This window comes from Balaenoptera physalus, assembly GCF_965194825.1.
Source record: "Balaenoptera physalus genome assembly, chromosome: 14".
NCBI lineage: Eukaryota > Metazoa > Chordata > Mammalia > Artiodactyla > Balaenopteridae > Balaenoptera > Balaenoptera physalus.
Window position 1 is genome coordinate 63,935,054 of NC_138893.1, and position 72,089 is coordinate 64,007,142.

Genomic DNA, 72,089 nt, shown 5'->3' on the forward strand with positions numbered 1-72,089 from the left:
ATTCTGATATCCTTTAAGCCTTTTTCACACAGAGAAACTAAATCTTAAATTCTAAAAGCAAAAACAAAATCCCTTTTTACAGGGTTAGATTTTCAAACAATACCAATGGTATTTTTTGTTAAATTCTTATTTATGTATGATAGGAATTCTTTTCATATTTACATATTTTCCCTTTGACCTTGAGATTTCTTTTAAATATTGATAATTTTATGTTTTAAAATAAGCTTAAAGAAAGATCCTTAGTTGATTAGAAAAGCATATTGCCAGAGGGCAGTAAAGAAAAACTAAAAGCAGCCCACATAAGTAGTATAGCCCTTGTCTGCAGTGAGTGTGTGAAGAGTGATTTAAGTCCCCTTTCTCAGTGTGAGATAACAGGATGGAAAATGTGAAGGGCCTGGCAATATACTGCTTGGGCACGCATCGAAGGGGGTCCTCGGCCTTCTAAAGTCTAGGTCAAGCTCCTAAACACGGAAACCACAGAGAGTTAATGATAATTGATATCATATGTTTCTTATCAAAGCTTCCTCAAGAAAAGCAGCTTAAGGGAAAATTCATAAATATGTGTCTTGACCACAGTCTACCAATCCCCTTCCGCATTGGAGCCTTCAGCTAATTTGTTGACTTAATTACCCAAGGCACAGGAAGGTTAAACAGAGTGATAATCTGATTTTCTCTGATTGCTGATCACTGCAGAAAGTGGCTCATAGGATGCAAAAATAAACCTAGAACCTTAGGCTATGTAAAATGGAGAGGTGAGGCAATTATCCAGATAATTCAGGCAAAGTTGACTGTTTACAGTAATCAAATTATCTAGATAAGTACACAACTTACACTCTGTCTACCGGAAGTGCAGCTTCACTCTCTTCTTCTGGTCTGATTAACTGGGTTATTCCTTATATCTAAATTTAGTGTGAAGTATTTATGTATTTAGTGTGAAGTATTTATAGGCAAATTCACAAGGAAAAACCCATTTAATATTTTATAAAACTATCACCCCAATGATAGGGATAACAAAACATTTTCTCCAAATAAAGAATGAGTGCTTGTCTTTAAATAATTAGAAAAGATGAAATCACAGAAAGAAAATAACATGTGGGAAAAATAGATTAACTGTGGTTGAGTCTAATATGAAGGCCTGTATGAAAAGTGAGGTAAGGAAAGTTGAAGCTATTATGGTAAATGGGAGGTAATCCCTCACCATGTCCGTTGGAAATCTATATTCTGATGATCTCTGATTGTCAAGAGACACCAAAAAATCTTTAAATAGAAGAAAAATAATCAGTTAACTCTTTTTTTTTCTTGCTTAAAAAGTAATACTTGCTCATTTTAGAAATTTAAGAAAAAACAGAAAATTATAAAGAAAATCAAAATCACACTGCAGGGAACACCACTCAATGTTACTGCATATGTTTTTCTGTACTCTATAATAATATACGGTACTATTTGAGCCTCTGGATCAAACCAGGCATGATTTTTAATTACGAAAGTCAATAAAATATTGGAATTATACTAAATATTCTGTTTTGAAGCATGCATTTTTCATTAGATGATATTTTGGGTGTCTTCCTATGTCAATAAATATGTAGGTACAGCATCATTTTTAATTCTCTTACAGGAATACAACATAAAACCAACCTCTATTTTGGGGCACTTAGGTTTCCAATTTTCTTGTAAATAACTCAGTGTTGGATATCCATGCATCTTTTTATGCTTACTTGATTTATTCCCTTAGATTAAATTCCTAGAAATGGAATTGCTGAGTCACAGGAAATGCATATTTTCATGGTCTTTGATACATATTGGTTAACTAAACACCATCCACGTTTATGACTTATCAGTAGCACAAGCTGTGTATAAGACTGCCTGGTTCCCCACAGCATGTCATCCCAAATAACATCTTCATTTAAAATTCTTTTTAATTTTGCAATTTGATATGTAAAAATATCAAATAAGATTATTTTTATTTGTATTTTTTGATAATAAATATTTCATGATTTATTTTCCATTTCTCTTTTTTTTGTGACTCACCTACTCGTCTTTGCATGTTTTTCTTTTTGATTTATAAGAGCTCATTATAGTAAGAATATCAAACCTCTATGACTATTTTGCAAATAATTTTCCCAGTTTTTCATTGCCTTACAATATTTTAATTATATCTTTTCAGCATAGAAACTTCCCAAATTTGTGTAATCAAAGTTATGAACTTTTTCTCTATTGTATCTCCCTTTAATTTTTACTTAGGAAGTCTTTCATTACCACAATCAGTTATGTATCTCCCTATATTTCATTCCAGCCCATTTTATTGTTATTTTAGAATTTAAATCTTTAATCCATTTGGAAGGAAAATTTATCATCAAGAAAATAAAACTATAGTTAGTATATTTTGATTATACCAGTTGTGATTTTTCTATTCTGGTTCTTCAAAAGTTGATGATTTGATACATATAAGATAGTCACCCCAAGGCACACAGGCCTACCTGAAGTGACAGTGAAACTTCTTTGGGATCTCAGAGAATAGCTCAAAGAATAAAGTCAGGAATGCCTAAAATAAAAATAGGATCATAAAAGAGTTCAGAAAGCAGACATCAAGTTCTGTGCAAATGAGTAAGAATCAAACAAGCATTCTTCAATTAATATGGTATGTTAGAAGACAAGGGAGCAAAGCATCTTAAATTCTGAGATAAAATCATTTCAACCTAGATTCTTTACCCAGCCAAGCTAGCTTTCAATTGTGAGCTCAGAATAAAGACATTTTTTACATACAAGGAAGGACTCAACAATTTTACATTTCCTGAACATTTTCTTAGGAAGTTATATGAAATGTCTCAGCAAAGTGAGAGCAAAAAGTGGAATTCAATTGATGCAAAAGAATAACATTTCAACCCAGGAAAGCAATGATGGTAAGATCCAGTATAGCAACTGAGCAGCAGGGTGAGGGCAACCAATTGAGTAGAGTAGAGAGAGGGAAAGTTTCAGAGGGAAAATTTGTAGGGAAAAAAAGTTATGTGAAAGGACTAATAGAGTAAATGATAGGACAGAGAATTGGAAGGAAAATATAGTTCATAAAAGAAAACACTGCAAGAAATTAAATAAAGCACATTAGAAATTTTAAGAACAAGAAATTATTGTTTCAACTGAGAAGTAAACTCAAATAAAGCATGAGCTTAAATAATTGATGAGGCATAAGAAAGTAAAGTTCATTTGACACTGATGTTGGGAACAATCTGCTTTAATTTGCTTAACAGTTGTGGCAATGGGCCTGTAAATATGAAAATGTAATTCTAGTGCTTTACTTGACCCAATTTATATTATTTACATAGTCCCAATAATGTAAATCCTACCATTTATCTCCAACTTTTGGAGCCAACTTATAGGAAAGATGTGTAGCAAGACTGTGTAGTTGTCAGGCAGAATGAAACTATCCACAATTTGATAACGTATAAGTAAAAATGTAGTTGACAGAAAAATGGGAAATAAAGAGAGGAAAGGAGAGAAAATGGTGGGGGTGCTAATATGTTCATTTTACAAAGTAGAAATCAAAGGATACTCTGAAAAATTAATGGAATAAGAATCAGAGATATAAGTACATTAAAGATTATAAAGGTAACCAATAAAAGAACTAACAATAAATATTAAACACTGACATGAGTGAGTAGATGGGGGAATGGGATAGAGTAGGCGAATAAAATCTTCACCCTTCACGTCAGAGAATTAATAAGTATTGTATAAATTAGAGCAAATAGGAAATAGAAGTTCAAATATATATAGCTATGGAAGTAACAACCACAGGAATTAAAAACAGAAACAAATTGCGGGCTATGGACTGTAGGAGTGGCTACAGTTTTTCATTATAAACTTTTCTGCAGTATTTGATTTGTTATCAAGTACCTGTAGTATTCTGATAAAATTCAGATCTAAAAATAAGGAGCAAAAATGTCCTTGGAGAGTCAGAAACTTGTTTGTGCATTCTGAGAAGGTTTTTATTATCACAAAAAATGTATTATTAAAAACATGCAAAAATATTTCTGATTGAAAGATATAATCTGGCCATGCAAATAAAGGGTTAATGGGCCTTAATTACAAAGTTTGATAGAGGAGTCACAGTGCCATCTCATCTCTAGCAGGTAATTCCTCTGAATTTACCCAAGAATACAGTTGCCCAGAATTAAAACTATTTCCTAGCCCCTCTAACAGCTAGAGATGATCAGGTAACCGTATGTGAATGTGAATGATGTGTGTAATATTCAGATTGAGCCTTTAGTTGGAAGGCATATGCTTACCACTTCCCCTTTCCTTCCTTCCAGCTGCCAGGAACATGGACTTATGATCAAACTACATAAAGGAACAGTAAGATTGGAAAGGTGAAGTGACTCGCTCGAGGTCATGAACAGTAAATAGCAGAGCTGAAAGAAAAACAGAGGTATGCTAACACAAATTCTCCATGAAATATATAAGTCTGAATATTCTATTGCATTCTCTATTCCCACAATAGTTTAGCATTCTAAAACATTAATTCACCAAATGTTAATTGGATTTCAGATGAATTAGGCCACTTACTAAAAACGTTCCTTATTTCTGGAGAGTAGTGTATAGACAGACATTCAGGTTATGTGGAACTATTTATTTATGAAAAGATCTTTAAAAAATACTTTTTAAAAGCAAATTATGTTTCCAGGTTTTCTCAGGTCAGACATTTCTGTTGTGATTTTTATTATAATTATGTTAAAACTAACACACACCCAAGACAATCTTGAAAGAAGAGCAAATTTGAAAGATTTACACCTCTGAATTTCAAAACTTACTACAACACTACAGTAATCAAGATTGTGTGGGGGCTTCCCTGGTGGCGCAGTGGTTGAGAATCTGCCTGCCAATGCAGGGGACACGGGTTCGAGCCCTGGTCTGGGAAGATCCCACATGCCGCGGAGCAGCTAGGCCCGTGAGCCACAACTACTGAGCCTGTGTGTCTGGAGCCTGTGCTCCGCAACAAGAGAGGCCAAGATAGTGAGAGGCCCGCGCACCGTGATGAAGGGTGGCCCCCAATTGCCGCAGCTAGAGAAAGCCCTAGCACAGAAACGAAGACCCAACATAGCAATCAATCAATCAATCAATAAATCTTTAAAAAAAAAAAAAAGATTGTGTGGAACTTGCAAAAGGACAGACAAATAAATCAATGAAATAGAATTGAGAGAAATAAACCCAAACATGGTCAATTAATTTTCAAGTGTGCCACGACCATTCAGAGGGGAAAGAATAGTCTTTTCAACAAACGGTGCTAGAATAACTGGATATCCTCACACAAAAGAATTAAGTAGGATTCTTAGCTCATACCGTATTAAAAAATTAACTCAAAATAGAATAAAGACCTAAATGTAAAAACTAAAACTATAAAACTCTTAGAAGAAAACATAGGAATAATCTTTAGAATACAGGATTAGGCAATGGTTTCTTAGCTGAGATAGCAAAAACACAAGCAACTAAAGGAAAAAAAATAAACTGGATAACACTCTCAAGAAAGTGAAAAGACAACCCACAAAATGGGAGAAAATATTTGCAAATCATGTATCTGATAATGGTTTAGTATCTAGAATATATAAAGAACTTTTAACAACTCAACAGTAAAAAGACAAATAACCCAATTAAAACCGGGCAAAAATTTTGAATAGACATTTTTTCAAAGGAGATATACAAATGGTCAACTAGCACATAAAAAGATGCTTAATGTCATTAGTCATTAGAGAAATGCAGATCAAAACCTTAAGATACCATTTCATATCCACTAGGATGACTGTAATCAAAACAATAGACAAATAAGCAAAGTTTTCGTGAGGATGTGGAAACATTGGAATCTTCATAGATTACTGGTTAAAATGTAAAATGGTACAGCCACTTTGGAAAACAGTCTAGCAGTTCCTCAAAAAGTAAAACAGAGAATTACCATATGACCCATCAATTCCACTTTTAGGTATATACCTCTGAGAACTGACAACATATGTTCACACAAAAATTCATATATGAATGCTTATAAAAGCATTATTCAAAATAGCTAAAAAGTATCATCAACCCAAATGTCCATCAAGGGATGAGTGGATACACACAATGGAATCTAACCATACACTGGAATATTTTTTAGCCATAAAAAAAAATGAGGTACTGACACATGCTACAACATGGATGAGCCTTGAAAACATGCTAAGTGAGAGAAGCCAATCACAGAAGACCACATATTGTATGATTCCATTTATATGAAATGTCCAGATTAGGCAAATTCATTGAGACAGAAAGTAGAAAAGAGGTCACCAGAAGCTGGTAGGAGAAGGGATAAATGGGGAGTGACAACTAATGGATATGGAGTTTTTTGTTGGGTGATGAAAATGTTATGGAATTAGATATTAGATAGTGGTAATAGCCATACAACTTTGTATATATATATGAAAAATCACTGACTTGTACACTTTGAAAAGGTGAATGTTAAGGTATGTGAATTATATCTAAAAAACACAAACTAAATATGCACATACTAGGAAAGAATTGATATCTGTTACTTTGGTGGTCATTTTACTCTTCTAATCATCTTGAAGAAATAATTACAGGGGATTCAGATAAAACAAAGATTTACACTTAATTTTATTCAATTTTATCTCATTATATTTTTCAGTGATTTTTTTTTCCCTGTTACCATACACTTTACCCTTTTTTTCAAAACTATAGCATTATTTTTTTCTTTTTAAACTGGAATATAATTTGAAAATAAAAGGTTCACGTTAGCTTTAACTGCCAGTGATGTAGACCTGCTGGCACCATTAACAAAAGAGGAGGATTCTGACACCCAGGGAAGATGTTCTTATTTCCCTGGTTCACAAAAAGTCAAAAGCAAGCCCTATTATTAGAGCTAGTGAGACCAGATTCACCATATGATTAATCACTGAAATAGAGGCAAAACTTCAGCCTGGACTGCACCTAGTGTGTGGGTCAGAGAGCTTTTCCAGAGCTTGTTAAGGGCTTCAGGCTTGTAATTTTCCCCTTCTACAATAAACTTTCTTCCAACATACAGTAAAAAAATGAAGTTTGGGTGATACTTCCTGTTGGAAGCAAGGTGGTTGCCAAATATCAGACCAGAGAAATGGCAAGAGGATTTGGTTTGATTCTTCAAGGACACACCATTCTTCAAATTTCTCAAACGAGATAATGAAGGATACTGTACTTATTATCCTTTTGATCTTTGCTCTGTTACAATTCTCTCCATCTTCCTTTCTCTTTGGAGGGAGGGAGGGACAGATTGAGAGAGAGAGAGAGGAGAAGTAAAGTGGTATTGTAAGGTCATGGTTTAAAAATACCTTGCCTTTTCCCAAGGTCTTTAAAAATATCTGCAATCAACTAAGCAACCAATTACTGTACATCCCAAATGCATGTTTTCACAGCTATTTTTAGGGGCAAGATTCAGTCACTACACATCCTGTCCACTCAAAACAACAGACAGCCATGGAGGGCAGCTAATGAGTAGGTAGCCAAATGACAATGTCTCCTTACTTTGGACTTTGCTTCCAAGGCCCAAGTGGCTGCCTGGCCGTCTCCACTCTGGCGTCAAACAGTCCCCCTGCAGTATGCAGACAATTTAAATTATTACAAGGCAATGTTACAAGTATGAACCCTGGCACAAAATAAAGTAATTACATTCAATTAGCATTCCCCAAAGTGATGGCCCAATCCTGGGGGCTTTAGATGTTGCCTTTTGTTGACTTACAGAAGCCAGGTAATGAGTGAAACTTCAAAGTGTAAGGGACTAAATTGCTGCTTAATTAGTGGAAACTAGATCAGAAAACATGGCAAAAGAGAAAAAAAACATACAGTTTTCTTTTGTTGTGGGAACTCAGATAATATGCTCTGCTTCCCAAATAACAAGTGAATACCTAAACGCAGAAATGTTCTTCTGAGGGAAAACCCACTGGAATGAAGTTGTTGTTAGAGGTGGGTTATTTTTTTTGGGGGGGGGTGTTGGGGAAGAGGGAATTAATTTAATGTCATGTCTGCACCTAGTGATTTATCTTCTCTTTTTAATATGAAAAAAACCTTTTTTTGTTTGAAGTTTAAAAAATAAATTTAAATAGAATTATATTACTTTAGGAAACAAATACCTCCTAAATCCCACTACTTCTCCCACTGATATCCTTTTGCAGAACAAACTAAGTTTGCTCCTCTGAAGAACAATCCTGGACTCAAACAGAGCCAGAAAAATTCTGAAAAATGAAGAAATATAGGGGAAACTAGGCCAGCTAATCACTAAAACATTATATGTTGTGTTTATTTAAATGTATCTTAATAGAATTTATTAGATAAAATAAATTATATGAAACAAAATGGCATTGACTCTTTGTGGAGTAAAGATAGTTAGTCAATAAATGGATTGAGGAAAACAGTTAAATGGTATTTCACTCGTTATTCCAAAATACATCTCAGGTGGATTAAAGATTTAAACAAGAAAATAAAACTAGCAACTAGAAGAAAATATGGGTTTAAAAAAAATCTAGGAATCAGTCATTCTAAGATTGACACCAAATCCAGACCATAGAAGAAAGTAGATGAATTTTTTTCTATTACAATAGTAAAAATTACCTATCTTAAAATGTAAAAGTATGTATAATAAGAATAAGAATTTTTAAAGATAAAGAAAAGACTAAGAAAACATATTTACCATAAATGTTACATACAGAGGGCTAATTCCTTTAATACTATAAAGAACAACAACAAATTAATAAAAAATGACCAAAGCCTCAATAGAAAAAAAATGAGCAAAAGATATAAACAGCAGGAAAAATAAAAGTTCTTAAACATTTGAAATGATTCTCAAACTCATTTATATTCAAAGTGAAAGTTATATACCATTTTTTATTCATCATATTTGCAAATATCAAAAAGTTTAAAACATTTTGTGGGTGAGAGCAGAGGCATGCAGATAACTCACACAGTAGTGGAACTGGTTGGATTGCTGTAGAAAGCAATTTTGCAATATTGTCAAAATGTAAAATGCATATACCTTTTGACTTCTAGGAATTTTCCCACATATACATAGGACATGTGCAAAGATATTCATTGCAGTATTATTTATAACAACCATAGAAAAACAATGTAGATGTCTAACAATAGGAGAATGATTAAATAGACCATATGTAGTTGGTTAAAAAGAACTTATGCTATATGTGTACTGAATTGGAACTACATGGTATACAGTCACCCCTCCTATCCTCGGGGAATTGGTTCTAGGACACCCCCCCCCCGACCCCTTTACAGTTACCAAATCTGCAATGCTCAAGTCTCGTATAGAAAATGGCGTATGGGAAACCCTGGGATCCGGAGAGCTGAGTGCAATGTGAAGTAAGAAAAAGCATGATGCTTTTCATAGTATACTTAATAGGCTACCATTTATGTACAAAGCAATAATATACACAAATACATATTCTTGTCTATCTCTGGAAGAATATCTAGTAAAAGTAGTAGTCTTGGGAAAGAAGGACAGGAGAGAACCCTTCCACTATTTACATTTTTGATATTGTATTAAGTTTATGTATTTTATTTTCACATAAATACATTAATTATAATTAATTATAATTAATTAATTGTAATTATATACATTAATTAATGTAAATACATTATGTACACAGTGGGTGGAAGAGCCCACACCAAGCCACTATCACCTGTCACTTGAGGTGGGGGAGCACTCAGTTAGGTTATCTTCAGCTTCAGGTCCTAGTGATGCCAATTCAAAATGATCTTGCAAGTGAGGAAGGAGATTGGAATAGAAATCCATTCTAGAAATCTAGCCCTCAGGTGATTTCAGGGTCAGTGGCTTTCTGGCTCTGTTCTGTGATTTCCTTGGCTGCTTTCTCTTTGAAGCCTTTTTTTTTTTTTTTTTTTTTAACATCTTTATTGGAGTATAATTGCTTTACAATGGTGTGTTAGTTTCTGCTTTATAACAAAGTGAATCAGCTATATATATACCTATATCCCCATATCTCCTCCCTCTTGCGTCTCCCTCCCACCCTTGCTATCCCACCCCTCTAGGTGGTCACAAAGCACCAAGCTGATCTCCCTGTGCTATACGGCTGCTTCTCACTAGCTATCTATTTTACATTTGGTAGTATATATAAGTCCTTTGAACACTACCTTTGTCCCCTTTTTGCTGTCTTCATACTGGCAAAATAGCTGTTGCAATTCTTTGTTTCATATCCACATGCCTGGGGTGACTGTCTGATTTATCACCAAAACTGGGAAATTTTGGAGAGTGAAAGGAGATGCTATTAATACTCACTCTAGGACAACAGACATAAACCAGAGTGGTCCCAGGCCAACTGGGATCCATGGCCGTGCTTCACATGTCACAACACTCAGAGGAAGAGAGAGATGGCATCTTCTGCTGGCTTTACCATGAAAGAGAATACCGATCTCCTAGAAGCCTTAAATAAAGTTCTCAAGATTTCCTGGCCTGAATTGGGTAATGTTGCTGTCCGTGACACAAACCCTGTGACTGTGGGGATGCCAAATGCTGATTCTGTTTTTGAACTTCTCAGTCATTGGATGGAGAGATAAATTACCTTAGACCAGTAGTTTTCAAATTGTGGTTGGGGGGACCCCTTGGGGTCTCTAAGACCCATTTTTCATAAAATAAGTTATTTTTGGTAACATATGATAGGTTTATTATCGCTATTTTTAAATGATCAATAAATATTTTTTAAATTTCTGCTTTAATTACTAATATAGTAAATATCGATGGATACAATCCAAGTAAACAAAAACTTTTTGGAAACCTCAATAATTCTAAGAGTTGTCAAGGGGGTCCTGGGACCCAAAATTTGGAAACCCTACCTTAGGCCAGTTATGCAATTGGGCAGGTGGGCTGTGTGAAGGAACAATATATAACTAAATAAAATTGATTTTTCATCAGAAAGGCCTAAGAGAAAATGGAGGCTGGATAAGCAGTCAACACCATCCACTGAAGGCACAAATGGAAGGTCCAGTTAAGCTAGTTTATCAACATTTCTTTCTTGTTAAATTGTCTCAAAGGAGCATGTGCTGCTTTTGTAATTTCAGAAAATTGATTTAACTCAAATAATTGAAATTAGTAATGCTGAGAGATTTTTAACCATCAGAGCAAGATTCTTCAGCCATGACTAAGAGCTTTTCAGTAGCAATGGATGAAGCAAAAAAAAATAAAATGTTAATTTGATTATTATATTGCCCCAAATAATCCTTATCCTAGGCATTTTAATATAATCTGAGTAAAAACTACTATACCCTAATTCCTCCATAGTAAGGTAATATTTACTATAGGTTTAAAGTGAATTTTGTCTCCAAGTTTAAGTTTGGATACTCAGAAAATTTTGTCTAGATTCTTTCATGAAAATAAAATAAATAACAGTTTATTTCTAGAATTTTGTAATAGTGTTAGTTGAATATTGCTATTTACAGTTAACAAAAATATTATTTTTATTACATTAAATCTCTGAGCCAGCCATATTATCCCCTTTACTGTTTCTAGAATATTCCACATATCTTGGCCCCCAGAAACCTTCCTATCTTATACTTTATCTTTGGATAAAACCCCAAAACAAAAATTATTGGGACAAAGGATATTCGTATTTTTAAGGCTTCCAATAGGAAATGAGAATGATTTTTGTCTTCAAAACCAGTGTCTCAGTCAATTTAACTAAATCTTAGCTTAAGAGGATGTGCTTGATTTTTCATCATTAACTTCTTATGAAAAAGCTTTTAATAGGTACATAACAGACTTGGAATTTCAAATTGTGAAAATTATTAGTATATTCAAGGGACAGTTCAGGGAGCCACTTTGCCTTGTAGTCAAGCAATGTGAGGAACATTTCACAAATGTAAAAACCAGAGCTTTTCTACCCAGCTAGAAAGTAGTGGAGCTAGGATTCAAAAATCAAGTTCATCTGACACTACAGTCTGACCTCCTAAAGTAAAATTCTATACTTCCTTGATCTTCTCCCCCAGCTAACAGTAGTAGTAAGAGTAGTAGGAGTAGGGGTAGTAGTAGTAGTAGTATCATCATCATCATTCATTCATTCAAAAGATTATTTAGTGTCTATTATGTGCCAGGTTCTCTGCAAGTTACTTGGAGGCTGTAGTGAATATAAAAAACAAATCCACTGACCTCACAGAGCTTACAGTCATTTAGAGAAGGCAATTTTTCAGTTGGTAATTACACAGAGGGTACTGAGTGTTATATTGAGGGAATTAACGGGGTGTTACATAACTGTGTGTTCTCTGCAACACCAGTACTTTATACTCACTTTATTGACCTCATTACATTGAAAAATGAATATTTGTGTATGTGCTAGTTTTCCTCCTTAGACTATAAACTCCTTGATATCTAGCAACTTATTTATTTTTGTGATCCTAGAACCTAACATATTCCAAGCACATAGTAGGTGCCCAATAAATGTTCTTTGAATGGTTGATTTATTATAACTAGTCTCTAATTAGGTAAGTGGTTTTCAAATCCCTCTTCTGTAACTCTCAATGATATTTTATTTTTCACATCTTTATTGGAGTATAAATGATTTACAATGTTGTGTTAGCTACTACTGTACAACAAAGTGAATCAGCTATATATATATATACATATATCCTCATATCCCCTCCCTCTTGAGCCTCCCTCCCACCCTCCCTATCCCATCCCTATAGGTCATTACAAAGCACTGAGCTGATCTCCCTGTGCTATGCAGCAGCTTCCCACTAGCCATCCATTTTACATTTAGTAGTGTCAGTGCTACTATATATATGTCAGTGCTACTCTCTCACTTCATCCATCTTCCCCTACCCCCGACCGTGCCCTCAAGGCTGTTCTCTACATCTGCGTCTTTATTCGTGCCTTGCCACTAGGTTCATCAGTATTGCTTTTTAAAATTCCATATATATGCGTTACCATACAGTATTTGTTTTTCTCTTTCTGACTTACTTCACTCCGTATGACAGATTCTAGGTCCATCCACCTCACTACAAATAATTCAGTTTCGTTCCTTATTATGGCAATATTCCATTGTATATATGTGCCACTTCTTCTTTATCAATTGATCTGTTGCTGGACGTTTAGGTTCCTTCCATGTCCTAGCTATTGTAAATAGTGCTGCAATGAACATTGTGGTACATGACTCTTTTTGAATTATGGTTTTCTCAGGGTATATGCCCAGTAGTGGGATTGCTGGGTCATATGGTAGTTCTATTTTCAGTTTTTTAAGGAACCTCCATACTGTTCTTCATGGTGGCTGTATCAATTTACATTCCCACCAACAGTGCAAGAGGGTTCCCTTTGCTCCACACTCTCTCCAGCATTTATTGTTTGTAGATTTTTGATGAAGGCCATTCTGACCCGTGTGAGGTGACACCTCCTTGTGGTTTTGATTTGCATTTCTCTAATGATTAGTGATGTTGAGCATCTTTTCATGTATTTGTTGGCCATCTGTATGTCTTCTTTGGAAAAATGTCTATTTAGGTCTTCTGCCTATATTTTGATTGGGTTGCTTGTTTTTTTAATATTGAGCTACTTGAGCTCTTTATATATTTTGGAGATTAATCCTTTGTCCATTGATTCATTTGCAAATATTTTCTTCCATTCTGAGGGTTGTCTTTTCGTCTTGTTTGTAGTTTCCTTTGCTTTGCAAAAGCTTTTAAGTTTCATTAGGTCCCATTTGTTTATTTTTGTTTTTATTTCCATTACTCTAGGAGGTGGATCAAAAAAGATCTTGCTGTGATTTATGTCAAAGAGTGTTCTTCCTATGTTTTCCTCTAAGAGTTTTATAGTGTCCAGTCTTACATTTAGGTCTCGAATCCATTTTGAGTTTATTTTTGTGTATGGTGTTAGGGAGTGTTCTAATTTCATTCTTTTACATGTAGCTGTCCAGTTTTCCCAGCACCACTTATTGAAGAGACTGTCCTTTCTCCATTGTATATCCTTGCCTCCTTTGTCATAGATTAGTTGACCATAGGTGCGTGGGTTTATCTCTGGGCTTTCTATCCTGTTCCACAGATCTATATTTCTGTTTTTGTGCCAGTACAATATTGTCTTGATTACTGTAGCTTTGTAGTATAGTCTGAAGTCAGGGAGTCTGATTCCTCCAGCTCCGTTTTTCTCCCTCAAGACTGCTTTGGTGGTCTTTTGTGTTTCCATACAAATTGTAAAATTTCTTGTTCTAGTTCTGTGAAAAATGCCATTGGTAACTTGATAGGGATTGAACTGAACCTGTAGATTGCTTTAGGTAGTATAGTCATTTACACAATATTGATTCTTCCGATCCAAGAACATGGTATATCTTTCCATCTGTTTATGTTATCTTTCATTTCTTTCATCAGTGTTTTATAGTTTTCTGAGTACAGGTCTTTTACCTCCTTAGGTAGGTTTATTCCTAGGTATTTTTATCTTTTTGTAGTGATGGTAAATGGGATTGTTCCCTTAATTTCTCATTCTGATCTTTCGTTGTTAGTGTATAGGTATGCAAGAGATTTCTGTGCATTAATTTTGTATCCTGCAACCTTACCAAATTCATTGATTAGTTCTAGTAGTTTTCCGGTGGCATCTTTAGGATTTTCTCTGTATAGTATCATGTCATCTTCAAACAGTGACAGTTTTACTTCTTCTTTTCCAATTTGTATTCCTTTTATTTCTTTTTCTTCTCTGACTGCTGTGGCTAGGACTTCCAATATTATGTTGAACAATAATGGTGAGAGTGGACATCCTTGTCTTGTTCCTGATCTTAGAGGAAACACTTTCAGTTTGTCACCATTGAGAGTGATGTTTGCTGTGCGTTTGTCATATATGGCTTTTATTATGTTGAGGTAAGTTCCCTCTATTCCCACTTTCTGGAGTGTTTTGATCATAAATGGGTGTTGAATTTGGTCAAAAGCTTTTTCTGCATCTATTGAGATGATCATATGGTTTTTATTCTTCAATTTGTTAATATGATGTATCACATTGATTGATTTGCGTATATTGAAGAATCCTTGCATCCCTGAGATAAATCCCACTTGATCATGGTGTATGATCCTTTTAATGTGCTGTTGAATTCTGTTTGCTTGTATTTTTTTGAGGATTTTTGCATCTATTTTCATCAGTGATATTGCTCTATAATTTTCTTTTTTTGTGATATCTTTGTCTGGTTTTGGTATCAGGGTGACGGTGGCCTCGTAGAATGAGGTTGGGAGTGTTCCTCCCTCTGCAATTTTTTGGAAGAGTTTGAGAAGGATAGGTGTTCACTCTTCTCTAAGTGTTTGATAGAATTCGCCTGTGAAGCCATCTGGTCCTGGACTTTTGTTTGTTGGAGGATTTTTAATTGCAGTTTCAATTTCATTACCTGTGAATGCTCTGTTTATATTTTCTAAATCTTCCGGGTTCAATCTTGTAAGGTTGTACTTTTCCAAGAATTTGTCCATTTCTTCCAGGTTGTCCATTTTATTGGCATATAGTTGCTTGTAGTAAGTAATCTCTTATGATCTTTTGTATTTCTGTGGTGTCAGTTGTAATCTCTCCTTTTTATTTCTAATTTTATTGATTTGAGTCCTCTCCCATTTTTTCTTCATGAGTCTGGCTAAAGGTTTATCAATTTTGTTTATCTTCTCAAAGAACAAGCTTTTAGTTTTATTGATATTTGCTATTGTTTCCTTCATTTCTTTTTCATTTATTTCTAATCTGATCTTTATGATTTCTTTCCTTCTACTAACTTTGGGTTTTCTTTGTTCTTCTTTCTCTAGTTGCTTTAGGTGTAAGGTTAGATTGTTTATTTGAGATTTTTTCTTGTTTCTTGAGGTGAGCTTGAATTGCTCTATGAACTTCCCTCTTAGAACTGCTTTTGCTGCATCCCATAGGTTTTCGATCATCCTGTTTTCATTGTCATTTGTTTCTAGGTATTTTTTGATTTCCTCTTTGATTTCTTCAGTGATCTCTTGGTTATTTAGCAGTGCACTGTTTAGCCTCCATGTATTTGTGTTTTTTACTGTTTTTTTCCTGTAATTGATTTCTAATCTCATAACGTTGTGGTTGGAAAAGATGCTTGATACCATTTCAATTTTCTTAAATTTTCCAAGGCTTGTTTTGTGACCCAAGATGTGATCTGTTCTGGAGAACGTTCCACGTGCACTTGAGAAGAAAGTGTATTCTTTCTCTTTTGGGTGGAATGTCCTAAAAATATCAATTAAGTCTATCTGGTCTATTGTGTCATTTAAAGCTAGTGTTTCCTTACTTATTTTCTGTCTGGGTGATCTGTCTGTTGGTGTAAGTGGGGTTTAAAGTTCCCAAATGTTATTGTGTTATTGTCCATTTCTCCTTTTATGGCTGTTAGCATTTGCCTTATGTACTGAGGTGCTCCTATGTTCAGTGCATAAATATTTATAATTGTTTTCTTCTTGGATTGAGCCCTTGATCATTATGTAGTGTCCTTCCTTATATCTTGTAACTGTCTTTATTTTAAAGTCTATTTTATCTGATATGAGTATTGCTACTCCAGCTTTCCTGTGACTTCATTTGCATGGAATATCTTTTTCCATCCACTCACTTTCAGTCTGTATGTGTCCCTAGGTCTGAAGTGGGTTTCTTGTAGACAGCATATGTAAGCGTCCTGTTTTTGTTTCCATTCAGCCAGTCTGTGTCTTTTGGTGCATTTAATCCATTTACATTCAAGGTGATTATTGGTATGTATGTTCCTATTACCATTTTCTTAATTGACTTGGGTTTGTTTTTGTGGGTCTTTTTCTTCTCTTGTGCTTGCCACTTAGAGAAGTTCCTTTAGCATTTGTTGTAAAGCTGGTTTAGTGGTGTGAATTCTCATAGCTTTTGCTTGTCTGTAAAGCTTTTGATTTCTCCATCGAACCTGAGTGAGATCCTTGCTGGGTAGAGTAATCTTGGTTGTAAGGTTTTTCCCTTTCATCATTTTAAATATGTCCTGTCACTCTCTTCTGGCTTTCAAAGTTTCTGCTGAAAGATCAGCTGTTAATATTATGGGGATTCCCTTGTATGTTATTTGTTGCTTTTCCCTTGCTGCTTTTAATATTTTTTGTTTGTATTTAATTTTTTTTTTTTTAATTATTAGCACCTTTAATTATTATTAATTAATTTATTTATTTATTAATTTATTTTTTTGGCTGTGTTGGGCCTTCGTTTCTGTGCGAGGGCTTCCTCTAGTTGCGGCGAGCGGGGGCCACTCTTCATCGCGGTGCACGGGCCTCATTATCGCGGCCTCTCTTGTTGCGGAGCACAGGCTCCAGACGCGCAGGCTCAGTAATTGTGGCTCACGGGCCTAGTTGCTCCGCGGCATGTGGGATCTTCCCAGACCGGGGCTCGAACCCGTGTCTCCTGCGCTGGCAGGCAGACTCTCAACGACTGCGCCACCAGGGAAGCCCTGTATTTAATTTTTGATAGTTTTTTATATTTCTAGGTAAACTTCTGCAGGGTTTTTTTGTTTTTTGTTTTTGAATTTTATTTTATTTATTTTTTATACAGCAAGTTCTTATTAGTTATCTATTTTTTACATATGAGTGTATATATGTTAATCCCAATCTCCCAATTCATCCCACCACCACCACCGCCCCCTGCCACTTTCCCCCCTTGGTGTCCATACGTTTGCTCTCTACATCTGTGTCTCTATTTCTGCCTTGCAGACCGGTTCATCTGTACAATTTTTGATAGTTTGATTAATATATGTCTTGGCATGTTTGTCTTTGGGTTTATCCTGTATGGAACTCTCTGTGCTTCCTGGACTTGATTGACTATTTCCTTTCCCATGTTAGGGAAGTTTTCAACTATAATCTCTTCAAATATTTTCTCAGACCCTTTTTTTCTCTTCTTCTGGGACTCCTATAATTGGAATGTGGTGAGTTTAACGTTGTCCCAGAGGCCTCTGATACTGTCCTCAATTTTTTTCATTCTTTTTTCTTTATTCTGCTCTGTGGTAGTTATTTCCACTATTTTATCTTCCATGTCACTTATCCGTTATTCTGCCTCAGTTATTCTGCTATTGATTCCTTCTAAAATATTTTTAATTTCAGTTATTGTGCTGTTCATCACTGTTTGTTTGCTCTTTAGTTCTTCCAGATCCTTGTTAAATGTTTCTTGTATTTTCTCCATTCTGTTTCTGAGGTTTTGGACCATCTTTACTATCATTACTCTGAATTCTTTTTCAGGTAGGTTGCCTATTTTATCTTCATTCATTTGGTCTTGTAGGTTTTTACCTTGCTCCTTCATCTGTAACATATTTTTTTGTTGTTTCCTTTTTTTTTTTCTTTTGATGGGTGGTGCTGTATTCCTGTCTTACTTGTTGCTTGGCTTGAGATGTCCAGCATGGAGTTTGCAGGCAGTTGGATAGAGTCTGGTCTTGGTGCCAAGATGAGACCTCTGGGAGGCCTCACTCCGATTAATATACCCTGGGGTCTGAGGTTCTCTGTTAGTCCAGCGGTTTGGACTCGGAGCTCCCACCACAGGAGCTCCGGCCCGGCCTACGGCCTGGGAACCAAGATCCTGCAAGCCATGTGTTGATGCAAAAACAAAAAAAAAGAAAAGAAAAAAGGAGCAGTACAAAAGACAAAGAATAAAAAACAAAATTAGAAAGATAAAAAATATATTAGGAAATATAAAAATATAATTGAAACAACCAGTTGCTGAGGGTTCCTCCTGTCTCCTTAGGTGTCCGTGGTTCCCCACCGATGCTTAGTAGGTGCCCTAGTTGTGCGGAGACGCGAATTCCACATCCTCCTAGTCCACCATCTTGACTCCGCCCCTCTGGTATATTATTTTAAAGTAAAAATGTTAATTACATGATTTATGCTAGTCAATCTAATTTCTTGGAATTAAAAATAATGCAGCTCATTCACTCCTTCATTCAACAAATATTTGTTCACTTATCGTACACAAAAATATTGCACTTTGTACTGCAGGAAGGACAGAAATAAATTAGGCATTAAGCTCACATTTAGGATTTTGATTCTAGTGAAAATAGGACAATGTCATAACAAAATATTGAAACGAACATTCAAGAACTGTGTGTATGTGTGTTGCTACTGTTGCAAATTCTGCATTCATCCTTGGGAAAAATGACTTGGTTGGAAGGAATGGGAGAGTGACTCATTCTCTAAGAATTGTGGCTACGCCTCCCTTTCAGTTCTTTCTAATGACCAACAAGCTTTGCAGATGAATCACCGGAGTGTGGAAGGAACACTTTGTGTTAGATCTCTCAGGATGTGAAACACATAAAGTTTGAAGATTTTATGTAGGTTGGTGTTTGAGCCCACTTGGATCCAAAAGTTCCGATGTAGAATGGCCTCAGACAAGGGTGGCTCTGTGGGTACCCAGATGGACTAGGCATTAGAGCCCTGGTCTTGGGAACCTGAGCAAGGATGATTCATAGCCAAGCTGGTAATAAGGGAATGAAATAACACTCAGAGCCACCCTCATTCAAAAGACCAGGCTGGCCTAGGCTGGGACTTGGCATGAAACAACAGCAATAGGCAGAGGAAGGAAGCCCCCAAAAGCTCAGCAGTGGCCTTGTATACTAGCAAGTGACAGCAGGACAAACTGAGGGATGCCAGTATTCTTCCAGGCAGGATCTCCAGAGGCTCAGAGCCCAGAATATTTAAGAAACTCTCACCCACTTACCCCATATGTACATCAAAGTCAGCTTAATATTAACCATAAATGTAAAACTTTCATGTGTGCCAACATTAAAATGCCTTTTTTCTATATTTTCAGATGAAAAATAAAAAGTGAACTTATCTTGTTGATGCCTTTATTTTGCTGGTGATCTAAGCCTTTGCTTACTTACTCTATGTAAAGGGTAAGCACTAGCTCTTCCCCTCTTGAAAAGGGAAGACTAAGGACCTACTTTCTGTACTCATTTTGGATGATCTAGGTTGGCAAATAGGTAGCGTTAAGAATATGATTCTGGACTTCATGCTAACCTAGACTGGTTTTGTATTTCTAGAACATAATTCTAATTTAATTTGAGAAATAAACAGTATGGTCTTATTCATACCCTGAGTGGTGTGAAATAATCCATATTTATTACAGCTAAAACATAAGGGAGAAAGTGCCAAGAAGCATATGAGAGGTTTAAATAAATAATTAATGGAAATTCAGACAATGGAGGCAATTTAACATTAGGAACCTGAAAGGATTTTTGGAGGAGTTTGTATACAGGCTCTAAGGGTGATGGAAGTGCAGGGATAACAGATGTAAAGAAGAGCTTCTGACTCTAGGGCTGAGAGAGAGAACCCGAGGAAGGAACTAACTTGGAGGAGCTGTCCTCCACCCCAAGGCTGGGTCCAGGCTTCTCTGAAGAGAGTGTGGCTATGCCCACTGGACGGTGAAGTTTGTTAAGCAATGCAGGCAGGAGCTGTACTGAAGGAAACCACACACTGTGGGTACCAGAGAGACTTGTGGAGAAGCTGACAACTGGGATACTGATGAGACTCACTGAGAAGATGCCCATGGTTGTACTGGCAAAACTCTTTGGAAGGGTGTGTGCTACTGAGCCCCCTCCTGCAGTGGCATGGGAGCCCCCTGCCCACTAGCAAGGATGCTGCCTGCTGGCAAGGAAGCCATCCATTGGCAGCTGAGCTGCTGGAGTAAGAGATACAGCACTAAACAAAGAAGAGAAACCCTCTTCCCCTTGTAGTGTCTCCTCCCCCCTCCACCCCAGCATCTTCTACTGACAAAGCATTGTACCAGCTGGCAAAGGAGAAACATGTCACAGGGCAAAGAAGGGTGGATTTGGACCTAAGAAGCAACAAATTGCTAACTGGCACAATGGCTACATATATATGTATGTCTCAAAATGATTGAAGAATCACTTATGTTCTACTTATATTCAGGCTTTGAAGTATCAGAGTAAAAGTTATCTGAGGGGAACTGAAAATCTGTTTTTAATTATCTCATTAAGGCACTGGCTATTTATATCTATAGCTCCTTTTGTCCACTCAGTAGCACAATTTAAGATTTCTCCACAGAGGTTAGATAGTTATATTTTTCTGGCTTGGGGCAGTGGAGTGGGAACTGAACTTACTTCAGTTTTAATAATTATACACTTTTGTCCTAGACTGTGCCTTATAAGTTGCACCTACCAATCTGCATCTGCTGTCTACTTTCTCTGAATTCCTCATAGTATTTGGCTAAGGGTACTCTGGAATTTTTTTTTTAAATTGAATTGGACCTAAAAAAAGAGTAAGTAATAAAATTACAGTCTTTGGAGTTAGACAGACCTGAGTTTAGATTCCAGATCTTTCACTTAAGTTTTGCGTGACCCTGAGTACATTATTTAATTTTTCTTAAGACACAATTTTCTCAGGTTTATAAAACCTATTTAATATGGTTGTTATGAGGATTGAATGAGACTGCCTATAAAAAGTTTAACATGGCACATAATAAGTCCTCAATAAATGGTAGCAATTATTAATAGAGTGCATTTCAAGTTTCATTGATTCTTAAAATGAATGAAAACATGACATATTTTTTGGTACAGTCTCCAAGCTGTGCTTCCATAAAATGAAAAAGCAAAAACACAAAAGGATGTCAAGAAGAGAACGGAATTCTTGACAAATGACTACTAAAACTAGGAAGTTCATACCACAAAGGTAATAAAAACAGGAATTTACAAAAGGAATAATCAAATCCCGTTTGCATTTCATCAGACTGTGTTATAGGCCAAATCTGTTTTACTGTCTCATTTATGTGACAGATGGTGTGACAACTTATTGAACTGATAAATTGTTTTCAGTTATTTAATCACAGCGCAATCATCTTACTGTATTTTTACTCTCCTAATTTGAAACAGATTCAACCCTTTGTCCAGATGGTTTCCTGTACATGCAGTGCCAGTCAGCAGGCTGGGCTGTACCCTTCAGACTGTTTTCCATACCACACTCTTGGAGACGACAGCATGCTTATGTCACAAGCCACGTCTGTCATGGCAGGATTTGTGTTTCTCCTCAGGTTAATAATATCTGATGGAGGCACCAGGTCTCCTTTCCTTAAAAGCAAGGATACCAGTTTAGGAAGAGGTGCTTCAAAGATCAAAACCAGGTCTGTGACAGTGACATGTGGGTTTGTGAATTGGGAATGGCAGTGTCAAATCTCTCCTAAAGCAAGGAAATAGCCCTTGCCTAGTAGAAAGGGAACATGGTGTATTGCTGGCCCCAATTAGAAGTTTTGCAAAGTAGCCATGTTCGCTGGCAGTTTCTTATGAAGTACTGTAAAGAATGTTAGAAAAATAAACTAGGAAAGAATGGGAAAGATATGAATTACAAGTAGATATGCGACTTCAAAGATGAGATCACAAAAGAGTCGCCTTCTCTCAGCTTTCACTTTGAAGAGAGATTTTTTTTGCTCTGGAGAGGTTGGATATTTTAAATTTCTAACTGGGATAACAAAGTAAGCAGGAACTAAGAACTGATATTCAAACCTGGCAAGTTAATAATGATAATAATAATAGCTATGTTTACTTAAAGACCTTAATAATATTAATTATTATTTATAGATTGTAATAATAATAGCAATAATAATAGTTACCAACATTTATTACTACTTATTATGTGCCAGATAGTTACATATATTAATCCATTTAATCCTCACTAAAAACCATGCTAGAACTTTTCACTGATCAATTGTACATTAATATATTGAACAAACATTTACTTAGCACCTACCCTATTTCTGACACGTAGTATCGTTTCTTTCTCACAGCACTAAGAGGTAGGTGCAATTGCCACCTTATGGATCTTTAGAGAGGTTAAGAAATTTATCAAGGCTACACAACTAGCAGGTGGTAGAAGTTGTTTTCAAATTCATATCTGACTCATAATGGTTCCTTTATTCCTGGCTACCTCTAATCCTACATCCCCTAACCTTTTCTTTCTGCCACTTATTAATAAGGAGCCCTTGGGAAAGCCCCTAACCTCTGTTAGGCTCAGTCTCCTTATTTGTGGCATCATCATCATCACCATGTACCGCATGGGGTTGTTGTGAAGTTACATGAGGTATAACGTTAAATTTCTTAGAATACTGACTGACACGTAAGTAATTTTGGTTGAATCAAGCCATAGTGTGTTTCTTTTTATATTAGGAAACTTGATCCATTGACAGAATGTAATAATTTAAATAATAAAATTTAAATTATTATTATTTAATAATAATTTTAAACCTACATTCTCCATTTCCCTAATGCCTTTTTTTTTTTTTTTTTTCTTCAAATAGCTCAAAACCTGGCAGGAACATACAGAGAAATATAAAGGATTACATTTAAAAAACCCAAAACTTAGTAGTTAAGAAACTGTTCTCTCTTATGTAAGCTTTCCATCCAACTCCAGGTCATCTGATTATTCAGAGAATGCTTGTCCAGTTTGGGCCCCTGACTTTTTTTCTTCTGTTGCCTTCCATTTAAGTAGTTTTCATAAAAGGAAAAGTTGAAATTAAAGACTAAACTGAAACATGTTCCTAATAGGAAGTTTTGCTTCCATGACAAAATGCATGGGAAATATAACCTCTACTAAAGAAATGCAGCAGAGCTTATGAATAGAAACGTTTTCAAATCAAATAGTTAAATATAAAAACAGCACCAAGAGTCCTGGCTTTGGATCTATTTGTTAGTTTTTCTCCTAAAGCACAAATTTTCCCTACCTGTGGTATTAGCAGACATTTTCCTATCTAAGAGCTGAGGAAAGGAAGGTACAGATAACCTAACAAGAACCACACTTAAGGAGTCTTGAACTGTATTAAAATCATTTCCTTTGTGACTGGGAAAATTCCAAATGGAAAGTTTTTTGTAATTTTAGATCTTTATCATGACTATTCTTATGGAAAAATCTATCTGGTAGATAGACTAACATTAGAATGATAATAATCTTTCTGATAATTTCATGCCTGTCACTTGAACATATTTTACTGAAAGTCTGATGAAATCAGCTACAATTTTGGGGGGAAGCTGTAGTATATCTAGTTTAGACTGTATAAGTTTAGACTTACATAACAGTGAAAGTGAATTTAAAAGTGGAGCAATAAACTATTGTTTTCTGCCATAACAATATTTACAAGAAAATGAAATTCAATGATCTCTTTTATTAAACTCTGCCAAATTATGTTGTTTTTGTGTTTACATCTATTCTTCGTTTATTAAACAGTGAATGTACAATCACTACTTATGATTATACCCTATTTTGCTTTCAGGAAAAAAAATAAGGCCTGTATATACTCTACTGAAAGATTTAAAAAATAAAAATAAAGTGATAAAGTGATAAGTATAATGAAGAACTAAAAAAGTTAAAAAAATAAGGTGAAACCAGCATTAAGATTAATACAGCATTTGCATGCCATGAGGTCCTATGTGGTTGCTAAAGATGGGCTGCAGATTTAGTTCTGAGCTTTCTAGTGATCAAAGCAAGAAAGATACATAATCATTTTTTCATTCAAGAAAAAGCAGTTAATCTTCTGGTATATGGTAGCTGCCCTTGAGGGCCCTAGGTATTATAATCTTCTAAAGAAAGGGGTACAAAATTAGGTATTCTTATATTAAAGCCCAACAATTTATTCAAGAGAAGCACATCTTTTCCTAATATTAAGACCTGAAAGAAAGTCTTCTTGAGGATCCTTATAAAACAAGTCTAATTAATTTTGACAGTAATTTTTACTATTCTGTGATGGCAAACAAGCAATTGCAATGACTCAATGAAGCAGTTGTTGTAAGGATGTTGTGTACAAAGTACAGAGAGAACCTGGGAGAAGGACACTTGAGTCAGCCTGAAGGAATCGGAGAAGTCTTCAAGGCTAGTTAGCACTTAGGTCATTCTTGAAAACTGATGAATTGCATAGTAGAACTGCCTGGCATTCCAAGCAAAGAGAAAAAGTAAATGTGAATGCATATAGGCCAAGAGAGAAAAGAATATTCAGGAATTCTAAGTAGTTTTCGTTTGCATTTGTACAAATTTTGAGCAACAGATAAAGATGAGTGGGTAAACAGGAAGTCAGTTCATAAAGTGCCTTGAATGTCATGCAAAATGAGTACTACTTGATTTGCTACAAATGGAGAGCTATCGAAGGGTGACAAGTGATGATCAGATTTGTAAGTTAGAAAGGATAGAGGAAAACAAATACTGGAAAAGCTGGGAAAAGATTACAGGGTGGAGAGAAGGAAAGGGAACTAATAACCAGGGTCAGTGGTGATTAGACAGAACTTTACCTTTGGCAGTTATAACAGGACAAGAAAGACAATAGATCTGGGAAATATTTAGAAGCTTGAATATTCATGCATTGATTTGATTGAGGTCAACTCATACTGGTGTAAACATGGAACGGTTCTATCTTTCCAAAACTGCTTCTAACTACACACTCTCTTTTTCTCCTGTAAGATTCTTTACAATATCAGTATAATTTCATAATATTTTAGTCATTTTGGGCTCTTAAAAGTTTTTTCTCTCATTCAAAATTCTCCTCCTCCTTCAGCACAGACTAGACTTGTAGGAAGGGGCTCTTGGTTGGTCCTTCTCATTTCCTCCCCCTCCACGCTTCCTCTTGTCATATCCTTCAAGCCTGGATCTATCAATGGCAGAGTGGGGGGAGGGGAGACATTGAATTGAGCGACACGTAGCTACTGGCAGGTACCCTGTCCCCTTTCTTGGCCACTCCTTCTCAGGGTAAAGCAGTCTGTAGATAGACTTCCAAATATTGGTTCTCTTTTGTGGGTACATTTGCTTTTTCTGGAGGATATTACAAGGCCGTCCCTCCTAGTTCTCTGACTTGGGAGATCTGGCTGTTGATTAGCCAGTTCCTTTCTTCCTCAGAGCTCCACTTTCCTCCTAGATTCCTACCAGGAGGTCTGTTTATCCCACAGCATTTTCCTGCTGAGGACCCCTTAACCACTGAATGCCCATGGCTCTTGGTGGGGTGGTGGTGGAGCCAGAAATATGACTTAGGCCTCAATCTCCAGTCTAAACCAGGGAAATTTAGATTTGTGCATCCTTGCCTGAGAACAGACTGCCTCCTGGTGCTCTCTGTCTCAGCTGCCCTGTTCTCTCTTGACCCTTTCTTCACACCCCAGCAACAGCAGGTGCTCTACAGTTTGATGGCTCAGCTAAGCATTCTTCATCAGTTCCCAACTCAGTGTGATGTGGAAAGGGAAGCTTTTGACACCTCTGATCTTGTAAGAGAGGAACAGAAAGGTTGAATGTTATCTTTTAGGGTGAAGTGGAAGCAGATGCGAGGATTAAAATTCTCTAAACTCTGCCTCTCCCCAGAAAATGACATCTGCTTTTCTTCTTCCAGTTCCTACCTGTGCCTCTAGCTGATAAAGACCATCAAAGTAGTTACTGTCAAACCTGGGGGAAAACTAAGGGTCTCAACTAAGGAAAATAGATGATGTCCTCACTGAAATGCCTTGCTTTATTGATTACCTCCAGGCACAGAAAAAGATTTCAATCATTATCTCACATTGTTTTTGTTACAGAACTTTTGGGAAAATTGAATGTGAATGGTAAAGAGCCATTTAAAATATCTCCAAAATTGTTGCCTTGGGAATCTGAAGTAATGGTAACATCATCTACCAGCATAAATTACACAAAAAGATGAGGATGAGGATAGATGACGCTGTCTTCCATTTTAGAGATGTTTAGTTTGAGGTACTTTGGGAGAACCAGGTGGAGATGTTCATTGAATATTTGGATCCATACGTCTGTGTCTCCAAAGAGGGAAACTTGGACTTTAGCTATAGATTTGAGAGTCACTAACTGAGTTGAAGCCATGGATATCAATTTCAAAAATATTAATACAATATTTTCCTAAACTAGAACAAAAATTCATTTTTCTCCCAAATTTGAAAATTTGCATAGAATTGTAGAATTTCATTAGGGAGATACCTCAGATGACATTTATTTGGCCTTGCTGATTTTTTTTTTAAGTAGAGAGTACTTATTATACTACCATAGTTAAGTATTAACATGAGCTTTTAATTCTCCGAAGATGCTCTAAACAAGGCAATTGCATATTATGTGAAAAACACCTCATATAGGTGCATTTCTATGGTAGTGAAGATCCTGTAATGTTTGTACTTTGTGATCAAAGGAGCAATTTTACCCTCTGATCCTACTATTATTCTTTATGGTTTGGGAACTTGGCAATTAAGACCACAGATTATTTTCTTGGTATCCATCACTTTGGTAAATCTTAAACAGCTACATGAGTTCTTTAAAGGAAATAATAAATCTAATAAATATACCTTAGTAACCATTTCAGACTATATTTATGCCCTGAAATCTAAAGCCTTCATTAAGCTTTCTCAAAAGTTCTTGTAGAGAGTTAGAACATAGCTTCAAATGATATTTTCCAAATATTATGAGACTTTTACTGGGAAAGAGTCACAGATTTTTTTGGTCCTTTTATTGAATGAGATTAAATTTCACCAGCTCTTACAAACAGAATGCTGCATTCTTATTGAATTTAAATTTTTTCCTATTATTTCTTTAAAACTCCCTGTGCAATTTAACTAGGTTGTTATAAAAAGCATGCCCAAGTTAAATGGACTCAAAATTTCCCCAATTCTATTATCTCAGTTTATATGGAGATATTTCTCACCTACTTAAAGCAATTGCTTCACTAATAAAAATTAATTTTTTATACCACTTTAAGACAAGAAGCTTTTGGTTCAAATTTATAATTTTTAACAAGTGATACAAACTTTATATAGTGCTGGATTTTAGAAAGTGTGAATGCCTCTACAATCAATTTTATATAACTGATCAGATCAGCTGTTTATATACAAATTATTGAACAATCTATAGGTTTTAGAGAGGACCACACTGAGCTGATGGTTCCCAGTGTAATTGTCAGCTATGTAGCTGTTGGAGTGCCAAGCCATCACTTTAGTTACAACGTGATTGAGTTTGTGGCACTATGTTGATAAAGGTTATATTTATAAAAATGGCCTGATAACCACATGTCAGTGCCAAAGGAAGAGATCACCACTATCCAGGAATTTAAAATTTGATAGATACTGTAGGACAAGGGATATTAGCACAGATCCCAGAACTTTATGGGAACCATTATATTGAGGAGGACTTTAAAGTAAATCAAATTTGGGGGAAATTATTCAAGGTTGTACAGGTCCATGCTTTTGGCTTTTGATCAAAGCATATAAAGAATTCAATCTTTATAACCCATGTCTTACTTGCTTAGTATCTCACTGTAGTCTTAGGTTTCAACAAGAAGTTGCACTTCTGCTGTGTTCTTTTGTACAACGATATGTATTTTGTTCCTTAGACATGTTGGAAACGCACTATCTGAGCATTAGGTAGGCATGTATAGATCGGTTTTTACATGTATTCCCACAAATAGGGTCTCTACTACATTAAAAATAGCTAGACCATGTTTCCTTAGATATTATATTTCCTTTTTGAATGCTAAAACTTTCATTTGAACTTTTTCAGTTGCTAGGTTTTCTTCTGATTTTCATAAATTAACGACACTGTCCTCCAAAAGAAAAAAAGAAAAATGCATCTAAGTGTCTTCAGGACCCACCAGTTAAAATAAAGAAATCTAGTTTTTCACAATATCTCGCTGTTTTTCTTTCTTTTTATATTCTCTCTCTGTTCCCCTACCTAGTATTCTCTTCTAGAAAGTTTTCATCATGTGATCAACAATGACCCTATGTATTTAGAGTCTAATTATTATTCTTATTTATTACTACTGACAAGTCATACTGTGGATAAACACAGAAATAATAAATAAACTGCATAAACCTAAAACCATAATTTTTCAAGATAGAGAATTATTGTGACATACATGTGTGTTTGCGAGTATATGATGTACAGACATTTTTATCATCATTTGTTAGCCCCCATGAATCAAATGGAGAAAATTTTATACATATCAGAAAGCCTTTAATCCAATTAGTAAAATAAAATATATTCACTTTTGAAAGTTCTGATGTTTTGTGATGCATTGAAAAAAGAGATGCTAGAATCATACTGTCCAGTACAGTAGTGACTGTATTTAGCACTTGGAATGTGGTTAGTGCAAATTGAGATATACTGTAAGTAAAAAATACATGCTGGGTTTCTTAGCATGGTAACACTTAGCATGGAAAACCAGAATGTAACATATTAATGCTTTGGTGTTGATTACATGTTGAAATGGTAATATTTTGGACATATTGAGTTAAATAAAATAATTATCAAATTAATTACACCTGTTTCTTCTTACTTTTGTAATCTAGGTACTAGAAAATTTTAAATTACATATATGGCTCAAATTATATTTGCATTGGATTGCACTCTGTAAGAGAACTCATTTTGCACAAAAAAGCCTGAGCTAATTTAAGACACTTTGATATCAAAAATGATCATGTATCCTGAATTACAAAGTGTTTGCGGGAGGATGGTATTCTGGCAGAATTGTGTATAAGTACATGTTAGTGTTTTTATAAATGTAGTGGATGTTGTGTTGATATGTAAAACAAAGGGGTTGGTATTCCTATATTCCCATTAAGTTGTCCTCCTTCATTAATTAAGGTAGCATCTGGGACTGACTATTCTTAACCTCAGGGAAGTGATGACCCAGTAGAATCCAGAGAACAAAAGTAAATATTTATTTCTAAGTTTTGAAAGCCTGGAGCTTGGGGCATAAACAAAAGATTTAGGGGGATACCCTAAGTACTCTGCGTGATTTTTTTTCTTATCTCTAAAACTAAATAAAGCTTTTCCTAACTGGGGGAGGGTGGGGAGAAAGAGAGAGGGGAAGAAGATGCAAGAGTTTAGGTAGCATCATATCCCTGAGAAAAGGCCTATGCCCTGCATTTCATATAGACCACCAACCTGGAAGTGGCCAGGGGGAAATAAAAGAATTCACACACTGGGGCCCTGAGTCTTAGGCAAACAAGGTAGCAAGATCCCAGAGTTCTGACTTTAACCTAGCACAGCACTGGGGCTGTAGGATAAAAATGATTAGATGGTTTCTTTGGGAACATGGCCTTATTTAGCCTCATTATATTTCCAGAAGCCCCAAAAAGTCAGGAGAGAGAGCACCTGCATGTTTCCCATGCCCTCAAGAGGAGCAGGGAAATAACCAAAAGTTAGTTGATTAAGGAAAAGTTTACGGACAAGGGAGAGAGATGTCAAAGTATAATAGCAACTAGTGTAGACAGAGAACCAAGCACAGCCTGAGATTGTGTACATGGAGAAACTAAAGCCAGATTCTCTTCTGATTCTAAGAGCTGATTGCTATTTCAAGAGTTCCTGGAATATGCATGATAACTGGGGAGAAAAAGAAAGAAGAAAAACTCTGAAATAAAAATTGGGTTGGTTGAGAAATACAAAGGAAGTTTAACTCTTGCATACTTGAATGTAATCTCATGAGCTTCATATCTTCTACATGATCATGAACCACTTTAAAATTCTGGATGATTTGAAAACATTTTTATTTAGTTTGTTTTATGAGCATGTATCTTACTAGTGAAAAAACAGAGTTATAAATATCACTTTGGTTTGTCTCCGGTGGCCAATCCTCTGTCTAAAGGCCAATCCTGGGAAGACTTTTCATAGCCTCTCTCTCTTTCTCTCTTTTTAAACCTCTACTTCTCCATTTGTACCAGAATCTGCTTTCTTTGAGCATTTTCAATGTCCAAAGCTGTTTTTTTTCTTTTATATCTTCAATTTTTTGTTATTCAAATAAACAGAAAAGTTGAAACACTAGTACAGTGAATACTGTATTCATGTCACATAGATTCAACAATTAACCATCTACTGTATTTGTTTTATATCTTTCTATTAATACACACATTTTTTCTGAAATGTTTAAAAATAAATTTTAGACAATGTATACTTTCACCCTTAAATTCTTCAAAATGAGGAAATTGTGTTACATAAGTACAATACTAATAACACACCTATGAAAATTAACAAAAATCCCTTGTTATCATCTAATCTTTAGACCATATTCAAATTTCCCCACTTATGCCAAGGATGTGTTTTCTAGTTCTTTTTTTGTTTTTTTCTAAAGAAGAATTCCTTCTAGGTTCATACATTGTATATACTGCTACATCTTTTTAGTTTCTTTTAGAAAGCAGTTCCTTCCACATACCCATTTTTTTTAATGACATTTTTTTTGAAAAGCCCAGACCAGTTTCCTCATAAAATGTTCCACATTCTGAATTTGTTTAATTACTTCCTCATTGTGTAGTTTAATACGTTCCCCTATCTCTTGTATTTCCTCTAAATTGAAATTTATGTCTACAGGCCTTATTAGATTCTGGGTAAACATTTTTGTCAAGACTACATTGCAGTGACTTTGTGTATGTCACGTTGCATCACATCAGGACTGACATATGTCAGGTTCTACCACCATTTGATCTCTCGGCTAAGGTAGTTACTCTCCACTATGCAAACACATTTTCCCATCTGCAGTAAGTCATTTGTGGTGTTACTTTAGACTTTTTCTAACTCCATCCATCCTTCCTTCCTTCACCGCTTTGGTTCTTAACCAATTGCTTGCCTCAAGAAAGTTGAAGCTTCCTTTCTTCCTATCCATTAATTAAGGACAAACATGAGATTGTAATGATTCAGTGAAATAAAGTGTGTGAAACAGTTTGTAAACTGCAAAGTGCTTTGCAATTGTAAGATGTTTTTATTCCTATAAAAAAATAGTTTCAGATGATGCTGTGAGCAGCCTAAGGGGAAGCAGTGGTGATCTGGTACGTGCTCAAAAACCAGCTCTCCAAACAGAAAAGCCCTGCTTTTTAAATTTTGCCAATTTCTGTGGTGTTAATACTCTTACTCTGGCCAATTTCAAACTATCAGCTTGATGCCAACCAGACTGTAAAATTTCATAAAATTTAACAATCAACTCTTTTGAGCTTGAACAGGCCAGTTTCAGCACAAAACTGAGAGGATGACTGCAGAGGAGGGTTGCCAGATTAACAAATAAAAATACACCTGGTATTTGAGACATACCTATACTAAACAATTATTTGTTGTGGATCTGAGTTCAAATTTAACCAGGTGTTCTGTATTCCCTCCGGTAACCCTATGTAGAGGGCATGTTTCCATGTGTGTGTATGTGTGTGTGTCAGAATGTAAGTGAGGAACCTAAAAAGACAGATATTAACCTTCTGCCCCCAACAACTCAACCACAGAGTCTCTGCAATTATTTGGTTAATTTACATTTTTTTCTTTCCTTCTTTTCTTTATTTCCTTTGCTTTGTTCAGAGAAATGCTACACCAGAATTTTCCCAATTTATACTTTGTCTTTTTTTTTTTTTTTAATTAGGGTATAGTTGCTTTACAATGTTGTATTAGTTTCTGCTGCACAGCAAAGTGAATCAGCTATATGTATACATATATCCCCTCTTTTTTGGATTTCCTTTATACTCTTGTCTTAATGCTAAGGCTTCAGGACGAAAAGGAGATTTTTTTTTTTTTTTAAATTTATTTATTTATTTATTTATTTTGGCTGTGTTGGGTCTTCGTTTCTGTGCGAGGGCTTTCTCCAGTTGCAGCAAGCGGGGGCCACTCTTCATCGCGGTGCGCGGGCCTCTCACTGTCGTGGCCTCTCTTGTTGCGGAGCACAGGCTCCAGACACGCAGGCTCAGCAGTTGTGGCTCACGGGCGTAGTCGCTCCGCGGCAATGTGGGATCTTCCCAGACCAGGGCTCAAACCCGTGTCCCCTGCATTGGCAGGCGGATTCTCAACCACCTCACCACCAGGGAAGCCCCGAAAAGGAGATTTTGAGAAGAAGAATTGAGAAGTTTGAGTAATAAAATGAACAATTTTTAAAAATTCTGAATTATTTAAAGAGGCTTTCTATCTTGACCAAACTCAATTCTAACACTTTTCAAAACATATGTAAGTAAACAAATATCAATCATTATTTAAAAGGCTAGAAATTAGAATTTTCTTTAGAGAGTATCTAAGAAAATAGTTAATAAAAACTTTGTTAGTTTATAATAACTCCCTTACGAATAGGCTTAATTGGCAGTATTTAGGTGAAGCAGTTCCTTTTAAAAGTATGCACGTGCAAAATAAGCTGAAGAACTGAGTTTGTCTCCAATTGCCATAATGAGGTAGGACATAACTCTGCCCAGATAGTTATATTAAATATTATGTATTAAAGATATTTATCTTTCCAGTAAAAAGAATAGGAAGAGGACTTCCCTGGTAGCACAGTGGTTAAGAATCCGCCTGCCAATGCAGGAGACACGGGTTTGAGCCCTGGTCCAGGAAGAGCCCACATGCGGCGGAGCAACTAAGCCAGTGCACCACAACTACTGAGCCTGTGCTCTAGAGCCCGCGAGCCACAACTACTGAAGTCCGCATGCCACAACTACTGGGCCTGTGCTCTAGAGCCCACGAGCCACAACTACTGAAGCCCACGTGCCTAGAGCCCGTGCTCCATAACAAGAGAAGCCACCACAATGAGAAGCCCGTGCACCGCAACGAAGAGTAGCCCCCACTCGCCGCAACTAGAGAAAGCCTGAGTGCAGCAGCAAAGACCCAACGCAGCCAAAAAAAAAAAAAAAAGAAGAGGAAGAAACACACTTTGGTTGTCATTGTTGTATGCTCAGTGTCACATGAAAAAGTATGCTCTTTCCCCATCAGAAGAAAACCTGCATTTGACTATATGGTTTTGTAAGGCATACAAATTTGTTTGCTAAGGCTACCATTACAAAATACCACACACTGGGTAGCTTAAACAAGGGAAATTTATTTATTCATAGTTCTGGAAGCTAGAAATCCAAGATCAAAGTGTGGGCAGGTCTGGTTTCTTCTGAGGCCTCACTCCTTGGCTTGCAGATGGCTACCTTCTCACTGTTTCCTCACATGGCCATTCCTCTGTGCACTCCCCTCTTGTGTTTGTGCCCTAAACTCTTCTTATAAGGATACCAGTCAGACTGGATTAGGGCCCACGCTAATGGCCTCATTTTAACTTAATCCCTTCTTTAAAGGCCCCATCTCCGAATACAGTCACATTCTGAGGTACTGGGGCTTAGGACTTCAACATATGGATTTTGGGGGGCCACAGTTCAGCTCATAACAACATACCTCTCTATAGTTAGTTTAAGAACATTAGAGTTGGAATATATATTTCTAATTTTTTCTCACCAGGAAAATAGTCAACAGTTCAACAATTCTAGTCAGCCTCCAAACCCAGATCATGCACTCTTTTGTCAAAGCCCTCCAATCTCTGCCTATCTTGCTCAAAATACAAAGTCTTTCCTACGTCCTACAAGACTGTACTCGGTCTGCTCTCCTCAACCTCCTGCCTCTCTCTGAATCTACTTCCCACTACTCTGTCACCTGGTCTCTCTACTTCAGTGCCCTCAGCCTCTGTGACAGACCTCTCACCTAAGGGCTTACGCACTTACCCTCCACGTGAAATGAACTTTCCCCAATCTCCTTTTTTCTTTCAATTATTCTTCCTTTAAATATTATCTTCTCATGAGAAGATCTCTGCCTGACCTTCTAATATATAGTCCCCCATTCTGACTTTCCTTGTTTTATGTTTTTCTCTGTTGCATTTACCAACATATTTAATATTTTATTTACTGATCTTGCTTATTATCTGTCTTCCCACAAGTACACATACTATGTTTTTGTCTGCTTTATTGACCATTATATTCCCTTCATTTTAGAACACTGCCTGGCAAATTGGAAATGCTTAATAAGCACTATGAATAAAATGAATGAATGAATGAATGCTGAAGTTCAGTTTGCATTTATCTTCTTTCAAACTCTCTTGTTCTTACTATGGGGAGAGGAATACAAGCAGTATATTTCAGGCCTTGGAGGCAGAGAGAATTAGGCAGAAACTGAATAAACCACTTACCAATGCTTGGTTTTGGTCAAGAGTCTTATCCATCTGAGCCTCAGGCTACTCAGTGATAAAATAAATTACCTTTTTAAAGGAAAGGTGAGATTAAATCAGTAAAAGGATTAGCAGAGTGATGTGATTCTGAATTCAAATCTGAACTCAGAGAATGTTACACTTGATTAATCAGGTCTGTTCTGGAAAGGATGGGGGTGGAGCTGTCATAAATGCTAGACGATGTCCAGAGTCAAATACAGGCGTTCCTCATTTTATTGTGCTTCAATTTATTGTGCTTCACAGATATTGCATTATTTACAAATTGAAGGTTTGTGGCAATCCTACGTGGAGCAATCTGTTGGCTCCATTTATCCAACAGTATTTGCTCACTTCGTGTCTCTGTTTCACATTTTGGTAATTCTCACAATATTTCAAACTTTTTCATTATTATTATATTTGTTATGGTGATCTGTGATCAGTGATCTTTGATGTTACCATTGTAATTGTTTGGGGATAATTGTTTTATTGTGATATTCACTTTATTGCAGTAGTCTGAAACCAAACCTGTAATATCTCCAAGGGGTGCCTGTAATCTGTCTTTATGATCAGAAGGTCATAGCATGTTTGTTTATTAGCTTGTTTCTCCTTTCATTGCATAGAGATCAGCTTTGAAACCAGTTAAAGAAAATGATCACAACTTATGATCACAACTATGAGCTTTTTTGGTTTCAAAGCTAAAAAACAAACTTAAAAATGAAGAAGGATTCTTTACTATCATTAATATTTTTTTTTGTCACATATATTTAATTTTATAATTTTATTTTCCATTTTTGCCCTGCCCTTTCAAATTTCTTAGAGAATTTTATGAGTTGGAAGAGATCTTTAAATTATTTTGTCTATATCATGAATTCTTACAAGTGAGGGAGGTAAAACCCATACTAAGACTTGCCCAAAGACACACATAGCTATCGAAGACCAGAAACAGATCTGAGATGCAGAAGAAAACTAACACTGCATGCCACATGAGGTTGGGAACATAAGAGTTTTTCACTGAGGAAACTGAGGCCTGGCTGAAGTTATATGAAATGGTCACAAGGTCACTTAACTGGAAAGTATCTCCTACCTGCAAGTCCAGTTCTTTCCCTTATACTATTCTGAGTCTTCTCTCTTTTTACTAATGAAGGATTACAATCCTGGACTTTGGTCTCCCACTGAGAGGTGCCTTGTTGCTTAATGGGGTCTCCTGGTCACAGTGAGTATGAACTAAATGGTGCTTTGTGAAGATTCCTCATGATTTAAATTGACTTGCATTTGTGAGACCACATTTGAATTTATAACCTAACAAAGTGCCACCATCTATTTTGAAAGAACACAACTCATGCATGATCTACCCTCTCCACTCACAGTGCCTACAAAATAATCATTCTTCTAAGGCTTTTATATTTCCTGAGACGAGTTTTCTTCCTCTTGCTTTTTCCTGAATGAGGAAGTGCTTATAATCTCACCTCTTAAATTACATTTTAAGGCCTCACAAACCATAGTAAAGGAAGGGACAGAGTCAGCACTAATTTCATAAACTATCTGTAAGGGAATTAATTACAACCTGACTTATTTTTCTTTTAGAAAGAAGTTGTAAAGGAATCCCATAAATTTTGAAAAAGGAATAAATTCTTTCTCAAAAGGGGTGAGAACTGTAGTAAAATGTTAAAATAGCACAAATTAAAGTTGACTGGCAAACCAAGTCAACCTGTAAAATCAAACCAAGCCAAAGGGTAGTAAATATCACTCTGAAGAAAAATCAGTGTCTTTCCAGCAATAAAACTGATTAAAATATTACATTTAAATGTATACTGTGAAAGACATTCTGAGCCAAAATACACAAAAATTGTACATGTTGATTTTAAGTTGAGTTTAATATGTTTTCTCAAACTTAACTCTCAAAAGGGAAAAGATACTGATTTTTTTTTTCTGAAAAGCTGATACATGCTGGAAAAATAGTTAAATCAAGATGTTACCTCAAAAGTAGGGTCACCTTACTTGTCACCATATGAAATGGAAAATAGTTATTTCTTTATATATGTAATTAAATATATAAATAGTGTCATATAAATATATGTAAGTATATAAAAAGTGTCATTTCTAAACTTTCCACATGAGGCTTCTCTGTATCATAGTTTTCTCTCACCCTATTAAAATGTTATCTCTCGTTTCCACATGATCACTGAGTAGTTAGGAAAACAAATTAAATTTTACTTTATCCAAAGCAAATTATCATTTTTGTATGTCCATTGCCAAGAACTGTACCATGCTTACAGCAGATTCACTCAAATATCAATTGACTGTCTTTAGAAAATTGAATACCTTTAGAAAATTGAATCTGCAAAAGGGATATTTATAATGTGTTCTTAAGTCAAATGATTGATTTAAGATCAGTTGCTTGTCATTATTTAGGGCAATCTCCCCTCCATTTTTTAAATAGTTAAGATTCAATTAAAGCTTCATGAAACTTTACTGATCTAATCTTCACTATAATGTAGACATAAGGAGCATTCTTTGGAATCATAAACCGGAAGATGAGCCTTACATGCCGCCAATTAGAACATTACTTGATTTCTTTGCATCTCAGTTTCCCCATCTATAAACTGGGGACAATATATGTACTTAGAAGGATGTTGAAAAATTTTTATTAGTTAATGCATGTGAAGCATTTGGAACAATAATGGAAAATAGAAAAAAATGCTAATCAATGTTTATTGTAATAATGGTTATAAATGTTATTTTTATATACTAATGATTTGGATAAGTGTAATATCTTTGGTATTTAAAATTTTTATTTACTTTTTTATTGGAGTATAATTGCTTTACAATGTTGTGTTAATTTCTGCTGTACAAAGAAGTGAATCAGCTATATGTATACATATACCCCTTCCCTCTTGGACCTCCCTCACACACCCCCATCCCACCCATCTCGGTCATCACAGAGCACCGAGCTGAGCTCCCAGTGCTGTACCACAGGTTCCCACTAGCTATCTATTTTACACATGGTAGTGTATTTATGTCAAACCTAATCTACCAATTCATCCCGCCCTCCCCTTCCCCCTCTGTGTCCACAGGTTCATTCTCTACATCTGCATCTTTATTCCTGCCCTGCAAAAGTGTATCTTTGGACCTCAGTTATCTCATTTAAAAAACTGGTGGTTGGGCTAGGTTGTCATTAATGACCTTTCCAACTCTAAAAGCTAATAATTCTATATCTCTAAAACAAGGTATATAAGGTCTGAAAGATCTACTACATAAATTCTATTCAGATATCTCACAGTGTTCTCCCCATTATTACAAATAATACATGATAGAAGTGATTTAAAATAGTGGAAAGTGCACGAGAGAATTTAAAGAAAGATGTACTTGGCTTCAACTCAACTCTGACAGTAGCTTGATTTGTCATTTTGTCAAGTTACATATTTATGGCCTGTGATTCTGTATTACAGGTGCACTGCAAGAAGTGAAATGCCAGTCTATTATTTTATGCCAAACAAAACATGAACGATATAATGATTTTAACAACTTTCACAGATTTTTCACAAAGTTTCAAGAATCTTTGTATTCTACAAACTTGTACATACTCTAGCACATTGGGGGCCATGGTGAGCACTTAAAATGTTACCAATCAAGCTTAAAATACAATATTTAATGTAGGTTATCAACTTTACAACATTCCCTCCAGAAAAACTTCTAATTTCCTTCAAAGTTAATACAGGAAGGGAAAAAGAGATGTCCTAGAGAATCTTTCAACACTTGGTAGACAAAAATACAAGACACAAGTTATGTAACCTTCAGCAAGTTCTTTGGCTAAGTTTATAACATTTGGAAACCTCTAATTTGCATGTGCTTTCTTTGGATTTTTAAGTCTGTCCAATTTTGTCTGGTTTTAGAACATCATCATTGGAGGTCAAACAAATATTTTGGAATTTTGGCAAGCTCCACCAATCCACTCTGATGAGTTGGAGCTACACTTTCACACCTATCTTCAGTTTTCAAACAAAATGCCTTAGTGAAAATTGTAGGGGTTTATGATGAGTGAGTTAAAGGTCTTCTTTCTCTGCTTCATTTGATCCAAGATTTGAAAACACTAAGTGATGTGGTTAGCTGTGAGTGTGGTTTGGCATCCATAAAAATATTTTATACCCTTAAGTAGGCAAAATCTCTGACTATGGCATGATAGAACTATCAGTGAAATGTACTGTGGCAACATTATTATGTTTGAAGTGTTTATTAGTGTTTTATTTAATTTACGTCTTTGTGTCCTGCGATGGCTTAAATAAACATACACATTTTATTTCCTTTGACAGTATAAGGAGTTGTGCACTAAATATTTACTGCTAATTAGTTCATTAATAAAAAATAAAGTTTTTTTGTAAACTCTCTGTTGGACAAATTGATGAAAGTAAGAAACTTTTTCTCTGAAAATAAAATAAAACTACGTTCACTTGTGTTTAGATATACAGAAAGACAATCTGGGTATTTCATTCCCTATTAAACCTGTTTTCTTGTACTACTCATTTTTTTGACAACAATTGAATACTTAGAGAAGTGAAAACCTATGATCTTAATTGATTAATTAGTCCTTTATAACTTTTTGTAACCTCAATCATATTAATTTATCCAGCTAAACATATCTTTTTTAATAGCTAAAAGTATTCCTAAAGATAGATATTATAAGAATATTTTTTCCAGATCTGTGCATTGTTACTTTGAAATCTAAAAATACTTTCGATGTATTGTCAATAGTATTCATAGGATCTTATAGTACTTGGTGTCTGTTTTAATGGACCAGTACAAAATAAGTCTAATTTATACAAAAGTACCTCTAGCTTGGAAGTGACAAAAGAATATTTTATAAATGTGTTCCACATATAACTTTTAAAATAAAAACAGATCATCTCAATAAGTCCTATCCATTTTTACTGTGACTTTTCTCATTCAGATGCTTTTGTGAGGCTTCCTATTTATCTGTGAGACTGCAGTGAACTGTGAGCCTATCCCAGAGCCCTTGGATAGTTCATCGTACTCTTGATCCCCATGCTTCTATCTCTCTGAACAAAACAAACCTGTCCAGGTGACATTCCCTTAGGTACCCATTCTGCTGAACTAGTCAGAGGTGACATGTTACACTCATAAAGAATAAATGCATTTTTACAGATTTCTAAAGTTAATGCCTGCCTTTAGGAAGTGGGCATAAATTTCAGGATCTTTTCATATCGTTTAGAAAGAGTTTCAAGCAGATAAGCTAGTTTATTATTTTTTAGAATCATACTCTATTATGTAGCTACTTGCCATCTAATATGCATTGATCTACTTTGGAGAGAACTGAGATAAATACAGTGTAGAGGTTAGGATGGTTTTCCAGGACGACTTGGGCTACTCCACTCAACTAATGGATGTCTGAATAACAGGAGACACCCATCACGTGAACTTTGGACTTGGCCCATGTTTATACAAGGGTTTCTCTGTTTCAGAGAGGGAAAGAATGATGTATATATGGCTGGTACTTTAAAGAAACACTGGGCTGTCTAACCAGTCATTTAGTGAGGTAGGCTGTTGAATCAGTGGGGAAACTTCCAGGTATGTATTGGTCTATCCTTATGTAAGCAGTGAATCAACTTTCGGCCAGGCAGTGCTCAAATGACAAAGTTACTGGATGCCATCTCCTCCACAGAATTTGATTTGTGCACAAAGTTAAAAAGATAGGTGCAGAAGTTACTAATTTCAATCTTTATGAGATTTTGAGAGAAGAAAGATACATTTTTTAAAAGAAAAAACTGAACTTGAAAAGAGAGTGGGACATTAGGAACCAAAAAAGCCCTGCAAAATAGCACAGACTTAGTAAAGAACTCACATTCTGTTTTAGGTTCCACAGCTGTGATGATCGAAATTTACCTGTGAATATTCAGCATCCCACTTTCTGTTTAATTCTCTTCCTTCTACCCCAGAGCGTCTTTTCCCTTTTCCCTTTATTTTTAAGGCCAGTGTTCTAAAACAGCTATATGTTCTCTTAAAATAGTTCTAATCTTAGCAAATTGATTGTTGAGATAAGTTAACTGTTGTCCAGATACAGCCAATCAAAATCTGTAGGAATGACCCTGGATCCTGGGACATGAGTCTCTGGTTTAAATACATTAGGTTCTCCTTAGGAAGGACAGGGATGGATTTCCCATTTCTAAAGAGTTTCTAACTTTATATTAAAGATTTATAAACTACACTGGCAAATACACAAAATTCAACACTCTCCATTTTCCATCGTCATTTTCTATAATCCCATATCACATTACTTATCACATCAACCTTTCACCCTTGTCAAATGGATCTTTTTGGTTTCTCCTAATAAATCACCTCCTAAATTTCTCCTCATTCTCCTTTGTCCTAGCCCAGACTTCCTTCAATTAAAGCCTTTCCCAAAGACCGTAAAGCCTTTCTTGACAAATCTCTGCTCTCAAAAAGCCTTTCCATTTCAAAACGTCTGTGTTCCTATGGTTCAGCCCTTGTAATTCAGTCTCGCCAATGGAATCATTTGTAATAATATAACAGTGCCTAACTGTGTACTTTTTATATTGAAGACACTGTTTGGGTGCTAAACAACAAATTTTATTTAATCCTCCCAGAAATCAAATGAGGCAGACATTTTTTTAGAAAAGGAGAGGCAGAGACTGGGACCCTCCCCAGCAATCAAAGGCATGCTTATGATGTTGACCATCATATTCCCCTGTGAAGACCCCCATGCGCTATGAGTATTTTATCTTTCATAGTACCCAGTTGTGTATGTATGTTTATTAACACTAAATAGAGACTGACCATGTCAAAATTAAATAGCAATTATATTTGGATATACATAGTCTCATATTATCTCACAATGACCTTGAAATCTGGAAGGAAATAAGAAAGAGTGACCACGAGATTGTACAGAAATTCTGTACATCATCACATTTACATGATATCTGAGAGTTCCAGAAGAGCCAAATCAGTTAATATTTGGAGGTCCAGGCATTCCTACTTTAGCTTATATTGCAGATACAACTTTTGCGTTCATTTTTAACTCTTCCTTTCACCTTTGACAAGAATCCAGAAGGGTGCAGGATGGGAGACAAAAACAGAAATGATGAGAAGATAATTATATGCTCAACCACACTGAACAATTGCTCCAAGACCTGATATAGTGAGAAGGATGCCATGAATCATGAGGTAAAAGACAGCTTCAGAGTTAAGTGGCTAACCACAGAAAACTGCATGTAAACCAATTAGCCCTCGAGAGACACAGAGAGTCCACAAATGCACAGCATGCATTTTTTTAAACCACTTACCTGGGAACAGGAGATAGTAATTGCAAAAATGAGATCATGAAAGTGCTTACCCTGTGACCATATCAGGAGATGCTGGCGAAGTGCTATGCCAAGAATAAAAAATAAAAATAAAAAAGTGAGTGATTACATACTCCAGATGAATCTCCAATTTACTGCTTAGCCTAAAAATAATTTTCTTGCCCAATTTAAGTCCAACGGTATTTTCAGTGCTACAATAGTATAAAAACAAAGCAAAACAAAACAGTATTTCTTGCTTTCTTTCATGCTTTCCTCTCTTCCTCCCAACTCATGCTCACTCACACCAATAACAGGAGAGAACATGTATATAGCATAGGTGTGGGCTGTGTGTCTAAGAAGGCTTTCTGTGCAATTTGTTCTATATAAACATTTTTCAGGTAGACGACCAAAGACTTTTGTGAAAAGCAAGGGATCCAAACCTTTGACTTTTCTTTATATTTCATAGGCAGCATTGAGTTTATTAGAAAACTAGTGAATAGTGAAGTACTGATTCATTAATAAGAAAAATAACACGACTTATTATAAGCCTAGCTGTCATAGGATTTCCCTCCCTGACTCCATCTTTACAAACTCAATATCATTTTAAAAATTACTTGATTTATATTTCCCTTTTCTTTAAAAAATATTTTTAAATACCCTTGAATCACATTTTCTAAAGCTTTTTACTTTTTTCTTTGACAAAAGTTCACACTTGCAATAGGCATTTATATGTCATTACCAAATACTGTTCCAAAAGGAAATCCCAACATGGCAGAAAGCTATTAATACTAGCTATTAATAGTATTAAAATATTTAATACTATTTAATATTAATAGTATTAAAGCTATTAATATCTATACATTGTGAACTTTCAAAATGAGAATTACTTTAGGCAAAGGAAGAATGTGTCTATGAATTCGCCCCAATACACACACTGTTGTAGGGGCCTTTGTATGTTGATTGAAACTCAACAAAACTTGCCCTTTAGTATTTATCCATGATAATGAGTTTTCTATAGCTAACACTCACTACCACTGAGCACAGCAAGTGCTTATTGACAGCTGGTTATTTTCGAGATTAAATATATATTCTAACTGGTTCATAAACTATATTTGTACTTTTAACTCCACTTTGACTTAGACACCATAGTCATATGATTTGCAAATAATGCTGCACAGGAAAATTCTTTAGATACAGTTTGCCACAAGAGAAAATGGCAAAAACCTTCTAAAAATATTATACATACATTTTTGTGTAGAAAGATCATATTATATTTTAGTTCACCTATGAAAGATTTAAAATATGGTTGGATATTCTTAGGTTTTGTTTTGTTTTGTTGCTAATTTTGGAACCATACCATTGGAGAGGTTTTTAAGGCAATTAATTTCTTTAGGGAATAAGTAAAATAACTAGGTTTTTAAAAAATCTCTAATATAAATACAGAAGTTCACCACCTTATAAGTAGATTATTTTGATAAAGTTCATTTATAAGTCAGTAGTTTGAAAGTTGGTGCACATGCTTACGGAGATAGCAAAGCTGAAAAAGTTTACTCAGTTTGGCACATTAGAACGGAAAAATAGTGGAAAAGAACATTCTTAAAATACCATTTTAGTATTTATTTCCTAATTCTTGAACTCCTTCATTATTCCATGTAGTAGTGCCTCAATAAATATTTTAAATTTTATGACAAGAGGATTGTTAAATTAAAAATCTGAAAAATAAAATCTACACAGTGATGACATTTGTGGGAGAAAAGGTAAGTCTAAACAAAACCATATATTTATCTATATGCGTAAATACACGTGTGACAGAATAACATCTTGAAATATTAATCTCTTGGTTTCTCTATGTTTCTCTTTCTCTTACTTGAACCCCAAGGGCATTCTCAGCCCATAAGGAAGCAGAAGCATATATTCAAAGAAACTGCTGTCTAAGACAGAAGGATTTGGGTTTGTGTTCCAAGAGACAATTTTTCTGCTCACACGTCTATTTAAAGTGCATCCGGAGAGAAAGGAATAGGAAGACCAGAGTCCTCCATTGGGAAGGAGGAAACCTCTCAATAGGACCAAGGAGTAGAGTAGAAGGGAGTGGGGCTGCACTTCTGCTAGTGCCAGGATAGATCCCTTCCACCCATCCCTTGGAACTGTGTGTAATCCCCCAAGAACAGGGTCTGAGAATTGAACAACACGTGTGGAGATGACCAAAAAAGAAGTGTCCAGAGTCAGTTAGGAATTTCTAAAGATTTGCACAATAGGAAAATACAGGGAGAAGACCTAAAATGAAATACACCAAAGGGGATAATCTTTATATCTAGGGCAGTTTGTAGAACTAGCGGAGGAGGGAATCAAGGAGAATATTTGCATCATCTCAGGTTTAAAGGTTTTACAACAAGAAACTATTCTTTTAGTGTTTTGTGTAATTCAGATAATTTTAAATCATTGAGAAATTGGAATAAAATATTTTAAAAAGTATTTTCTTGACAGCTGGTTATTTTTTAAAACAGGAAGTTTAGAAAGTTATGAACTAAATGTTTGTATTCCCCCCAACTCATATGTTGAAATTCTAACCCCTGAAGTGATGGTATAGGAGGTGGGCCTTTGGAAGGTGATTAAGTCATGAGGGTAGAACCCTCATGAATGGGATTAGTGCCCTTATAGAAGAGACACCAGAGAGCTCTATCTTTCCTGCTGCCCCTGAGGACATTGTAAGAGGACAGTATTCTATGAACTAGGAAACCAGCTCTCACCAGACACTGAATCTGCCAGCACCTTGATCTCGGACTGTGAGAAAAAAAAAATTCGGTTGTTCAGAAGCCACCAGTATATGGTAGTTTGTTATAGCAGACTGAACAGACTAAAACAGGAAGCATATAAGATTTTTACTGAGATTCTAAATGGCTCCTCTGAGTATTGCCAAGAGAATTATAAGTTGTGTTAGTCAGTCACCTGTAATTCATGCCAAAATATATTAATCTCCTTTCCTGTGACACAGTCACATCTCTGATCATTTATGATAATAATATATTTATCAGACATAATTTAGGTTGATTTGAGAGAGATGGAAAAATAGTCAAAATTGGAAGAGAAAGGGAAGCAAGAAAGTGACTAAAAAAGATATGTGCATATACCACTTGCTATTTATTTAGCATTTTCTGCATGCCAGCTACTAATGCTAGCCTTTTACATGAATTATATAATTAATTCTTCAAAATAACTTTATTAGATAGGTGTTATTATTAGTCCATTTTACAAATGACACAATTGAAAGACAAAAATCTAAGCAACTTGTCCAAGGTCACAGAGCTGGTAAGGAGGGAAGAAGAGAAGTAAACCTAGAAAGTCTAGCTCTAGAGCTATACTTATAGCCATGACATCATATTTCCTTCAGTTTATATAATAAAAATTTTCATAGAAGAAATTAACTGAAGCCAGATATGGAAAAACAGAAGAAAGTGGCATGTATAAAAGAAATGATACAGGAGATAATCTATTTTAGATCAAACTATTCCTTAAATTACCACTAGGTGGCAGTCATGTCTCAGGACAACTTAATTATTGTCAGGCGCAAGAGGGTTAAATAATAGGGCTTGGGGTGGTTATAAACTAGAGAAACTGTATAACCTCATTCAAATGTATGAGATGTTTATAAGTCATCTATGACTCTTAAAGGGACCTTTCTGACTTTGGCTTAAGACAAGTGTGGAATATGATCTATGAACATTTTAATTAATTCTTTCTGTGAACCTCAAAATTTGTTTCTGAAATTACTAATATCATTATCTTGATAAGGAAATAATCCTGTTCCCAGTATCATGCATGTGTATATATAAATATATAAGTTGATAAAAAGACTCCATCCTTTTACTTCAGGGTCATTATCGAAAAGATGATAATGCAACTCAAGATGAAAGTAAAATGGTAATTATTAGAAATAATTGTGGCATTGGACTATAATCAAGTGATATTTAGCTAGGGAATCTAGAATTACTGAGCCCCATAACCACTCTGACCCCATGAAGTTCCTGAGAAATACTCACAAGAGGGAAACACAAATGATAGACAAGTCCCACCCCTTTGTTATGGATTAAGTCCCTGATAATTACCCCCAGTTTGGAACTTGCTGGAAGACTGGACATTAACAAATGATTTGGGCTCAAGAACTAAGTGGAGCTTCTGTCTTTTTTAGTTCCCTTACCACCAACTGGTTTCCAAAATGAAGTAAAAGAGTTTATTTAAAAGTCTAAATTCTTCCTGGCCTGTAGGAGCAGATGAGAGCTCTGGATAGCTGGCCTGCATTAAAGGGCCAGCTCTGGGCTCACTTTTTCCTATGGAGGCAGGAAAACAGCAATGTAGTAGCAAAGTCCAAGAGAGAGAGCCACACCCAAGTGTTGGAACTTTTAGCACAGAGTGATCATGAAATGTGTAAATGCGATGAATCACTGTTCTAGAAGCTGTTGCCATCAAAAGAACATCTCCACATTTTTGCAGGCAGTCAGTATCAAGTGAGGAGAGGACTAAAAATTATGTCCCTCTCCATCACCACACATACAAATAAAGATAACAATATGCATTTTATTGTTTTTAGGCCTATGCTACTCAATAAAAGAGCCATAGTCATCAGCAGATATTAAGAACTTGAAAATGTGAATGAGGAACTGGCGAGACTGAGAAACTGAATTTTTTATTTAATTTTATTTTAGTTAATTTCCATTTCCATTTAAAACCTGGAGTAGTGTATATGTATAAAATAGATAACTAATGAGAACCTACTGTATAGCACAGGGAACTCTACTCAGTGCTCTAAGGTGACCTAAATGGGAAGGAAATCCAAAAAAGGAGGGGATATATATATGTATAGCTGATTCACTTTGCTGTACAGCAGGAACTAACACAACATTGTAAAGCAAGTAAACTCCAATAAAAGTTAATTTAAAAAAATAAAAAAAAGTGAAACCTGGAGTAGTGTAAAATATTTTTCTGTAGGAAAATACTGTTTCACTTTAACAGTAGTATTGCAGAAGATATTGCTACATTATAGTGAGTGTTGATAGTACATCCTTTCTAGTACTACAAATACATCATCAATCAAATCAATGTCAGTGGATTGATTCAATTCAGATGATTTTTGTAATGTATTTACATGAATTTTTTATTCAGGCAATGTGAGTTACAGTGCTACCTATGTAAGATGTAATTAAATTGAAATATGATTTTAATAATAATGTACTTAAATTATTTTTTGCATTAAAATAAGTAAGGGCAAATTTTCAGATTTAAACTAAATGCATACATTTGATGCAGAGCCAGTTTAAAAAGAAGCTAGTATTTTGATGGGAAGAGTAAAGAAAGAAGAAGAATGTATGTCAAAATTTAATAATGACAGGCAATTATATTACGTTGGGCAGATGAAAACAAAATAGCTGCTTGCTTGCTGTGTAAAATTTTTTTAACAATAAAATGGACACTATTAAGAGATTTTTTTTTTAGCAAATGCATAGTAAATTTGATAATTAAATGTTGAACAAATTTTAGATTTTTTAACATGATCTGAGCTTTTAACCTTGACGAGCTATAACATAGCTTGGATTCTTGCACACACACAAAAATCATTTTTAGATCGATGGTAAAAAAAAATCATTATTTCAGTGATGGTAATTTTGTTAGATAATTACGAAAAAAAAGACTGAAAAAGGTATTTTACAAAAAGTTAAAAATTTCAATTAAATCATCAAACAATTACCAGCAGAACACAAACTTTCTGAAAATATTAAAGATCAATTGATAAAAAAAATTTGAAAAATCAAAATCTTTTGTTTAGGTTTAGAGATACTATATGAGATACTTCTCAATATCATAGTTACAATATGTCTAAAAGGACTTTTAAATTTACAAAGAAATAAAATATAAAAATTTAAATTACCTACATGGCTCTCAGTATACTTCTATTGAGCAGCACTCATCTAAGCTATATTCAGAATAACTTGGGGAGTTGGACTGAACTCTTAAGAATTTTGGAGTCTTATTTTGATCTAACATCTTTACAATGTTTGATTCCAGAGCACAATCTCAGAATGAAAGACAATGTGGTATATATTCCCCTCCTAACAGAATATTTTCCTGGTTTATCACACCCCTTAAGCATAATTTCTTTGACAATCACTTGGGCATACAGTATCCACATTAATTCCCCTCAAATCTGTGACTGCCCTTCCCCTCTACACCCTCTACACTGTTTCCTTATGATCTTCTACATGAAACCCTAATCCCCACATCCCCCTTCTCTAGAGGTCTTATCTTTTTTCTGTCCAAGTCCCTAAAAAAACCACTACTGCCCTCTTTTCCTTCCCTTTCTCCATTGCACGCACATCTGCTGATGCTAATTGGCTTCCTCTAAGGTCTCTTAGAAGGAATCAGACATTCTAATCAGCAGAGAGGTTATCATTTAGTCCATCTGGTTCTGAAAACTTTAAGAAGTTACTATCTACTTAATGAAAGACATGTCTCCTCACCTTTGTATAAACTTACAAAGAGGAAAGAAAACCCTGTGGGTTCATGCTTCTCTTGCTTCCAATTTGTGGCTCAGAAAAAAATCAGAATTACTATGGAACATGAGTCAAAAAGCTAAACCAAATGGACATATTTATCAGGCAAGGACTGATTTAGAAAGTGTTTTTGAAGATTAGCATGCAGAGAAGGACAAAGTTTAAAGTTAAAAACATGATCTGCAAAACTGAAATGTTATAACAAATTAAGTTTGAAATTGTTTTAATTGGTGTGTACATGTGGAAACAATAGAAAACCACCAAGTAGAAAATACATCTATTCAATTTTGAATGCACTCAGGCATTTTATGAATTATTTTATATTAGAATCCGAGGCAAGATAATATTATAGCTCTTTAGTAACAGCAAATTTATCCTATAATTAGTCTTTCTTTTCCATAGGCCTAGCAGAAATAAGAAATAACTTTGCAATGGTTTTCATGTAAATATTCATGTTTATATTATGCTATTTAGGGTAATCACTCCATTTTCTGATTTTTTTTAAATCAGAAAATGCAGAATTCTAAGGTTACCAGTATTTTAAAAATATATATTTTGCCTATTCTTTAGGCTGATTACTTAATGCTGTAAGACACCTACCTCTCTGAATAGTGTGTCTCAGTTTTCTTTTCTTCAAACAGGGATAATAGTAGTTATCTACCTCATGGTGTTGTTTTGAGGATGAAATGAGATAATGTGCCTGACACAGAGACATGAAAATACTGTTATTAGTATCATCATCTTCATTGTCCGTATCTAATCACTTTCAAAATACTTGCATCCTGTTTCATTATCAAATATTTCTTAGAACATTTTCCTGCATATTGTTGCATTACATCATAAGTACATCTAACCTTTGCCACTTGAACTCTACATTCCCTGGTAACAAGAAAGAGAAATAACTTTATTGATCCATTAGTACCATTTTTATAATGTGTTACTGAATATGATAGCAAAGTTTGAGGGTATATCTTTTTTATACAATATACCCCTATTTGAAGAGTAAAAATTGGTTACTGGGATAACTGAAAGGTTGTTTTTCATTTGTTTTTACTTTTTCTTAGAGTGAAATATGCTTTACAGGCAACTTAAGGAATTTCCAAAGACAATTTTTATGAACGCAGTGTTTGCTAATTTCAGAACCTAATTCTGACAATATATGGGATTTGACTAGATTGGTCAAAATCTGCCTCTTGGCAATTTCGCTTAATTAGCTGTGAGTCTCTTAGCTTAGAATCATTAAGTCTCTTCCACTCTTACATAGAAGTGAGAGGGAAGCCTGGGACTTGTGTATGCCTTTAGTGCCACATAGCTCTGTACAGATTCAAAAAGCATTGGCAAGTACTGAGGATTTTTGAATAAGAAGGGTAATTGAAATAATATTTTTTAAGACGCTAAACTAATTTTTAAAAACTGTCCCCCAAGTTTTGTTGCCTCATAACTCTCAATCCAGAGAATCAATTGCTTGCATTGCATCAGTGGGTACAATAGAGAATAAAGTCAATGTTCAATTTGGAATTTCAAGTTCAAATGGGTTTTTTTGGTTTGATTTTAGGGGCTTTATTTTGTTTTTTGGTTCAGAGCAAGGCAATATCTACCAAGTTAGGTTTTTGTGAAAAAAAAAAAAAAAAAAAAAAGATTTCTATATCCTAAATTTTCCTTTTTGTATCAAGGATGAAACTTGGGATTCAAGGCATAGAGCTTTGCCCTCCAATTCTATGAAGAAATATATAATGGAGGGTGCTTCCTTTAGGATAGAAAATGGAAATAGAAAGCTCTTCCACCTCCAAGATTAGTAAATGAGGGGCAGTGAAAACCAGGCAATTTAGGTGAGGATGAGCTTTCTGCCCAAGGATCCTTGGGTGGGGATGGGGAGGAAAAAAGGCAGTATGATAGAAACGCTGATCTGGATTCCAGACTGAGTGAGGGAAAATCCAAGCTTCTTGAGATTGAAGCTTGAGATCCAAGCTTCTTGTCTGCTTCTCTCTGCTTCATGCAACGTGGTGCTAGAAAGCTGGGTCTGTACAGGCAGGTGGAGGGTCTACATGTGCAGCCTTGGAGCTGCAAGCCTCTCTATAGCCTATATGTGATATGAAACAGGTCCTGATCCAGCATTTCTGTGAGATAGAAGAAGTAGGTGTCTGAGAATTAAAAGCATAACTAAATAAAATTAAGCATAACAACCAAAGGGTCACCGTGGTTCAGGGTAAAGATACCACTGCAAAGTCAACAGCCCCAAGGAAACGTTACTGACCCTTTTGAGTCGGGCCCCAACAAGGGTCCTCCTGCCCCGTGTCCTTTGTGCCAAAAGAACAAGACTGAGTTGGGCTCAGAAGCAAAGGAAAGTTTTTTTCTCTGATCAAAGAATGGAAAAGCAGGAGCTTACGCGCTGGAGGGCAAACTCTGCATAATGAGCTACTGGCTGGGCTGCTTTATAAGGTTCTCATTAGCCGTAGGGGCTGAGTCCTTGCCAACGAGGCACAGGTGTGTTTCCCAGGGTGCTCCGGGACCACAGTGCCGGGTGCAGCGTCTCTGCGCACGGCCCGCCGCCGCCATCTTGCCGCGAGGCGCCGCGCGTAGCGTTTCTCCCCTCGCTGAGGTGGGGTGCAGCAGTTCTGTGCCCGGAACTCGAACCTGACGTGTTAGGTTCAAGGCCTCTGCACACAGTCTAGTTTCACAGGCAAGTGAAACTAGATGCAGCTAAAAAGAAGAGGTTAGACCTTATCACCTAGATTCCATCTTATTTTTCCCGAGGACGCCAGTGGGCTTTGCAGCTGACAGAAATGCCGCCAAGTCTCAGAGAATCAACGCTGCCAGAAAAAAAACGTCAGAGTTCAGCGCCCAACTAGCACAAGACAAAGAGTTTGTTAAGCTTCATGGGACCAGTCCCTCTGCCTATCCTGAGGGCACAGACCTTGAGGACCATGGTGTGCAGATACTTCAGCAGTGAATGCAGCAAGGACAGAGACCAATGCCGAGATCGTCTGTTATTTCGCAGTCAGTCAGCAGGGCTAGCGGAGGATGACGTGTGGATCCAAGTTCGCTTTCCCTTGTCCTCATGCAATTACATGTCCTCAGATGCTCTCCTAAAGAGGTAAGAAATCCAAAATGATTATTTACCTTTAAAAGATTAAATTAACCTGAGAAACTTTTAAATCACAAGAGACAAAGTTACCATTCATCATTTTGTTTAGGGTATTTTTTTTTTTTTTTTAATGAGAGAAATAGAGGATCAAGGGCAAGATGAGGTCAGTCATAGAACATAAAGTATGATTTTTGCGTATCCAGACTGTAGTGTGTGAATTTTAACCTAAGTCCTGTAGGAGCATCCAAGTGCTGTTCAATCCTCCTCTTTCCTACTATGCAAACCCTACACTTTCTACACAGTGTAGAATGGAGTCTTTTTGCTAGCTAACTAACTCTGTTGTTAGTAAAGGTTAGAATATGTTAGAAATTCAGCACGTGAGTCAAATAGAATCAAAATGTTACTTTGAATGTAGAGTAGGAAATCTTTCTTTACATGTGAATCAGATAAGAGTGGAAAAGAAAAGCTATTCTCAGAGGAAAACCACCATTTGGGGATGGTGGTCAGTTGGCATGGTTATTTTGACTACCCTCCCACAGGTATCTAATGAATGAGGCTAACTAACCCCTTGGCTTGTTACAATAACAACTTGGCAGTTAGACATCCCCTGCCCCCCAAACAGTGTTCCTGCTCCAGAAGATAATTGACAATGCCACACACTGAGATCATTTATATCCCCAGGGTGTTCTCTTGAAATTTATTTTTAGTTATTTGATGGCACATTTCTCCTGATCCACAAAAGTTTGCTTTTTTGCCTCTACATTCACATCTAACCAAACCACAAAATGAAGTTTCAATAAATAATTTCATATTCTTGCCCCTTAACATCTTTTCTACTTAAAAAAAAAAATCCCCACTTGTTTGCTGTTCAGATGTGCCTTTTATTTCAAGAAGCTAAAGAGGCAAATCATTTTTAATTGCCCTACAAATATTTACATCCTATACATCCTGTGATTACAGCAATTACACTTATCAGTTTTCCACCCCCTGCTAAAGTAACCACAACATTGTCATGAGGAAATCATGATGAAGAAGAAAAAAATTGCTGCAGCACACTTTGAATATAGTAGAAGAAGAAATGCCATACCTCACTAACTTGAACTGCAAAATTATTTTCCACCCTCAGGAGCAATTGGTCTTTTCCCACCACTGATGGGCCACCACTGTTGCAGGATTTAACTGTTACCTCGGAAATACCAAAAAGATTGTTCTGTTACAATTCTGTGTCCTGTAAATACTTGAGTCATGCCTGTAATTGCCTTAAAATGCATTGCCTGCTGTGCTTGCTTTTGTCCAAGGGCAGTTTAGAAGGTCAGACTGAGAGCTTTAATAGCCTTGATTACTGGCTGTTACTTGGTTATGGAGTGACTGGCAGAAGAAGCAAGAGTTAATATTTGTGTCTTATTTACCAAAGAAATGCTTCTGGAGCTCTTTCATGGCATGATGATGTAATTCATTTTGATTCAGATATTTAGGGCATTAGGTTGTTCTTGTTGTTGTTATTGTGTTTATGAAATTTGTAGCAAGTGCAGAACTTTCTGCTTGCAAATAGACCTTTGTAGTAATTCTAGTAATTTGATGAATCTATATGAATTCTGCACCTCAGAGGCCTCTTGGCTCTTTCCCTGGACTCTTGCTCTTGGAATAGGTTAGATTTAGAATCTGAAAATAGCAACACCAGTGCCAGGCTGGTTGGGGAGTATTGTGTGGTTCTGTCAAAGTACATGATGAGCTTTTCCGGAAGGCTCTGGGCCATTTCTGAAATTCGCTGAGAAAGAAGCACACTTGTGTTCCGTCTGCATGGAACAACAGTGACATCCAGTGCTAATACGGTTGATGCGAAGAGCCCAAAATAGTAACATCACATCATTTCTTGGTAAATGAACAAATATGATGACAAGGGAAATGTGGTGAAGATGAGTGTCTTCACTAACAGCTACTAACAACAGGGTCAAATGGTATTCAAGGTTAGAGAAAACATTTATGTAGCACATCCTAGCAGAAAGCAGTGCGCAGTCTTATGTTTCATTTCCAGCCTCACTTCTGAGAAATACTGACAGGACACGGGGCCCTCAGCACCCTCTCAGCTTATCTCTCGGGACCCTGTCTTCAGTTTTGCCTCTGAGATAGTGGCAGTGCCCTTGAACTCTCAGCGCTCTCTTAGTTTATCTCTCAGGACTCATGTATTATGGAGATAGTGATGCCATTCTACCACTTGATCATCAGTGCCAGGGGATCAGCATGCATTGATTTGCAAGTAATCTTTCCTCAGATGTAAGATGGTTAGAGACACCACCAAAGATATAGAAAAGCCCAAAGAGTTTGTAAATTTATTGGGGTTATTTAAAATTTTATTGCAGGCTATCTTCTCTCCAGATAAAGATTCACTACTTGGTGCTCTTTCTGTCATGACCAGCAGGCAATGAGAAAGCCATATGCCAGTCTGTCTAGTGCTTCACACCATGTGGGCGCTTACTGTATTGCCCTGTGTTGGAGAAGAACTACTTTCCGATGCTACAATAAAAAACTTTCTCTATTTATTTGGCTTTAGTAATAAATATTCCCTCAATAACTATCCCCTAATCAATCTAGAATGTATTGAATACCTAATACAAGCAGGCACAGTGCTAAGCCCTATTCACACGTTATCTTTAATGTTCACATTATCCACATAAAGAAGCTTTTGTCTCCATTTTACAGATAAGGAAAATGAAGCTTAGAGGGGCTCAATAATTTGCCCAAGTTCCTGAAACTTGTAAGTGGGAATTTCAGGATTTGAACCCAGGCTTTCTGATACCACTGCACCCTTTGTGCAAATGTAGAGTCCCTGAGCCTCATGGGTAGCAAGCATTTCAAGGACCCTTAAAGGCCATATAGCTGGACCATCCTATTGGTAAGAGCCTGTGATGGTTAATTTTATGTGCCAATTTGACTGGGCTTTGAGATCTCCAGAGAGCTGGTTAAACAGTATTTCTAGGTGTGTCTGTGAGGTTGTTCTGGGAAGAGATTAATGTTTGAATTAGTAGACTGAGTAAAGCAGATTGCCTTTCCCAATGCGGATGGACATCAATCAGTTGAGGGCCCAGATAGAACAAAATGGCAGAGGAAGGTTGAATTCACTATCTGCCTGATTTACCCTGTATATTCATATTTACACTTGAGTCTGCCCATTGAATTTTTACTTAGAAGAATGCTCTCCTCACAAAACCATATATGCAGAAGTTGTAACTGACAGTTACTCTTGGAGTTCAGCTTGTGGAAGATGATAAGAGTTCATTTCAGTGGTTCAGATCTTAAAATCTTAGATAGTGAATAAATCATTGTGCCCCCAAAAATCTGTCTGTGCTGGTGAAGACTCAAATAATGCTTCTTTAATCAACAGCTGCATGAGGCTGTAGAAAGTGTACAAAAAAGCTTAGGGGAGAGAGTGTTACGTTTTGTATTGCTGTCATTTTTGTTTGTTTCAGTGTATAGTCAAGGTCAAATTTTGAAGGGTGGTAAAGATGGAGAGTTAAAAATGGAATATATTTAATTTGATGTTAATATGTTGGGGGCAGGTGAGGGCCAGGAATTTTGCAAACAGAAGTTTCTCGTTACCAACAATTGAAAAACTCTTCTCTATCATCACCTCAGAACAGAAGCAGGGTATGCTCTTTATCCAGAATGATAGGTTTAGTCATCATTTTTGAGTGTGTGCCAGCTTTGTTACTCTTGAATTCCTGGGGCAAAATGGCATATGTGGAGAAAATATAGTGTTACAGCCTCTTATTCTTAAAGCCCCTTTCAGGTAAAGCACATCTCCAATTAATTTCCTAGGTTTATTTCATATTTTACTAGTAGGATTACATACGTTTGTTATCCCCATAGTGGAAATATTCAAGCTGTCTTTACTGGGTCCTTGACCTACCTTTAACTCCAGTTTATGTACCTTCCTCAAAGACAATAACTGATTCGCAGATCGAACGTCCCCTTTTTCCTAAATCCCCATTCTAGCAATGCTTTGGCTCTGGTTTTCTCTTCTAGCACACATTGTAAACATGTATCAAAGAGAAGTTTCTTTGAAAACAAAATGAGTAAATGCACTGTCTCTGGAGTATTTATCTGGCTTCAAATCTTGGCTCTGTTACTGGCAAGTTGTGTGACATTGGGTACATAACTTATTTGGCCTCTCCTTTTTTATCTGTAAAATTGGGATAAAAACAGTACCTTCCCTGTAGGATTATTAAGATTATATAAATTCATAATTGTGAAGTGCTTACAAAAATGCCTGGCCCTTAGTGAATATTATGAAGTGTTTGCTAAATAAATAAAATAAGGAAATCTTAAGACTTTCCTTTCATCTCTCAATGTTTTCAGAGTGTGTTTGTGTCTTTTTCTGCCCAGCCATTCAGATTGCATTGCGTTGGTTTCTTTGCAATGATTTCAAATGAGCTTTTTAAATCTGTAATTTCCCCCTCTTATCTTGTTTCAGACATTTAAGATTCTTTTGCTAGGACCCTCCTTCATTGAGACTGAATAATAAAATAAGTCATAGTGTTAATAATTTCTAACACTATTTGAGTACTTAATTATAAACCAGAAATGATACTAAGAACTTTACCTAAAATCTCCTTTAATCCTCACAAAAATCCTATAAAGTAAGTATAGCTATTATCCTCATATTAAATAAGAGATGTGAGAGATTAAGCCCCTTTCCCAAGGTCATACAAGTAGTGGCAAAGCCAGGCTAGCAACTGGATTTATCTGAAGCTTTTTATCACCACCCTTTTTACTCTGTTTAATGCACAGGTAGATCAAAAACACTTAGTTTACCTTTTGATTAGTCATCCTCTAGAAAGATGCTACTGCTATTGATGATGACAATAATATTAACAAAACAACAGCAACAAAAATAGCAGCTCTTTACTGAGAGCCTAGAATTGTCAGGTAGTTGTTCTCATTTAGGCCTTTAAAACTAATTAAACAAGGAGACCATTAGACTGAGGAGGCTCTAATACTACGACTGCCTACATAAGCAAACCAAAATCTAAGCCTGTAAATGCCTCACGGTTACAAAAGCAAAACGCTAAGGATAACCAATCACGAAAAGGCAACTAGGCTTTAAACTCTAGCCGATCAAATAGTCCTTTCTTTGCTTCTGCACTTTCTCTATATAGGTGTCTCTGCAGGCTTTTTGTACTCAGAGCACTCCTAGCCATTTCCTGTTTGGTGCTGCCTAATTCTAGTCAATAAATGCTCAAATGAACTCCTGAAATTTTTAATATGCCTCAGCTTATCTTTTAACAAGTGTTGAAATAACTTTCAAGGTCCAAGATGGAGCCACTTTTGTCTGGAATGCCACATCAGCAAACCAAAACTTATGTAACTTTCATGCTCCTGTAAATGTTCCACTTGACTTGAAACATAGTATATCATTGTTACCCAACTAGGTTCTTTTTGCCTGATGGGCAGCAAGCCACATTTGCAGTTGAGAGGGTTTATACAGTAAAGAGAGGGTTTATTTACAAGGCAGCTGGGCAAGAGAAGGGGGAACAAGACTCAGAGTCCCGCCTCCCAGGGAAGCAAGGGGCTCAGGGTATTTATGGGATAAAGAATAAAGAAGCAGGGCAGTCTGGGGCATGGGGAATGTGGGGAAAGGTGATTGGAAAAAGGTGCAATAATAATCATTCTGCACAGGTGTAACTAAGCTACAGGGCTCTGCACATTAAAAACTGGAGGCCTTTAGCAGGATCTGAGGGTGGAGTTTTTGACCTTCTGACGTCAGGAGGCCACCAACTGCACAAGAGCACATGCCCAGTTGGAGGGTCAGTGGTCCTATCCAGTCTTAACCAGCTCAACTCATACTAGACACAGCTGACTCCAAGTTCCTGGAAAACAACTCAGGCAAACATCTTATTGTTTAGGCTGCATGCTGCTAAAAGGACCTTGATTAGTGAAGGCAGGTGCAATAGATCTGACTAATGATCACCCAGGGTTTTATTCAGTCAGCCAATCCCCAAAGCCAAGCCACTCCTGGGCCTTCTCACCCCAAACAAGGTTGACTACGTTGTGCCAGCCAATCAGATATTTTCTATTTGTCTTTTCATGGTCTTTATCCTATAAAAGTGTTTTGCTCCACCCCCCACCCCATTTGCACTTATCTGGACTCTTGAGAATGGAGAGTGCCCACTTCATGAAGTATTAAATAAAGTTTGCTTTTATCACCTAAATTGTTTTCTTTAATCATTTTTTTTTTAACAGTTTTTGGCAATGAGGGATGAGATCCAGAGCTGACTGCTAGCAGCCTATGGGGCCATGACATGGATGCGGCACCCACTGAACCCTTTGAATTCACCGTTCCTCTCAGCAGTACCATGGACTGTGGGTAAGTCACTCTCAGATTTGAGCTCCGCTCCCCTGCGTGCAGCTCTCTGATCCAAACAAACTTTATTTTAAAACAAAATTTTAAATAAATATATGTTATTCATGTATATTATTCCCAGAAAGATTCTGGGGTCCCAGAAAGGTTCTGAGATAGTTATATGGGAGTCTTCAGCAGGTGGCAGCCATTAAGGGACTCAAAAAGAAGGAATTCCAATATCCACAATGGGTGGCAGCCATTAGGGGTCTCACAAAGCCTCAGGGCAAGTCTAAAGCATAAACCTCTGGGGGACTTGGAGAAATAAATTAAGACAAGAAATTTGTACTGTTTTGATCACAAAAATCCAAACCTAAATCTAAGTAGGCTCCAGTATGACTATTAAAAGCCATCAGGGCTTCCATTGCTGTAAAGAAATCTCATGAAAGCTATAATAAATCTATTGCTAATGGAAATCTTCAAAGCCAAAACCGCAAAAATGGTGGGCACAGATATTTAAAAGCTGGTAGAGTGCTCACCACCTAACTCTAAGACTCCTAGGCTATGATAAAGTGGTAACAACCGGTTAGATTGACGCTAGGTCGCCAGCCAACCTCAAAAAAATTTCCATGCAATGAGGTACACTGTAAAACACCACACACTCCCCAGCCCAGCAACACTTCCTCTTATGTATTAATTTAGCTTTGAGAGAACCAGTGCTTAGCTAAAGAAATGGAAACTTTAAGTGTCAAAGAATTAAGCACACTGTCCTCTGGCATATCTGCCTATTTTATACCTAAGAACCGTGGTCATGGAAGCTGTGGATATCTACAAAAATGGCGAAATCTTATTAAAACAACCTAAAATTACAATTGCCATTATGGGGAATGTTCCAGTTAGACAAGGTTGTTCATTTAAGAAGTGCACTTGAAAGCAAGGGTTCCCAAATCAACAGAACGGGATACCTCTTTTAATTGTCATGCGGAAGCCCCCAGAAGTCTTCAAAATAGTTTCATTGAAAGATTCATTGCAAAATGCTAATGAAAAATTAAAGACATAGTGGTACCTAAAATCGAAAGACTATGTAAGAGTGACTTGACTCCTACTACTCCCCTTTATTCTTCTTTACCTGAGTATTCAGTGTCTGCTAACTTTCTATCTGAATTGCTTTTCTATGCTGAAAAGACTACAAGACTGTAAACAAAAGTCTGACAAGTTAGTGGCCTTACAGCTGCATCACCTCCAAAGCCAGAAACCTAAAATACCTGGGCCTCTTCTTTGCATCCTCCTAGGAGTTCATCTTCGAAACACTGGCCCAGAAATTGGTGTCTCATTTGCAATCAACTGTGACATTGGAAAAAAGATTATCCCCAAAGGTTTCGTTAAATCTTTTCACACCAGCTCAAACACCCTCATATCTATCCTGGAAGGATGCCTGGGTCCCCTTCCCAGGTTGACGGAACTCTGAGGGATTCTCTGATAAGCTGCTACCAGTTATTCCTTTAAATAGCCAAGGCAAAACTAAAATTAAAATTAATGGAAAACATTGCCAAATTCTGGTAGATACAGAGGCTCCATTCTCTAGTTTAAACCCCACTCACTGGGGAGCCTACAGATGGGATCCTGGGAAAATTGGCAAAAGCCAGAAAAGGGTGAGAAATCTTACCAGAGTTAGCTGCCCCAGATCTCTGTAGTGCCTGTTTGAGAGAGGAGGGTAAAATTTCATGCTGTCCCTTCCTTTCCAGATCCAGACTCTTGTGAATTTGGTTTTGGGGTACCTATTGGTTGTCAATCTTTTCTCTCCCTGGGACAGGGAGAGAAAAGATTTCCATCTTGTTTGTCTTGTTTTGTGTCCTGAGGACTGCTTTCTCCCTGACTGAGCCATGCAGGTTGTCCGTTCTAGTATGTGCAGGCAGCTCATTCTTCAGGGTAGGGGCCCCAATATATGGCCAAACAGAAATGGAGGTTGCTGTCCATTTGCAGCTAAGGTGTTACCAACTTTTGCCAGTTCTCAGGGGAATTGTCTTGTTTTTCTTTCTTTTGGCTATCTTTGGGAGTGGCTCTGGATCTTGGGAGGATAGAATCCTTTGTACCCTCTTTGGGGACATTTCTTTCATCCACAGGGTCACTCAGTACCACCAGGAATGTATACGTTTTTTTTCTGGCTTAAACCTGACAAGATATTTGAAAGGATTTTTTAAAAATTTATTTATTTATTATTTATTTATTTTTGGCTGTGTTGGGTCTTCGTTTCTGTGCGAGGGCTTTCTCTAGTTGCGGCAAGCGGGGGCCACTCTTCATCGCGGTGCGCGGGCCTCTCACTATCGCGGCCTCTCTTGTTGCGGAGCACAGGCTCCAGGTGCGCAGGCTCAGTAGTTGTGGCTCACGGGCCCAGTTGCTCCGCGGCATGTGGGATCTTCCCAGACCAGGGCTCGAACCTGTGTCCCCTGCTTTGGCAGGCAGATTCTCAACCACTGCGCCACCAGGGAAGCCCAGGATTTTTTTTTTTTAAAGTATCTCTATGGCCAGAATTTGGCCAAATTGGAAGTTGATATTCAGAGTCTGATATAAATATTTTTTAGGCCTTCTCCCCTAAGCTAACATGAAACAGTGTACCCAGACGGAAAGAAAAATATCCCAAAGACAAACAGCTTTAAATCTAGAGCATAGGAATCTTTTGATTTCTATCTTAGTTTAAGATCTTCTCCCTGATATAAAGAAGCAAATTAAAGATAATGTAGTTGGATGAGTGGATTAGCCCTTTCATATCATTCAGGTTGCAACCTAATTCTTTAAGGAATTAAAAACAACTGTTCTATAAATTGAAGCAGAATTTGTTATATAGATCCATCTGTCTTCAAGCCATGTCATGTTACCTCATCTGGGATTCCTTGGTCCCATAACATTTTGAAAAAATAAATTTTTCTATTGAACATATGTTAATGTACATATGTTTATACGTCTGGATTGGAGGAATCTAGAGGATAATCTCCTAAGTGAAGTGGTATGTCAAAAGAATGGTAAGTCTCACTAACAAGAGTTGTGACATTATTATGCTTTTTCCCCTTATGAGTATAAAAATCAAGAAGAGAAAAAGTCCTAAATGTAAGACATGAAGCCATAAAACTCCTAGAAGGAAACACAGACAGTACACTCTTTGACATCGGTCTTAGCAATATTTTTTGGGTTTGTCTCCTCAGGCAAAGGAAACAAAAGCAAAAATAAGCAAATGAGACTAAATCACACTAAAAAGTTTTTGCACAGCAAAGGAAACTATCAGAAAACAAAAAAGCAGCCTGCTGAATGGGAGAAGATATTTGCAAATGATATATCCAATAAGCCATTAATATCCAAAATATACAAAGCACTCACACAACTCAACATCAAAAAAGCAAGCAACCCAACTAAAAAAAAATTAGGCAGTGGACCTGAATAGACATTTTTCCAAAGACATATAGATAGCCAATAGGCACATGAAAATATGCTCAACATCACTAATCATCAGGGAAATGTAAATCAAAACCACAATGAGATACCACTTCACACATGTCAGAATGACCATCATCAAAAAGACAAGAAATAACAAGTGTTGGTGAGGATGTGGAGGAAAGGGAACCCTTGTGCACTGTTGGTGGTGTTGTATTGATAAATTGGTACAACCACTATGGAAAACAGTACAGAGGTTCCTCAAAAAGTTAGATAAAAAACTACCATATGATCTAGCAATTTCACTTCCAGGTATTTACCCAAAGAAAACAAAAGCAATAATTTGGAAAGATATATTCACCCATATGTTTATGCAGCATCATTTACAATAGCCAAGATATGGAAGCAAGCTAAGTGTTCATCAATAGATGAATGGATGAAGAAGATGTGGCATATACGTACAACGGGATATTACTCAGCCATACCAGAAAAAAAAAGGGAAGGCTTGCCATTTGCAACAACATGGATGGATCTAGAGGGTATTATTCTAAGTGAAGTAAGTCAGAGAAAGGCAAACACTGAATGATCTCACTTACATGAGGAATCTAAAAAACAAAACAAACAAAACAAAATGAAAATCGACTGATAGATACATAGAACAAATCATTGTTTGCCAGAGGGGAGGGAGTTGGGGGGGTGAAATAGGTGAAGGGAATTAAGAGGTACAGACCTCCAGTTTTACAATAAATAAGTTACCAGAATGAACTATACAGCCAAAGGAGTATGGTCAATAATACTGTAATAACTTTGTATGGAGACAGATGCTTACTAGACTTACTGTGGTGATCATTTCATAATGTATGCAAATGTCAGATCATTATGTAGTATACCTGAAACTAACATAATATTGTACATCAACTATATTTCAATTAAAAAAATAATAAAAAAAGAAAAATCCATAATTTTGTTAAATCCAAAAAATAATAAAACCCATTGAATCATTAAAAAAAAAAAGACAAAAAGTCAAACTGCAGGAGGCCTATCTTTGCTCTTACAGTAAGTGGTTTGGTGGGGGATGTAAAAGACTATAGATCTAGTTTATTGTTTGCTTAAAGCATTAATATTCATCCTTTACTGCCAGGAATGCTTGTGAAGCTCTGTCACTCTAATTTAAAAATGCTTTTGAGGAGGGCTCCACACTGTCTGCTCTGAAATGGGACCTTGCTATTCTTATTTGTAAACTGTCAGCATGAGGCAGGAACTAACCATCAGTAAGATTTGCTTTTACAAAAATATGAAGTGGTTGGAAAACCCCAAACGTCTATACGTCCAGCTTTTTAAATTCTTTATAGTTCTCTTTTTCTTGTGCCTTTTGAAAAGAGCATACCATGGGGTTTTTCATTCATTGTTTTGTTGACTTTTAATTCTCAGTTGATTTATTCAACTGCTGCATTTGCAGAATCATATCATGAATGTATAGGCTACAAGAGAATCAAATAGCATTACGAAAAGCACCCCTCACGCAAAAGTTTCCATGACATTCAAAATGAGTGCCTTCTGGATTTTTTTCCCCATTTCAATACACTGGAGAGCCAGAAGATGGAATCAACATTATATTAAACAAGGACTGAATAAAAAGATCTGTCTTACTAATTATTTGGTATCTCCATTTCATGTGTGGTCTCCTCAGTAGTTACAAATGCAGGATAACTTTTCCAATCACTTATGCTGCAATCTCCTAAAAGTGTTCATTTGGAGACTTTGTGCAGAGTGGGGAGGAAACACTGAGCAATGAGTTTTAGAAATGAAAACACTGGACAGCTCAATCTTGGTTATCATAGGGCACCACTGAATCTAGGGTACACCAAGGCTTATCTTGACTAATTTCAAATGTCTATTAGGCCAGGTGTGTGTTGTTTGTGGGAAGGATGTATTTCAGTAAGTACAGCCTTTGAATTGGCTCTGTACAGTCTGCTCAGACACTTTCTTTATCAGACAGTCTTCTGCAAAGTTTATTTAATTGAAACATTTCTCATGTACAGAGAGGGAAAAACCAGGGAGCACAGAGAAAGGCATTTACCATTCTTTCCAAATTGGAATCACATACCAACAACCCCCTGGTAAATGACCAACATTCAGTGGAATTTTAGTCTGCCATGGGGATCACTATTTTCCAGAATAAAGGATGCACAATTACCTGTTGTCCATGAAGCCTTTACAATTTCCCATCATCCTCCATGTTCTTTTCTCTCACGATATGGTACATATTCTTCTTGCAGATCAGCTGTCAGATGGTCTATAATTACTGGTTTCCTAGTGTATTTACCAGTGTGAGTTCTTAGAGAGCAAGAATTCTTTTCTCTAATGCAATACCTAGCAAATGTAGATATTCAAGAAGTATTTGTTTAATAAATAAATGAATAAATGAATATAAATAAATAGAAACAGTGCTTCATTTACTTCTTCAATGCGCCACTTACTTGCATAGATAGGAACTAAAAATCATAAAAAGTAATAATAAATAGATGTACTATTCTTTAGGAAGAAGTTAAAGTACTCAAATTGAGAAAGGAAGACTAGTCCCTTGCCAAATTTTTAAAAAGGAAACAGAAATGTCTTATAAATCTTTGGAGGCTTTTGTTTATAGAGGCAGAGAAAAGGTATGGTATTTCATAGTCGAAAACAAAGTGATTAATATATTGTAACTTTGCAAAATTATCTACATTTAATTCATTTTATATATATTTTCTGGTTGATTTTTGTAAACTATTTGTAGTAGAGTTGGAGCTGGGAAGAAATACAAAATTCATCTCCTTTCTTTAAGAAGATTAAGATTTAGTATATATAGAGATTTATAATTTGTAGATATACTTTGATAAATCTTATAAGTTATAAGATCGATGAATTCTGTAAATCATAACAAGGTTTTCTTGGGTCAGTCTCCCAAGTAATAGAAATAAAATAAAAAATAAACAAATGAGACCTAATCAAACTTATTAAGGTTTTGCACAGCAAAGGAAACCATAAAGAAAACAAAAAGACCACCTACGACTAGAAGAAAATATTTGCAAATGATGCAACTGACAAGGGCTTAATTTCCAAAATACACAAACAGCTCATACAACTCAATAACCAGAAAAAACAAACAACAGAATCAAAAAATAGAAGACCTTAATAGACATTTCTCCAAAGAAGACGTAACAGATGACTAATAGGTGCATGGAAAGATGCTGAACATCACTAATTATTAAAGAAATGCAAATCAAGACTACAGTGAGCTATCACCTCACACTGGTCACATGGCCATCATCAAAAAGTCTACAAGTAATAAATGCTGGAGAGGGTGTGGAGAAAAGGGAACCCTCCTACACTGTTGATGGGAATGTAAATTGATACAGCCACTATGGAGAATAATATGGAAGTTTCTTAAAAAACTAAAAATAGAGTTGCCATATGATCCAGCAATCCCACTCCTGGGCATATATCCAGAGAAATCTCTAATTTGAAAAGGTACATGCACCCCAATGTTCATAGCAGCATTAATTACAAAAGGCAAGAAATGGTAGTAACCTAAATGTCCATCAACAGATGAACGGATAAAGAAGATGTGGTATATATACACAATGGAATACTACTCAGTCATAAAAAGAATGAAATAACGCCATTTGCAGCAATACAGGTAGACCGAGAAATTATCATACCGAGTGAATAAGTCAGAAAGAGAAAGACAAATACCATATATCATTTATACGTGGAATCTAAAATAAGATACAAATGAATTTATTTACGAAACAGAAACAGACTCACAGACATATAACACAAACTTATAGTTACCAAAGGGAAAGGGGGGAAGAATAAATTAGGAGTTTGGGATTAACAGATACACATTACTATATATAAAATAGATAAAAAACAAGGTCCTACTGTATAGCACAGGGAACTATATTCAATATCCTGTAATAAACCATAATGGAAAAGAAATGAAAAAGAATATATATATGTGCATGTGAATATATATATATGAATATATGTATGAGAATCACTTTGCTGTACACAAGAAACTAATACAACATTGTAAAATAACTATACTTCAATAAAACATTTTTTTTTAAAAAAGGTCGATGACTTCTGAGGGAACCATGAAGTCTTCACAAAGGGAGAGCATAGCATACTGGCTAAGAGCTTGGACTCTGTAAAAAGATTTCCTGCTAACTCTGCCCTTATAGCTTAGTGTCCTTGGGAAAGTTATGAATCTCTCTGTTCCTAAATTTTCTCATCTGTAAAATGGGGATTTGGTAGTAATAGTGCCTACCTCAGAGGATTTTAGTGAGAATTAGGTAAATTGATGGACTTAAAGTGCTTAAAACGATATCTGGAGTATAGTAAGTAAGGTTAATGACTCTTCTGAACAGAGTAAATAATGTTTGCCTGGAGCAGAGGAAAAGGAAAGGCAGACCAAGAGACATAACGTTTGCAAGGTTTGGAAATTTAAAACATGGGATGTGTGAAGAGTTGTAGAATTTAAGGGAATTGGAGCATGTGGTTCACATCCAGCCTGAGGCTGTGGCTGTAACAGAAAGGCAGGCAGCTCTCGGATCAAGTCTTAGCCTATGAGCCCATTACTATGGAGTTTTTCTCATGAAGTAACCACACCCAGAACATTAGCAAACTTTTATTATAATAAATGCTCCTACTTGACTCAGTAGTCTTTTTATTTTAAACTATAGCAGATTTTAAAGTATTTCATCTACTTTGGCTCTTAGTGCCCTTATTCAGTTGTATTTCCTTTTATTAATTGTTTTAAAACTATATTTAAAATCTTTTAAATAAGGTACAGCAAAGGTAAAAGAGAGGAGTTGGGATAGTCCCATTTCAGGGAGGTGATATATCTTCTTCTGGTTAGTTCAGAGCCCTTCTAGATTCTCGTGGTTCTTTTTGACCAAAAACCATGTCTCTGAAAAATACCAATAGTCCCTTTGTAGAATCAGATGATATTTCTCTTGAAAAGCACAACTAACCCATTTCTTAGTGGGACCTCAGGAACTTCTTTGGAACAATTGTGGTTTGGTGTTTCTCAGGCCTGCCTAGGAGGAAGCCTGTTTAAAACAAACAAACAAACAAACATGATCTCCAGCACCATCAGCCTCCCATTTAGTTAATGGCAGGAACTGTAACCATGCTGGATGGAAGCCCATTCATATGTTTAATTTTAAAGCAGTGTTTCCCCACCCTCAAACAGCAGATTGTTTTCTCTGGTTGGGGGAAATGAGAAAGAATGACAATATGAGAAATTTTTCACAAAGCTATCTTTTTTTCAATTTAAAGGATAATAATTTACTCTGAAATTATATTTCCTTTTTTGTGATTGAAATCTCATTTCTTTCAAGAATTTATGGTGATGAAAGACAACAGTAATTAAAAATGTTCTTATGTCCCAAAATAAGATGCTGATGTCCTTATAATGTCCCCTGTCATTTAAAATTTTTTACTATTTGGTAAATTCCAAAAGTCTGGGAACTCCTAGAGAATAACTAAACAGTTCTAAACCAATTATGAGATTTCTTTGAGGAAGGCGTAATAACAGAGCAACTACCAGAATTCTTTCTTCTATGTGCTTTCTTCTAGAAGAAGTCAAATTAAACTCCGTCATTGATGATAATGTTCTTAGAATTCACTGTACATATCTAATACATAAAGCAAAGACACAACCTGTTTTTCTTTTAAAAATAATCTACATATCCCTGCTTTTACACCTTTGCTTGAAGTATTTACTGTTAGAAATGCCATCCTCCCATCTTTGCCTGCTGAAACCCACATCCTATAATGCCTAGCTCAAATATCATTTTTTCCCCATGAAAAAGTCCCTGATTATTTCCACTTCTTCTTCCTAAATCTTGGTATGTTTAACATAAACCTTCTTTATATTATATTTACTTCCTTCTTTTAAGGACATGCGTGACACTCTTGGGAAGCAGTAGGTAGTTGTACTGGTTTCCTAGGGCTGTCATAACAAAGGACCAAAAACTGGGTGTATTAAGACAACAGAAAATTATTGTCTCACAGGTCTTGAGGCTAGAAGTCTGAAGTTAAGGTGCCAAGAGGACCACGCTTTCTCTTAAGGTTCTAGGGAAAGAACTGTTCAAGGCCTCTCTCCTAGCTTCTGGTAGCCTCAGGCATTGCTTAACTTGTAGGTATCACTCCAATACTCGATCATCACATGGCATCCTCCCTGTGTGTCTTCATATACTCTTCCCTCTGCATGTCTCCCTATGTCTAAGTTTTCCCATTTTATAAAGACATCAGTCATATTGGATTAGATCCCACCCCAATGACCTCATTTCAACTTGATTGCCTCTGTACAGACCTGATTTCCAAATAAGGTCATGTTCTGATGTGCTAGGGGTTAGGACTTTAACATATCTTTTTGTAGGGGGTGGGGATGCAGTTCAACCCACAACAGTAGTCCAGAATGATTAGTTCATGAGGATCTTAGGAGATACTGAGAGATGAGGTTGAAGAGATAAACTATGAACACACGATACAGGCACTTTCTACCAAGCCAGAAGTTTAGATTTGATCTAATTTGAAAGGACTGGAAAACATTTAGGAGAGGAATGGGTGATATCATATTTAGGTTCTAGGAAATATATCTATTATCTTCATGTCTTTGTATTACTAGCTCAAGATTTAAGAGTCCTAGAGAATTTGAAGGTTTAAGTGCTATCCCCTTGCTACTTAAAGCAGGTAGAGGGAAGACCTAGCCCTTTGACAGCTGGAGGCAAATACTTTTACCAAGACTTCTCTTAATGGTGGATTTTCCCAAAAGAAAAAGTGGGCTGCATTTAGAAAGAAAGGCTGGATGCCAAAAAAACAAACAAACAAAAAAAACATTCCTTAACTCAAAATGATTAAAATAGAATTTAATACTAATTCTCATAAAATTTAATCAATTTTGCAAGAATATAGGTGACAACACAACAAGATATGTGTGTTCCAGTTATTTACTGTTGCTAACAAAGTACTCGCAGCAAACCTTAGTGGCTGTGACATAATAAGAGGTCCTGACATAGAACTCTTAAAACCCTTATAATTTCCTGAGTAATGGGAGAAATAGAAGGGTCTTACACAGAGATTCTGAATCCCTTGGAATTTCCTGGGTAATAGGAACATCTTGTGTTCTAATGAGGCAAATCTTGGGGGCTCCTGGATGAGGACTGGTCACCAGAAAGACCATGCTGATTAGAAGCTTGGCACTTTCAGCCCCACTCCCCATCTTCCAGGGAAGGGTGAGGGCCTAGAGATTTAGTTAGTAATCAAATATGCCTTCATAAAAACCCCTAAGTTATGGTGTTTGGAGACCTTCTGGGTTGGTAGACACATCCACCTGCCTGAAAGGTGGCACACCCCAATTCCAGGGGACAGAAGCTCCTGCGCTCAGTACCTTTTCAGACCTCACCCTGTGTACTTCTTCATGTGGCTATTCATGTATATCCTTTAATAACATCCTTTATAATAACCTGGTAAACATAAGTGTTTCCCTAAGTCCTGTGAGCCTTTATAGCAAATTATTGTTACCAAACCAAGTTCATTTTGCCCAATGCACAGTAAGCCAAAACACTGAGATTCTGAGGTTTGCAGCAAAGAGAGGGCTTTTTCACGAGGCAGCCAAGCAAGGAGACAGGAAAACAAACCTCAGACCCACCTCCCTGAAGGCAGGGAGCTCAGGGTATTTATGGGGTAAAACTGAGGCATGGGGAGCATGGGGAAAGGTGATTAGAAAAAGGTACTGTAATCATCATTCTGTGCAGGTGTAACTGAGCTACAGACCTCTGTACACTCAAAAATGGAGGAACTTAGCATGATCTGAGGGTGGAGTTTTCAGCCCTCTGATGTCAAAAGGTCATCAAGCAGACATTGGCCCATTGCCAGTTGAAGTGTTGCTGGTCCTATCCAGTCTTAACCAGCTCAGCTCAAACTAGACACAGCTGACCCCAAGTTTCTGGCCAACAACTCAGGTAAATATCTTATGGTTTAGGCTACAGGCAGCTTGGAGGATATGAAAGTCTTTTGTAGCAACAATTAAAAAGACCTTGATTAGTGAAGGCAGGTGAAATGGATTTGACTAATGATTACCCACTGTTTTACTATTGGATCTGAGGAGGGAATTGTGGAAACCCGATTTAAAGCTGGTGAGTCAGAAGCTCAGGAGGCCCAGGACTTGTCATTGGCATTTAAAGTGGGGGTTAGTCTTGTGCCCTTAACCTGTGGGACCCATATTAACTCCAGATAGCTAGTGTCAGAATTGAACTGAATTGTTGGACATCCAGCTGGTGTCCAGAGAGTTGGAGAACTGGTTGCTGTGGTAAAAAGGAAACACACACATTTGGTGTCAGAAACGGTGTGAGTAGAGGAACAGTTTTCCTTTAGCAGCTTAAGACAACCACCTTTTTATTGTATCTCACAATTTGGGGTCAGAAATTTGGACAGGGCTCAGTTGGGTGATTCTTCTGCTCCATATGCTATCAATTAAGGTTACTTGGTGGTATTGATCTGGTAATCAGACTGGCCATATTTTAGTGACTTGACAGGAATGAATAAAAGGTTAGAATAAGCTGGGACTGTCAACCGGAGTGTGTACCAGTGGTCTCCCCAGCACAGTGGTTTCAGAGTAGTCAGATTTCTTATATGGCACCTCAGGGCTCCCAGAGAAAGAGTTTCAAGAAGCTTGAGGAAGTTGCAAGACTTCTTGATATCTAGCCTCAGATGCCCAGGATGTAACATTCTACTGGTGTCAAGCAAGTTACTAAGGGCATCCTGGATTCAAGGGGAAGAGAATTAGACTCCACCTCTCAATGAAAGGCATAGTAAAGTATGCATAGACGTCTTTAATCTATCACAGTGAAAGTTAATATTAGGATAGCTGCTACTAAAAGTCCTGCAATAGTTTTGCAGATGTTGATAAAGTTTGTAATTTTATTTACTTTATTCCCAAGCAAGTAAACATTTAAAGGCTAATCAAGTACTTAGCTGTATAATTATAGTATTGTGCACTGATGATAGGTATAAATAAAGCTATACCTGTATACTGGAAAACATTAATCACAGCTCAAGATTTTAGCAATTTTGAGTTGATAGCACTTACTTAGTTAAGCTGTCTTTTTAATGTTTCAAAAATATCTTATGTTAATATATTTCCCAGTATAATATAAACTAATAGTATGAGAATCATCAATAGAATGCTATCCATTTAGACAAGTAATTAAAATGTTAGATGTGCACAGACATATTTCAATATGTTTCTCTTTGGACATAAAGCACAGTTTGAAGAAAAACAACTTTGGAGGTGTTGCCATAATTAGTTAGAGACCATTGGGAATATTTTAAAACCCAACCCTTGGATACTCTGCTATTTTCTTAGTTTAACATAGTTCCATAAAACACAAATAGCAGTTTTATTGTTGCTCTTCTGTTGTTTTACAAGCTTAATGTTGGCAGCCAGGGTCATGATGCAGTCAGCATTTTCAGACTGACATGCATGAAAACATTAGATCCAAGAAGAGAGACTCAGCTTCACTGATACACTGCAGTGTTTTGTTTTGGGAAATGCCATGCTGGTGGTTATAAAGGATGAAGTCATATATTTCTACCAACCACATCCTACCATTATGGTAATTCTAATTGTAGTGAGCTGTGGAATCAATGGAAGCAAAAAAAATAACTTCCTTCCAATAAAATAAGAAACAAACAAAATAAAACTTTAAATGTTTGTCAGCCTTTTGTTTAATAACACAACATTACACAAAAAGGTACATTATGGTTCTGCAAGAACAAAGGAATGGTAGAAATGTACCAGTTTTTAATTGAGGATCTCTGAATATATACAAAGCTATTAGTAGTAGTATTATTAACATCATCACTTTGTATCATTATTGTCTCAATGGCTCTCTAGTTGAGGCTAAGCAACCTCCACAATTAAAGTCAACAGTTCATCATGCTGCCTTTCACTAACTACCATTAACTATTTCTCTGCCAATATATACTCTTATGCTATGGATAGCCTATTCTGCTTTTTTTCTTACCATTAAATCCACAAAATTAGAAGTAAAAGGTAAAATTGGGACCACTCTGAAATTCATTCCCACCTGTGGAATCAAGATTTTCCCAATTCTAGGTTCAATAAGAAAATAAGTACTTGCCTTATCATGGTATGAGTTTACATGTTGGTCCATTTCACAATATCAAGTCCATAAACACAGAGAAGGGATCTTTTCCTTTCTCCTCAGGTCCATGATTTAAAAGTGTCAGATTTATTCATTTAGTACTTTGTTTCCAGTTACTCAGTATATGTAAGGCCTTATGCTGTTTTGGAGGTTCAAAAGATGAGTGAAAAATGTCTGTGACACATGGGTTTATAATAAAGTCATAAAGGAAAATATATACGTACAAATATTGTAAGTGGTGATTTTATTCTTTGATTGGCTCAAGTGAGACCTTAATAGATTTTTCTTCATAAGGT

General features: G+C 36.3%; 2 long non-coding RNA genes across 2 annotated transcripts; one reads left to right on the forward strand and one right to left on the reverse strand.

Annotated features, from left to right (window-relative positions):
- Positions 1 to 14,168: 14,168 nt before the first annotated feature.
- LOC309642418 lies at positions 14,169 to 18,604 on the forward strand. The gene is made up of 2 exons (XR_014253181.1): positions 14,169 to 17,062; positions 17,404 to 18,604. It is a non-coding gene; the product is annotated as an uncharacterized lncRNA (long non-coding RNA).
- On the reverse strand, positions 17,407 to 59,679 carry LOC309642407. Its single transcript, XR_014253168.1, has 2 exons — positions 52,898 to 59,679; positions 17,407 to 51,811 (listed from the first exon to the last, which is right to left on the reverse strand). It is a non-coding gene; the product is annotated as an uncharacterized lncRNA (long non-coding RNA).
- Between the last annotated feature and the right edge of the window lie 12,410 nt (positions 59,680 to 72,089).